Source organism: Vitis vinifera, chromosome 12 (assembly GCF_030704535.1).
Source record: "Vitis vinifera cultivar Pinot Noir 40024 chromosome 12, ASM3070453v1".
Lineage (NCBI taxonomy): Eukaryota > Viridiplantae > Streptophyta > Magnoliopsida > Vitales > Vitaceae > Vitis > Vitis vinifera.
The window spans coordinates 8,871,010-8,927,397 of NC_081816.1; the positions used below are offsets into that span (position 1 = coordinate 8,871,010).

Below are 56,388 nucleotides of genomic sequence, written 5' to 3' on the forward strand. Positions count from 1 at the left end.
ACCAAAACCCAATTTATTTTGCATGAATCAAGTCCATAGATTCCATTATTTGGAATCACAGAATTATTCATGCTTATTTTAAAATATTTAAAAAAAAACAAAGAAAATGTGAGATGATGCTTGAAAACTATAAGGATGAATAAAATAAAAATAAATAAATAAAATAAAAATAATAAATAAATAAAAACTGAAGAGGTAAAATTATTTGAAAATTGGAATTTAAAAAAAAACAATTTTTAAAAGCAAAGGTGAGGAAAAAGGAAGATGAGGCACGTGTGCTTTAAGAATAGCATGTCGAAGTGGAGGTTGGCTTCAATTACATGTTGTATCTGATCTTTATTTCCAGTTAGGATGCTGGAGATGGCCCAATAAGCTTCATAACTTCAAAATCCTCAAGGCCCAGGGCACCAAAAGTTCCATCGCCAAATGTAAATAACTGACCTGCAGATGTCACAACAACAATATGCCAAGGTCCACAAGCAACATATGATACGTGCATACCTTCCATGGGACCACTTACTTTTTTAAGGATCCAATGACTAGCCTCACTTCCATGCCTAAGAAGACCGGAATTATGAGTACCATCTTCCCATGTATAAAGATCCCTAGAATGTGTAATGACACAGCTGTGATACTCTCCACATGCAACTAGTTCAATGTTCATGCCACAAAAGGCATCAATGAGCTTTGGGTGGGAAACATCCACTTCTGCTCCATGCCCAAGCCTGCTTCCACACTCTTCTCCCCAACTAAAAACTTCGCCTTTTTTGGTGACTAACACAACATGCTTACCACCACAAGCAATACTATGAACATCAAGCACCACTGTTGACTCTAATGCCTTAGGCAGAAGGGCATTTATCTTGGTACTAGATGAACTCCCAACTCTATGCACACCACCACCCATAATCCCATCTCCAATGCCTTCCCCCCCCACATGAAAACATCACCCAAGGCATCAAAATCATCATGACTAGAACCCTAACTTGATGAGCTCACGACAATAGATAAACTAACTCAAAAGTTCTCAGATGCAGAAGTTCGACCATTTGAGTTATCCATACCACCAGATGATAGTGAGCTGAGAGAACTGGCTACCGATTCAGCTTGAGTAAAGCTCTTGGTTGATGCAGTATATGATATTATGTCAGAGAATGCCTTTCCCAACCCACTCTGTGGAATATTCTCAAAAGTAACCTAAGTTTGTTGAGTATCCCCTGGATCAAATGATGAAAGAGATGGAGAAATTCTTTGAGCACGATTATGTGGACTCTCCAATGATATACTATCATATCTTATTTCACTCCTCCATTTTCGGTAGTTACCATGCACTACAAGGAAAATGTCAAAAGATGATGCTTTTTAAAAGCGTCATATATTAGATTGTCATCTTTTTAAATCACATATGTTGACACTTTTTAGAAGCGTCATCTTCTTTGCACGTCAACCCTGACGCTCATAGTAAGTGTCATTATTTGAAACATTGACGCTTTATAAGTGTCATCATATGTTAATAATTTCATTCATGTCAATATTGACACTCAATGAAGCGTCATTGTATAGGTAGAAGCAACATTGACACTCAATATAAGTGTCATCTTATAACTTTTTATTTGTAGGAGCAACGTTGACACTTAATAAAGCGTCATTGTATAAGTAGAAGCAACATTGACACTCAATATAAGTGTCATCTTATAGTTTTTTTATTTGTAGGAGCAACATTGACACTCATAATAAGTGTCATCGTATAGCATTTTATGCCTTGACACTAAAAAAAAATGTCATGTTTTTTTAACATCAACCTTGACGCTTTTGAGAAGTGTCATCTTCTGTTTATTCAAGTAAAGCATGACGCTTTAAAAAAGCGTCATCTTATCTCATATAAAATTTTAATAGCCCATAAATTAAAATGTCCTAATTATGCCCTGTTTTATAATTTTCTATCAACAATTAAATTAATAATGAAAACTTAATTTAAGAATCTCCATTGACAAAAAGTATCAAATATGGTCTTCCTTTTTCACTATTACAATTTATCCATAAACATCATACATAATCAACAACTAAAACCAACAATTTTACAACTTCTTCTTCAACTTTGAATTGTTCATAACCTTTACTACATCTAGTTTTACATCATTTTTCTTCCAAGTGCAAAAGGATGGTTGTAACTCACTTTCTAGATGCTCAATCTGCAAAATAATTGAGAGGGTTACATATTTATTAGTATTAACAAATAGTTAAGAAGCAACTTTGTAAATGAAATGTGTATATGCCAATTTTTAAATTTCCAAAATATCTTTCTTCCATTGCAATAAATTTCAAAATATCAAAAGAACTCAACAAACTCCAATAATTTTATTACACCAAATTTCTAAATATTTTAAAACTCTTATTCTATTTTAAAAAAAAAACAGAAAAAAAAAAGTTTTTATCTCATTGACTATTTTGGTATGATTTTTATCTTATTTATGAAACTTCAACCATTAACATCTTCTCATTCTTCTTATAGATTGTACAAGACATTAGATGTTTTGCATAAGAAGGAACTAAGGAATGAAAAAAAAAACAAAAAAAACTAGAAGTCCGAAAAATTATAAAATTGTAAATTAACATATTTATGTAAAATTATAAAATTGTGTTAAAATATCTATGTTCTTCTTATTGTATTAGTATATCAACATTTAATAATATGATGATATCTATTATCTAAATATGGAACTTGCATGAAATGATCTCTAAACATGGAATTGATTCATAAAACTTACAATAACCACAACATGTTACCTCAAAATTCTTTTGATGATATATTTTGAATTGTTTGTGGGTGTCCTTCATCAAGAGCAATAGTGACGTTGTTAATAGAATGACCTATGCCTTTTTGTACAACCTGAAGAATATATAATAAACAATTTAACAACCAATTAGTAAGAGGTGCTATTTCTTTCCATAGGCTTATTTGTAAGAAGTCTTAAACTAACTTCCTATTTTTTATGTAAAAGAAAATGGAAGTACAAGATATTATAGACTTTAAGCCCATTAGTATAGTAGGAGACCTTTATAAATTTAGATTAAAGAAGTTTATAAAGCTAGTAATCTTAAAGACCAAAAATGCTTTTGTAGAGAATAGACAAATTCCTAATTCATGCACATGTAATGAAACTAAAGGCTCTACGAAAATGAGCTTGGACATGCAAGAATTTTTGTAGCTATGCTATTGTAGGATTTCTCCAAATCTAACTGATAATAATTTGTAGAGGAAATATACAAAAGTTGTTACACCTACCATGTCTACTTGGCTTCACCTCTCAATATGCCAACTATACATCAATCATAATAGAGCAACCCCCAAAATGATCCATATTGAAAACACTACCAACTAGGAGTACAAAGATATACATTAACAAATTATCATTGTGAATAAATCCATTATAAAATTAACATTAACAAAATATTGACTACATCTTTAAAAGAATATGAAGTTGTATTAGACTATAAGTTATAAGAGGTACCTTCAAACATGAGTAATGATTAACTGAGTCACTAACATAACCCAATCTGATCGAACTTCATTAATTTCCATTTCACTATATGATTTCTTCCCGCAAAACTGAATTGGAGTGACATATACAATTCACTAAGTTCAATTGACCAAAAAAAAAAAAAAATGCTATAGTAAAATGACCAACCATATGAATTGAATTGAGTGCAAACCTTTGATGTTAGTTGGTTTGGATTAGCAATGATTTCCTTCATATATCTCATCACGTAATACCCACATTCCACACTACCTGGTTGTCTTGGGCACTATGGGAAAAGTATCAACAATTGCAATAAACACTAGAATGATGTTCTTACTTCTTTAGCATCTTATTGATGATCATATTAATAACCATCCATTTTCTATTTTTGTCATAAATTAAGTGGTGAAGCAATATATTTTAATCTAAACAAATAAGTACTTACAACCACTTTCACCCAAGTTGGCTCTCTCTTTGATGTTTTCTGTTTTTCCGGTGGGTTGATTCTCATTGCCCTACAAAAAGAATTAAAAAGATGTTATTTAGACACTATCAATTGTATTAAAATAGGAGAAAATATATACTTACATGTTAACTATGTCCTTAAGATCATCACATGGTTGACAGGCCATTGGATCAAGGTAATATGCAATCATTTTCTTCATCTCCAATGCCACTAACACCCAATGGAAACTAAAGAAAAGAAATGAAAATTGTAATATAGTATCCACAAATTCAAACATGACAAACTAACTTACAAACACCATATTGATATTTAGGATAAAAGGTTACTCTGGGTTGTATGGAATAAGCATATATTCAGCATGCTTTGTATTCTTTAGTCGATCTGCAATAACCTTTGACCTGTTTTCCTTGCTTCCCTCTCCCATTCCAGCTTTTGAGACCAATGCTGGATTGACAAAAACATATCGTTCGGCCTGCTTTGCATCAATCAACTTTCTATGCAAATGCCTGATTATAACCCACATGACAAGTTATCAACAATCATTATAGGTCATTAGAAAATAACCTTCTATCTCATAATCTTGTGAAAAGTCATTCAAAAATTATAAAATCCCTTACCAGATGTAGTATAAAATACAATTGGATGACACTTCTTTTGATGATATTATCATTTCAATATTTTCTTTCATCATGAAGGTCTTGAAACTCTCACCAAAAACATCATCTAGGAAGTTTATAGGGTGTGTTCTTGATAACCAGTGTCTCAAAATTTTTCATATCTTGTGGTTTTTCACCCTTGGATTTGACTTCAACTTCATTTACTTTTTGTTTCTTTGCTTTCTTAGATGCCTGTACAATTAAGAACCATGGTACAAATCAAATTAACTAGTTTATATATATATAAAGTCACTATAAAGTTTGGTAATTAGATTTACTTACTAAGATGGGAGTACAGATGATGACCAAATTAGTTGGCCACAAAACTTGGTAACCAATTGCAGCCCCAACAGTAGTAGTTTGTCCAGGAATAGGAATGGGAAGGGGTGCACTTGAATCATAAGGAGCATCAACAACTACTAAATAGTTGGGACCACATTCAAGTATAATTGTTCCACCTGCCACTATATTTTCCTTGGTGCCTATGGCCAGCTCAAATTTTCTAACCTACAAAACTCAATTCACAATAATCACTTCAATATTAGTGGGTTTATACAAAACTAACATAAATGCATTATCATCATCAATCACCTTATAACTCCTATTACAATGATAAATGCAATTTCATTTACATTCAATTGCAACAAACTTGAATGATAACATTTCAGTCCATTGCATATAACTCAACCCATAATTTAGACATCATATTATATGTTGCCACATCAAAGAAGACCATATATGTTGTCACCAACATTTGAAGTCAATTCAAACAACAAAATTAAATTAAATTATTTCTCGTATTAGAGGAAACTTTGTCATCAAATTAGCTTAACTGAATAAATACCTTCTTCTGTGGTTCTATTGCTTCTGGTGGGGTCACATCTTCAACTTTACGGATTGGCTTATCCACTGCTTCTGGTAGGAGAAGTTGTTTTTGCTTCATGTTTGAACTGCTAACATCAGATTGGGGAGTAGCAGCTCCTACTTGAGACAGTTTTGCTAGCACTTCTGCCTGAAATATTCTTTGTTCTTCTTTAGATGCTGCTATGAAGTCCCTGATAGCACGATCTGCAACACTATTGAAATATTGGTGAGGTGTGTAGTGCTTCCCTTTGGCCCTAACTCGACCACTATACTCAGGAGTACCCAATGCTTCCACAAGTATATCATTACTTCCACTAACACTTCTACCATTCTCTTGAGACTCTTTCAATAGCTTGTCCTTAAAAAATATTAATTATAAAGTTAAATTGCAAATTTGTTATTGTAAATAACTTATTATAAATCTATGTAATTAAAATTGAAAAATATTCACTTACTATTTTCTCAATTACTGGTATGGCCACTTCATCAAAGGTGCCGTCCTTTTTTTTCCCTTGCTTTCTTCCACAATATGCTTCGATCAATAGTTTCAGTTGATCCACTTGCAACCATCTTTCAAAATAGGACAATCTATAATATAATTATCATATAACCCTATTATGTATTATGCATAAAATAAATAAAAAACAATTAATAGGCTTACACTTACCATCTCTTCCTCAAGACCGGCATATCCTTTCCTACTTAGATGGTGATTATAAATGTTTATCTTTCTTCTTTCTTTTTTAATTTCTTGATATTCCTATAAATTAAAATTTTATAATTAATGAATGTGAATAAGAGGTATGTAAAGAGTCTTAATTATACCTTAAAGTTGTCAGACAATCTATCTTTGACAAATATTATCCAATCTTCATCCTCAATAAAAGTATATTGAATTGGTGGTCTTTTGAGAAGCTCCAGTTGGTCTTCGAAAGGAAGAATGTACTTCACTGTTAGCAAGTTCTTAAAGGACTGAAAGCATTTTCCCATTGTTAACATACAATTCCTCCTGCTTTTATGATTTAATGAAAAATCAGTCTGCACATTAATACCAAACTTTAGTAATTTCAAGAGGTTAAGAATGATAGACATTTTGCATCAAAGTGATTTAAATAAGAAATGGTTACCTCAATGTTGTCTCATAACTTATCCTTCAACTGTTTAGGTACAACATGCCAAGTTTTATATCTTATTGGCACCATAGTGCGTGCTAACACGCCTAAGTAGCTTGTTAGATGAACTGCTGATTCTCCTATGAAAATGCCATCAAGATTGTACATTTGTACTTAACCGGCAACTTAATCCCCTTGCTTCTGTTTTTTATAATCATATGCTTCTGTGTCATCCCTCTGTACTTCCTTTTTATGGGTTTTTCTCCTTCCTTTGTCTCCATTCTTGTAACAAAAAAAATAAAAAATGATAAAGATTAGTTAAAATTATATTGCATATAACCTAGTCAAAGAATAATTATAAAACATAACTTTTCAAAGAAACAAATCCATAATCATTGCACAATGAAATGCAATAGATCATGAATTCAATAGATCTTTTTAGAATTGTTCATCATATAACAAGGATAACACTTCATTTAAACTTTTTTTTGTCCCGCTTTGTTTAACATTTTATTTATTTTAAGCAACCCAAGGGCCTTTGTATAAGAAAGCTAAATTTGTAGTAGGAATTTCCTATAAGAATCAACATGGAAGGAGCACGTGGTTTCAACAAGTTCATCAAGTCCATAAGAACTTATGAAAGCTTTTGGACTATCGGTTTGTGTTACATTAAGTTTGGAAAACACAACATGCATATTGATAATAAAAAATTTCATAATTTTTTTACTCACAAACATAACTAATTTAGTATTTTCCATGCACAATTTAAGGAAAAGGTTTTAGTAAATATGTTATTGGGAGATGTTAAAGAATGGTCAATATTTTGTGCAAAAAAATAAAGAAAGGATAAAAATTACCTATTTTGTGGCTGTTGCAACCCATTCCATGGCCTTTATTCATACATTAGCATTAAAATACAGCTACATAAAGGATTTGTTCTCAATCCAAATCCCCTCACAATCGCCTCGCATACATGTTGCATCTGAGTCATCCATTACATCAAACGCTTCAATTTGTGGCAATGCCCCTATAAAGGGATGGTGTTCAATCGAATTGTCAACAAAGTCTTCACCTCCTTCCATATCCAAGAAATCTTTTTGAGGAGTTGACAAAACAACCGACCATCTTGGATCAAGTTGGTCTTGCACATAAAATACTTGCTTAGCTTGGGATGCCAAAATGAAATGATCTGATTTATGAGCAATTTTGCTAAAGTCAACTAATGTAAAGCCAAGATCATCAACTTTTATGCCATTTTTATTTTCAACCCAATCACACTTGAAAACCGGTATCCTAAACATGGTATAATCAAGGTCCCAAATCTAGATAATAATGCCATAGAAACAAAGCTCACCAAACACTGGATTTTGATCCTTTGCACTTGCAATTTGCATTGTTGAAGCTACAATACTAACTCCACTATTTTGGGTAGCTCGTAAGTCATCTCGTTCCTTGGTATGGTATCGACACCCATTAATGACATATCCATGATATTTAAAGACATAATAGCTAGGACCATGAGCTATCCACTTAAGGGTTTCAGATATAGGTTCATTATTACCAATTGCAGCTTCAATCTGTAATTATAAATAATAGTTATTATGTATGTTAAACATTAGTAAAAAGAATACTTCACATTTTAACACCATTCCAATACCTTTTTTCTCAACCAATAAGTAAAAGTCCGCAGGTGTTCATCATGGAGCCACTTTTGTCTTTTTTATTGATGAGGATTTTTCAATTTCAACCATTCCATGTGCTCTCTATGTAATTATTTATAAGAAATTCAAAGTTAATGTCTTAAAGTTATTTTAAGTATTAGACACAAATATTAAGTGTTAGTGGTTCTTACTCAATATAAGGTTGAACAATAGTTGTATTCTCTAAAACATAATGATGTGCATGTAACCACAAATTGGAATCAATTGTCACAACTTGACCTCCAGGTATTGGTGCCCCAACTTTTTGGTCAATGTTTGCACTAATAGGAATCCCAATCGCATCTACATTTGATAAATACTCTGTACAAAATTCAATAGCTTCCTCTACAATATAGCATTCAGCGATACAACCTTCGGGCCGATTACGGTTTCGTACATACCCTTTCAAAACTTTCATGAATCTTTCAAATGGGTACATCCACCTTAGGTAAACTGGTCCACAAAGTCTCACCTCCCTTACTAGATGTATAGTAAGATGAAGCATGATATCAAAGAAGGAAGGTGGAAAGTACTTCTCAAGCAAGCATAATGTCACCACCAAATCATTTTGTAACTTATCCAGTGCAGACACATCAACCACTTTGCTACACAGAGCATTGAAAAAAAAACTCAATCTGCAAATAGCATGCCTTACATGCTTTGGCAAAAGGGATCGTAATGACATTGACAATAACTGTTGCATTAATGTATGATAGTCATGCGATTTAAGACCATAAAGCTTCAAGTCTTCAATTGACACAAGGTTTCTCATGTTAGAGCAATAACCTTCAGGAACCTTTAATTGTGATAAAGTTTGGCAAAAAACCTTTTTCTCCACTTTAGATAACGTATAACATGCAAGTGGGAGATAAGTTCGATTTGATTCAAACCTTGGCCCTAATTCACACCTTAAGCCCATCTCTAGCAGGTCTAGGCGAGAATTAAGTCCATCTTTCATCTTACCTGGAATGTTGAGTAAGGTACTAATGATGCTTTCACAAACATTTTTCTCTATGTGCATTACATCCAAGCTATGACGAACATGTAGGTATTTCCAATACTCAAGATCAAAGAATATGGACTTCTTTTTCCAACAATTTGTAGTATTGACATTCAACTTGCCTCGGGAGTTTTTATTTTTTCCCCATGAATTAGAAATGACATCAATTTTCCTTAGGATTTCCTCTCCACTCAATGGTTGTGGAGGTGAGCTAAACTCTTGTTTACCATTAAATGCCTTCTTTTGTTTCCTAAAAGGATGGTTGCAAGGAAGAAATCTTCTGTGACCTGTATATGAGTTCTTTTTCCCATGCTTCAATCTGTGAGAGAATGTATCTTCCCCACATATGGGACATGCAAAATATCCTTTAACTACACAACCAGATAAGTTTCCATATGCAGGAAAATCATTGATTGTCCATAGTAGAACAACTTTTAATGTAAAGACCTCTTGCTGATGCACATCATAACATTCAACCCCTACATCCCACAACATTTTTCAGTCATCCAATAATGGTGTTAAATAAACATCAATGTCATTTCCAGGTTGTCGTGGACCTGATATTAATAAAGATAGCATCATAAACTTCCTTTTCATGCACAACCAAGGAGGAAGGTTGTAAATGACCATTATAATAGGCCAACAACTATGTCTACTGCTCATTGAACCATGAGGATTTATACCATCTGCTAAAATGGCAAGTCTAAGGTTTCTAGGTTCTGAAGCAAAATCAGGCCATCTGTGATCAACTAGCTTCCATGATGGGGAGTCAGATGGATGATGCATTTTACCATCAAATTCTCTTTCTTGAGCATGCCATATGAGGTCTTTTGAAATTTTTGGGGACTGAAACAATCTTCTAAATCTTGGAATGGGAGGAAAATACCACATTACTTTTGCTGGGACTCCCTTCCTCTTTTTAGTACCTGTTCCATCTAACTTCCACCTTGAAGTTCCACAAGTAGGATAAGAAGTTGCATCCTTCAACTCATTTCTATACAATATGCAATCATTGGGACATGCATGTATTTTCTCATATTCCATTCCCAATGTATTCAATGTTTTTTTTGCTTCATACATAGACAAAGACAACTCATTGTTTAGAGGCAACATATCTCTAAGAATACTTAAAAGCTCTGAAAAGCTTTTATCAAACCATCCATATCGTGCTTTCAGGTTGTATAATTTGACTAATGCAGATAACTTTGTAAAGTTTCTACAACCAGGATATAAAGGTTTTTGAGCATCTTCAAGTAATGTTTCAAACAATTTTGGGTCATTCTTACGATCATCATATGCAACTTGAACCATTTCTATTGTACTATCCACATCGTTAAATTCAACTGTATGATGCCATTCTGCCCTACTAGTTGGTGGTCCATTTGGAGCAGCGTCTCCATGCCAATACCATGTATGGTAACTCTAATCAATTCCATAGAAGAATAAATGTTCTCTAATTTTTTTAGGAGTGTGGAATATCATATTACCACACTGAAGGCATGGACATTTAATGGAGTTTTTATATGTGGAATATTGTAATGCAAATGCGATAAAGCTTTCTACCCCATCTGCATAATCCTTTGATCTCCTATCCTTTGACATCCAAGAACGATCCATTTGATGTACAAGAGATAAACACAACTCCTAGATACCACCAACAACTAAAGTTATTAATAAAATCCTATTAATAGGCTTAAAATATATAATCTACCAAATTAAAATTTCCCACATTGTCACAAAACTTAGACCAATCCAAAAAATGACAATGTGCAAGTCATCTAACAATAAGCAATATGACAAGAAACATAATTAGTACATTAGGTTATTCAATATTAGCATAAAAAATGGATCTTAGTTCATTCATGATGTTTGCTTTATTCATGAATAGGAATGAAAAGCAAGATCTAAATTTTAGTCTTCTCTTATATTATTGAATACACCAAGTTTGAAAATTTTAAAAACACATAACCACATGAGACAATGATACCATGAACTAAAACAATTAACGAATGGAACTAAGATTCGAATGAATAGAAGCAAGTAATTTATACATGATTTAGACATTCTAACATCTCCAACATCCTTAACTAGGTGGTGGTTCCTATCCCATATAGGAATACATAATCCCTATGTGTCAATTGCCAATATACTTAAATTCATTTTAAAGAAATTTCGGCAGCATTTCCCTATAGTTCTCCAAGTACACAAAATGGATAAGGCACAATATGTGACCTTGTCCAAATATGCACCCAGAGAACAAGAAGAAAGACTACCAAATTTTTTTAAAATTGAATTAAGAACAAACAATTAACTTCATAGATATCATGTTTTCCTATACTGTCCAACTGGACAATTCAAACATCATTTGCAGAGAAAAGATCTTTATCACATGGAAGACAAATTTAGTAGTTGTCAACTTGAAACTAGCTTAAATATACCCACATTTCACATTTTGACAACTTATTGTCTTAGTATGTAATAAGAGAAACTTCTGTCTCACAATGATACTTGAATGGGAATTCTAAGGTTTCACGCATGCATAGTTGATTAAAACTAAAACATAAATACTTATTAAAATATTACATCTAGTTATGTATTATAAATTATTCATATCAATTGCAATGGTGAGAATAGGAAAATATTGTTTGTAAGCATCACATTTTAGGCCTAAGTTCACAAACTTGGCTAAATCCATTAAAGACCCACTACATAAAGTTCATGTTAAAATTGGTTCATCTCCAACCCCCAAAATGATTTATCAAAGTTACTCATTTTTTAGAGTCTTGATTAATTAGATAATCAATGTAGATACATATAATTTGTATTAATATAATATCATGATATTTTTTTCATTTTGTTTTTAGGCTTAGACTTGGGTAGATTTCCCAAGTAAGGCTAAAGTAGAGCTAAGCCGCACCTTGACATGTGTTCTACTTATGTTGGGGGTGACCATTCTAGTTTGTGGTCATAAGTGGGGTGTCAAATCTCAATTAGTTTATTGAATAGATGAACCAAACATGACGTTATTATTAATTAGATAACATGTTGTGTAACCCATTTAAAAATGAATTTGAATAGCATCTTTTGTAACATAAGCAATGAAGCCTATGTAAGATTGTGAAGCTTAAATTAGTAGTAAATGTTGCACTTCGTTATTATTATTAATTAGAAATTTTTTTTATTTAATTCGAAAGCCACATGATTTTGCTCATAGGCAGCAATTATCGAGTTCCATGACACTACATCCCTTAATAAAAATTGTTGAAAAACTTTCTATGCATTCCAAGAGCCCATATCTCGAAATGGCATTTCATCAAACAAGTTATTGGCAGTACCTACAACTCCATGGAAAGCAAGCTCCTTTCGGCATGAACCATTGTACACAAATGGAACAACACCAGAACCATTTCCAAATCTTCTAGAGAACATAAGAACCAGAGAACAAAAACAGAGGAGAGACACAACTGAGCCTAAAAACAGAGGTATAATATCTTTTTATTGGAGATGCAAACCAAGAAAATAACTGATAATAAACAAAAACCACAACAGATTTACAAGCATTCACACTCAAATCCCAGAAATCAATAGTGAAGAATGTGAATCCATGGGAAAACGAGAACATATGGGCTCGTGCTCGACAACTCTCTTCTGGGTTTTTTCTTCTCCCTTCTTTTCTTTCCTCTGTTCCTCTGGTTCTTCGACCTTTCCTCCTTGCTTACCTCTTCAACCGAAGGCACCTGCCTTTGTTGCCTCTTGTCTCTCCCAACCTACGAATCTAAAAAAACCCTAGTTTTCTCTCATGTCTCCATTCATTTCCTTTCTCTCAATCCAGCACCCAAATAGTCAAATCGGCGGAACATCCATGAATGCTATCTTCTTGATTTGGAGTAAGAACTTCATTTTCTCAATCGAAATTGGCTGGAACTTGCTGGTTCAGTTAGAGACGGATTTGGTAATGAAACTTGAGTGTGGGCATCGGGTCTGGAAAAGGCTTTATTACATTTATCTCTCTTTTTTTTTTAATTGAAAAATGTGAGTAATTATAAAATGAATAGAAAATGACGCTTTTAAAAGCGCCAAGGTTGAGGTTCTCCTACAATGGCACTTAAAAAAGCGTCATTATTTGAAATGCATTGTACAATGACGCTTTTAAAAGCGCCAAGGTTGAGGTTCTCCTACAATGGCACTTAAAAAAACGTCATTATTTGAAATTCATTGTACAATGACGCTTAAAAAAGCGCCATTATTTAAAAACGTCATTATTTCTCTCATTAAAGCACCAAGATAATGCAAGCGTCATTAATACCCATTTTTTAGAATAAATAATGGCACTTTATATAAGCGTCATAAATTATATTTTTTGTAGTAGTGATGTGAAATTAATCCCTTAAGACCGACGAACCACACTTCAGCTTCATCCTTATCTTTACAAATCAAATCCAATGATCTATCACCATATATCAAAGCAAATGATTGATATTCTTTTTCTGGCCTAGGATACCGCTGAAATATTACAGTACGTTGTCCAGGAATAATTCTTGAAACATTGTTTAGTTTAAGTTGTTTCTCTTCTTTGCTAGAGTACCATATCAACATAGATTCGTCATTAGAAAGTCAGAATGGACAAAATTTTGGCTTCCCTCTACGCCCATATTTAAGCAAATATGCCCATTTCTTAAGAGCTACAATGGTATGCTCTACATCTCTTTCAGCTAGATTGTTTCTCTGCGGATCAACCATTTAAGTTGCAATATCAAGTTCAGCCCATGTGTAGAACCAAAACCCATTCTGAGCAATAACTGGAAAGATATGGAAAACCAAAACAAAGTAAAACCAAACTTCGCCCCATATAAAACCTCGTTGCAACTTCTGAAGTAAAATACCAAAATCTAGTTTCTTCATTTTCCTATAAGGACAAATGAACCCTAGAAACCAAATTCTAGCTCACGAAACCCTATAGAAAACCCTAGAAAATTCACAATGCCACAAAACAACTACTCCGAATGTGATAACCACGAGCACAACTAATCAATATTCAACTTTGAAACAGCTCCAACCACTTATCCAGAATTGCAAGAAACCCTAGAATCGATGCTTGCTTGAATATCTTAAAACTATTCGATTCTCGCATGTACAAATATTAATTCAACATCTTTAGACCTGAACTTGTAGAGATTAGAGTAATGGCAATTATGATTACCTACATTGAGAAAACTTAGAAAATCAAGGAGGAAAACGCAGGCCAATGAGGATTTTTCTCTATTTATGTCTCTTCCTTTCTTTCTTTGCCAAACTCTCAGATCTTCCCCTACAAGCATCCTTGAAATCTTTTGGTATCACTCACCCAACTTAATGACAGCTTCACAGTGACATTCAACAGCTTCATATACTCTTTCCTCTCAAACCTCGTGCAACCCAAGAGAGGACTTGCAAGAGAATGTACGGTGGGATAAGGAACAAAGACAAAAGTAGAGAAAAAAAAAATAGAGAAAGGCCAACAAAAAATCAAGCAAATCTTAAATGCATGAGCCTCATTTCATATATTCTCCATGGGCTTGAGACAGGTGAGAAGACCCTAAGCTAGATTTATACAGTGTTTATGAAACAGAGTCACATTAGCTCCAAAGCACCCCACAAGAATGGTAGTGAGATCAACAACAATAGAACACAAAAATAATTCAGAAAATCAACAAAGTTCAGCATGTGACCCACATTATTCATACTCAAATCAACAAGCAATGGATAGCAAACAAATGATGAAGGAGAAGAGAAGTATATTATTTAGAATAAGAAAGAAAATCACAACCAGCTTACCTGCGGCCGCTACCCTTTCTTGTTATGTTAATTCAATTCTCAAAATTTCTTTCTCTTTTTCTGCCAATCTCACTCAAAAATATCCCGCTTCCTCATCTCCTCCCAGCCAATCTCTACTACCCTCCTTTCTTGCCCTCCAAGTCAGCTAAAAAAAAAAATATCCTCTAACCCAATCATCTCCTATCACCAGCAACAAAATCACCTCCTCTCTAACAACCTCACTCCCCGTCAGAATCTTCCTTCATACGTGTCCCTTCCCCATTGCTTCTCCAAACCACTGACATGATTCCCTAGCAGCTAACCACAAGGCAACACGTGGCTCTTTGAGAGCCCTCCACCTGGTAAGAAAAACCTGCAGAAAAGTGAGAAAAATGAGTCCCCAAAATGGGGTCTACACATATATAAAAAATTTATTTTATTGTCACGTTTATGATGAATATTTTTTTCATGATATTTTTTTGGTACTATATTTGAAATTTTATAAGAGGCTTGTAGAGGAATATAATCAAATATCGATATCGCTCTCATCACTAAATTACGGAAATCAGCATTCCACGTACAAAATTCTAAAATAAATAATTAGTCGGAAGGGGTCGCACTTTGCCAAACCGTCCAATCACAGCCTCCCACTACGAAGCCACACGCTCCGTTCTCTGTTCCTCCCCGTACGCAACTACTTCTCCCTACTCCTCTCTTCTCCTCAACTCGATTGTGGATGAGAGACCACCGAACCGTCGCGATTCGACACGCCACCCTAAGACCACACCCGTCCAAGCCTCCCGCCCCCGCTCCGGCCACTCGTCCGGCGCCTCCGGAGTGATCTCCGGACGTGATTGCGTTTCCGAGACGGAAAATTTGGTGCTATTCTGTGTAATTGTACCTGATAGGAAGATGCTAGGGTTTATGTTTTGAGTTCCACGTTCGTTTCAAAAATGAAGGTTTGGTGTTTTTGTTGTGGTTTTTGAAAATATTTTGTTTAATTTCTATATTTTAAGTGTGGTTTGATGTAGTTGGTTTGCTACCAGTGGTATTTGATTTGGATAACTGTTTGGTTGTTGAGAAAATTGAGGAAGAGGCCAAAAATAAATAAAATTGTAAGTTATTTTAGGGCTTGAGGTGGATCTTTTAGATGTTTGACCGTTGCAAATATTTGGAATTGAAGGATAGAATCAGAAATTCAGCTGATGTGTGGTACTGGTGGAATTTGATTTGAATCAGTGTTTGGTTCCTAGGGAAACGTGAGAGAAGTTGAGAAATTTAACTCTTTGGTGGTTGGTTTTTCATTGTTTGGGATTAATTGGATTGATTTGAGTTCTCAGTGTTGATTTGTTTATTTTTAGTTCGATTTTGTACTCTGCTTATCCTTTGTTGATTAGAAAATTAAGGAGAATGGAAAAAATGTAAAAGATTTCAGAGATTTAAGTTGGATCAGAAAGTGGAAAGGTTCTAATTATTTATTGACTTACAAGTACTTGAAATTGAATGATAGGGTCAGGAATTTTCCTCAGGTATTCATGTTAGTTCCTAGTTGGGCAAGCCTCGAACGATTTAATAATTCTAATTTATTTGTTGGATTCATAATTGTAGAATGAGAAAATCTACACTTCTTTCACGAAGATGCAGTGATTGTCTCTCTCTCAACTATATTATTGATTTTCTCCAGCCGTTCCTCTTTTTAGATCAACTCTTGGGTATTACGTAATTTCAATGCTGGCTAACTTGCAAATCCTGAATTTTGAGCTATATTCCTAATGTCATCTATCTTTTAAACAAGTCTGCAGGTTCCAACAACCAGTGATTTTGGAACACTTGTGCAAGTCCAAGATCAATTCGAGTGGCAATCATTTACATATGACTTAAGTTAAAAATTAAAAAGATAATGGTGCTCTGAGATTAACTGAACTTAACTGTCACTGCTTCAAGTCCTCAAATTCACATGGGTACTTCAATGGAAGGTGTTCAAGATGATGTTGCTTCTGATAAATTGCAGCAGAGGCAGAGCCTCAATGCAGGGGTTAATGCATCTCAATCTGTTCAAGAAGTGACTGATCCTATAATACCTGAGAAAGCATCAGAAGCGGAATTGAATCCATCTTTTGCTGCTTCAAGTTCACAAGTTGACATGGGTACTTCAGGGGAAGGTGCGGCAGATGATGTTGATTCTAATAAATTGCAGCAGAGACAAATTCCTGATACAGGGGTCCATGCATCACAATCTCATCAAGAAGCAATCATGCCCTCCATCATACCTGAGAAGGCATCAGAAGATGGATACAACTGGCGAAAGTATGGGCAAAAGCATGTTAAAGGAAATGAGTTTATTCGTAGCTATTACAGATGTACACATCCTAACTGCCAAGTGAAAAAGCAACTGGAACGCTCCCATGATGGGCAAATAACTGATATTATTTATTTTGGTAAGCATGATCACCCTAAACTTCAAGTTGATCTTCCGTTGGCTGTTGGCCTTGTTGTCCCTGTCCAAGAAGAAAGACCAAAGGAGCCATCATCAACTGTCGTGGAAGGTAAGAAACTTACATCAATAATCTCTAGTTTTGCCCATGACCTATAAACTGCTTGATTTATTTGGTAATTTTCTCATTTTTTTGAAGAAAAATCTTTGGATGGGGATGGCCAGACATCTTGTCAAATTGAGCCAGTGGATGCCCCCCAACCTGCTATTGCAGTCAGTGATGATTGTGTGGATCGTGCTCTTGCAGTATGGAGCAGGACAAGAGATGAGACTGATAATGATGATGATCCTGACTCAAAAAGACAGTATGTTGCATCAGAACTTGTATAATTTTCTGCATACTTGTACATCCATGAGATAACCTTTGTCTGATAGTGAAAATATATGTTATACAGGAAGAAAGACATTAATAATGTCGATGCCACTCCGACCGATAAGCCAAGTGGTGAACCGCGCATTGTTGTTCAGACTGTGAGTGAGGTAGATATTGTGAATGATGGGTACCGCTGGCGGAAATATGGTCAGAAATTAGTGAAAGGCAATACAAATCCAAGGTATGTGACAAATTTTCATTCACAGTTACAAACACTTTCCTTGAATTTTGGCTTATTCCTGAATTGCATGTTTGCTCAAAGGTAATACGTTTATGGAAATGCGAGAATCATTCTGTCTAGCTTGTGGCTGCATTCATTCTGCTTTTATAAGCAATGTAAAGGTTACTGCCCAGTTCTTGCCAAACTTTTCTCAACAAGAAAAGAGGATAAGGAAACCTTTCTGCTTTTATAAGCTATGTGGATCAAAATCCTCAAAGAGTGTCTTGTTGGTGTGGCCTTGGTTTACTCATTTCTCTTAGGGCAATATTGGAGTCAACTTTGTGTATGACACTATAAGCTGCTGGTGGGTCTCAGAGATCGTTGCTAATGAAACGGTTGCCATGATTGAATGGAACCTCGTTGAGAATACCATTAGCGTATTGTATGTTCAAGAACAAATTTGACTAGAAGTACTCCCTAAAGCCCTTTTTTTTTTTTTTTTTTGTGACAACTACCCCGATTCCCTTTGTATAATTTTCAATTTCCACTAGGATCCATATACCTCTTAGAAGGAGGAGAGATCCAAAATATCAGCAGTTCTTGGTCTTGGACTGAGATACTACGACCATGTTTAGATTGGCCTTTTGGAAGCCAAAATATATATATATATATATATATATATATTTTTTAAGCCTATTATGAGCTTATGTTTTTGGTTAGTTTTCTTAAAGGAGCGCCTAGCTTAAAACAAGTATAACTAGTAAGGACCATGTTGCTTAGTGGAAATTTTTTTTGGCTTAGGCAGAAGTTATTTGATATTTAATGAAACTTTCATGGTGCCAAGATTTTCCCTTTGAAATCCTGGTTTTGGTTTCAACTTCTAACTAAATCTAAAAGAGAGAAATTATCTCAAAAGAGGCCTATATAGATTAACTTGCAGAGTGTGAACTTGGTTGCCATCGACTTGGTATGGGAGATAGTGGTCGGCATGAGCAGCAGCATTGGATTCTATAGTGGGGTGGCAGTAACCATTTAGCCATGTTGGTGTTTGCCACCTGAACTCTCACGGGCCTTTTTCAAGGACCCTGGGCATGTCAAGTTTGGCAATACATCAAAGCGAGGTTCTACCAAAAACAAAAACAATAAAAAAAGTTGACTCCTTAGAGACGGAACTAGTGGCCTTCCTGCTGATGATGGAAGCTTTTTTGACAGTTTACACAGACTGAGCAATCAGTCCTGTAATTACTGTTTTATGGTTGTCTCAAACTTTCGCTTCATCAAAGACATCCTTAACCTTTGTAGGCTGATAATAGCCTCGTTGAAGATGGTGATATGAGGTCTCCAACATGTATGCTTATACACATGGGTTAGTTTTGCATTGTCTCTTGTTTCATGATACTCTGTGCCAAAATACTCCTAGAGGCCTTCTATCATAGAGATAGCTGCAAAATGCCAAAAATAGTGTTAGAGCCCTCTTTGTGTAAGGCTACCTAGGTGTCCCTTCAAGTGATTCATGATGGCCGCCCTCTAGTAAGAGGGCTCAGCTTTAGATCCATGGAGGTAGGCGTCAGTGGCTGCTTCTTCACTTGTATATTGAGATACTCACCCTGCACCATTGACCTTAGAGGCATTGGTGTGCCAATTGCTCATGCATATCAAGGGCTCAAACTACACCATTTCAAAATATGTTAGGACTTCCTTCATAATTGTGCGTTGTGGAGCTACGAAGATCTATCTTACCACAAACTTCCTCATTATTTATCGTCTTACTAGCCTAGAGTCATTAAGGATACATAAACACAACATGCCAAGTTGGAGAGCTATGAGAAGACAAATGATAGGAGCCTCTTACTTGGTCTCATTGTTAGAGCATTGGAAAACCAACTTAAAAGTCATGGAGATAGTAGAGCCATCCAAGGTAGTGAACACGACCTCAGGTGTCAAACCGTCACACTATATTTGAGGAGTTGAGTCCTTGAATCTAGGCCACCTTTCAGGGTTGGTAAGGGGTTAACCTTTTCCAACCAATGAGAGAGCCCTTCCCTCCGTCAGGCGTGGAGAGAAAGGGTAACACCTCAGTGGCGAATATCATCCCATGTTGAGGTGATAGCCAAAACTTCATCTTGCGCCAAGTGAGCATCCATAATACATGGACATCTGAGAGACATTCTTCAAGCACATACCCAATGGTTAGGCACCTGTGCAAAGTATTGTTTTCATCCTAGCATAGTGGTAGACATGATATACTGGTGTAGAGCCTGCTATACTGATGTAAGTCATGTGGAGGCACGAAAATTGAAGATTATTTGATATCTATAATGCTGGGCCACTAGCCATGTTGTGTCATATAGGAATACATGGTACCAGTGGATAGGTCAGTTTTTGCTGGAAATTGGACATCAACAACGAAATGTGCCAATATTTCTTCAATATGTAGTTGAGTTTATCAAAGGGTTGTGTTGTATGCCACCTACTACCTGCACTGAATTATCAAATATTCAAAGCTCCATCTGATCAATACTTTCTATAATTACAGCTTGTAAACTTAATCAAATCAAGTTGATTTCATATTTGAATAGGTCTGTTGCAATTTACCTCTTCAATGCCATGAGCAATATTACGAGGCCAGATGACTCAAGTTTAAATTATTCTCACTGACTTAAGAAAATAAGATGTGATTGTGTGGGCATGCTTTCTTCTTTCCCTCAATCTCAATGTCATGAGCTATATTACAGTGGTAAGATGACTCACGTTTAAACTATTCTCACTGACCTGAAGTTTGGAACATAGGAAAATTTTAAAGATAATAAGACATAATTGTGTGGGCTTCTTTTCCTTTGATTTTTGGCTTATTTATCACACACACATGTATATATGTAGTTGCATGAACGAGAGGCAACTCTTTATGTTTTGCAGAGCATTTCTTTTGCGCACAGATTGCTATTGATGCATATAACTCCATATGTATTGTGTTTGAAATTTACCATCTGTATGCATTAGGATAGATCAGTATACAACTTGGAGCCCAACTATATGGTGATCTTACCTCTACTCTCATCTTCTGTAGGAGTTATTACAGGTGCTCAAATGCAGGATGTCCAGTAAAAAAGCATGTGGAGAGGGCATCTCATGATCCAAAAATGGTTATAACCACATATGAAGGACAACACGACCATGATATGCCTCCAGCAAGGACAGTTACCCATAATTCAGCAGGACCCAATACCACTACAACAGATGTGAATGACGAATCAAGAGCTAAATCAGAACAAAGCGACAATGTTGGCCTTGCAATAGTGCCCTATATATGTTTGGGGCCTGAGAATAATAAATCAAACGATCAACAAACTCCAAGTGCAGAACCTGTCCAGACCTAAACTCTTGTTTTCAGTAGCAATAAGTTACTTAGGATCTCGATTAGATTGTGTGTGCGCATTGGAGGGTATCTTCTCTTTTCCCTTCTCATTTTTTGGGGGTGGGATTACTTGTGATCGGTTATATAGACTGTAAGACTTACCACCAGGTGTGTAAAATTAGTCCAATAGGCATGAGATGTATCATGTAGATGTTCTCATAAGTATCCAATGTTCCTGATAGCTGTTCATGCTGTCTCTTATTGACTTCATTCCTGCATTTGCCTTCTTCCATGTCCAGACAGTGCTTTGCTCATAATCCTTGATAGGTACAACACTTGGTATTGAAAAATACTAAATTAGTTCATACCTGTTTGTCATATTCTATTATCAATGTCAACCTGAGAACCATTTGGATGGTAGCTATTCTGGGAAAATTCTTATCTGTTTGAGCAAATTTTCTATTGTAACCCTCAAATTTTAGTTGGTTTTTGTACCGTGTTTGTTAGAAGAAGGTTGTGTTTGATGCTTTCTGGTTAGATTTCAGACAGATTGACATTGTTCATACGCAAATCGGTAGAAATCATCCATGTCAACTAAAGAAATCCCCAAGACTGGAGAAGCTTGGAGCAGTTGAAAATGGTTTGGAAGAAGGAAAAACAGTTAATCTGGATTACGAAAGAGTACAGAATGGACAGCTGAAGGACCCCCATTTTTATAAACTACAAGCCGCTAACAGAGAAGAAACAAAAAGAATCCCAGTTATACCTCTCCTTGCCTCCCCAGATTCTAAGACTAGTATACCGTTACCAGGGTTTCTACTTCCACGCACACGACGCAACCAAATCTCTGTCCATCCAGCCAAGATAGAGCGCTCCTTCCCTCTCCTCGAGCCTATACTTGTCACTGTAGTTTTCTAGAAGTCTTTTAATGGTGGCGTTCACCAGGGAGCTTAATGGGTATGGAGTAAACCCCGCCATTGCAAACCTCAACCTCCATTTTCCGAGAAGTTCATGGCGCTCCACCCTCTCAACCCCCTCGCATGCGATTATGTTAACAACATCCCTTGCCAGGCAGTGTTGCTCGACGCTTATCCGCTTCTTATGCTCCCTTGGAAGAGTCACGTCAATTGATTCGAACATGGCTGTATAATAATTCAATGTCTCAAGGAACCTGGGGAAGAATGCAGCGGTATTTGTGTTTGATTCTTGCTCAACGAGGGTGACCACCTTGGGAGATAAGCTCTTGACCAGCCTCAGTAGCCTGTCCCGGTGATTCTGGGTGCTGACACTCTCATCCGGCATGTGATGCAGCATGAAGGCAAAATTCACCGCCAACGCTTCACCTGGTCGAGCCCCGAGATTTTCCAGCTGGACTTCACAGCCGGACATGTCTGCTGCATGGAACTCGAATGGAACTTTGACTGACTCAGCAAGCCTGGATAGCCTTTGTCCCACAATGTTGAGTCCCCCGCCACGGGCATAAGCAGATGTTGAATCGTCGATACCTGTTATGCGGATGTGGGGTGGCCCCCCAGGCCGAGCTGAAAAGGCCTGGATTAGAGTAATCCATTGGCTCCCCTGACCAATCTGGAAGTCGATAATATGAACCCTGTTTTCATCCTTCATGGCTTCTGCAATGGCACCATTCGCAGACATGTATCCGAACTTGAAGTAGGGGCAGACCTCATACAGAATGTGCATATACGAGAGAAGGTCAGCGCTGGCCGGTTCTTTGCATCTCAGAGCTTTGTAGATGGAACTCCCGGAGGAGGCCAGCCGTGCTACAAGCCCTTCCAACATGTAAGCTCCCAGCCTTTGGATCGGTTCACCAGAGACCGACACCATCTGCCGCAACTCATCCATCAGCCATTGGGCCATCAGCAGATCATTATCTGATACCGACTTTGCGCAGGCTACAAGAATCTGTTTCAAGTCCCCTCCAGAGATCATCTCCATTGTATCTCTCCAGCTATCCATCTCCAGTGAAGACTTGTTGGGGGTGAAGGTACTGTCATAGCTATTGATGATATCAGAATCAGGCCCCAGCATTACAGTCTCCAATTCTCTCAGCTTGTGCTTCAGGTCGCTTACATCATCAGTAATACAGGATGCACTCATAGGAGAGCCGTAGGTGTTGTCGGGGGAATGGTGAGGATCAGACGGATACGACTGAGAATCTTGCTGGGAGTTGGGACTTCCATTGGGGGAAAAACTAACAGTAGATGGGGAGTTGTAAATGGCATAACTGCCAGTGGCAGACGATGACTCCAGAGTACAGTAACGCTCACTGGAACCCTGAAAGGAGAAGTTGGTTCCTTGGCTGCCATCGTTGTAGCACAGCTGGTGGTCAAAACTCTGGAACTGAGGCAAGCAATGGGCCTCAGCCTCTTGCGGAGGTAGGTAATACAACCTGTTAGACATGCCTGAACTTCTATGCTGCTGAGATGCTTGCATAGCCTTCCGGTACTTGCAGCTTAAAGGGGGAATCTACTTCCCAGATTGTGATTTGTTTTCGATACTTTTCTTCATTGCAGCAGCAAAGGAAACGTTGGATTTTCCTTTGGTAAACAGCTGAACAATGGAACAAGTCCAAATGATTTCTCCTGCCAGAGAACTGGCAAAATCTGCATAGGAGATTAACAAACACATTAAGGGAATCATGTAATATGGAAAATTAGCAGCAGCATAATGTGGTTATGAATATGATAAAGATCTTCTGATTTCCTGGCCAAATCATAGTTTTCATCAAATGCAGATGGGAAGGAGAAGCTAAACAGATGGAAACTAGCCATAATATTTCTAAGAATCTCGAGACAACAACCTGAAAGAAGATCATACAGTTGCATTGATCAAGTGGTTTCATCAGAATTTGGGTGCAGGAACTGGTTGCAGACCAGCAGGCACCGAGGAATATCAGAAAATGAGGGAAAGTTGAACACTGAAAACTATGGTACACATCCATGGACACTTAATTAGGTTCCTAAAACTTGTTCATGTCTATCAAAAAAAAAACTCGTTCATGGCCTCAAACAAGATGGTTGAGACGATCAAAGGCTGGAAAACCATGTTCATTTTTCTGTGTTTTTCGGGTTTAGGATGAACTCAAAAGATGTATGAGCCCCCTCATTGACAAAATGCAACTGGGAATGGGATGCCATGACAAGAAAGTTTAGCTTCTATCCAAGCAAAATCTGAAGGGAAAAAAATCAACATTTCTTTTCTTACAAACAGTGAATCATTCTCAAGAACATGTAATTCAACAAAATTGGGCGATTCCCAACTTTCTCAGAAAGTTGCTTGAAAGATAATTAACCCATATGCCCATTTGCAGAAAATACCCATCAGATCTTTAGAACATATGACTTCATCACTAAATCACACCATTAAGAAAGATTTTCATTTTCGGTTTCTAGGGAATCTCATTCATGTTACTCAGTATAAACTTAAAAAAAAAAACACCCAAACCTCAGCCATAAAAAAGGCAGTTCTTCAATGAACGTCACATAACCGTAAGCTTCGACCCATTTTTTCATTTCTTGAATTGAAAGCCAAAAATCAAACACGCACATAAACAGTTGAAAAGCACATCGGAAATGAGAGGCATTGCGGAACAGAACTCAGATTTCAACTCCCCAATCACCAACCAAAAACTTCCAAACCACAATAATAACAACAAAAACCAAACAGAAAGAGCCAAAGGGGGGTAACCTTTCACAGATCCATCAGCAACCCATTTTCAGAAACATTGAATCATCCAAGAAAACCAAACACCCATCTCAAACTTCCCCCCCAAAAACCCAGAATTCGTACCAAATTATAATAAAAACAGAGGTCTTTCAAACGACAAAAGAGCAAAACCCATGTTCCAAACACCAACAGGAAGTGAATTCCACTGCAAGAATCAATAATTGTACAGTTTCGACATCAAATCAGTTGAGGGTTGGACAAATACCTACCTTCACTGAGGAATCTCACTCGAAACAGAGCTGAAGAGAGCGAAAGAAAACAGAGTCATTGCAGGGTAATCTGAGAGAGACAGAGTCACCCGTCTGTTATAAAAACAGATGTTTTGCTAAAAGCCCTCCAATCCTTGAATTATTACAATACTACCACTAAAATTTTATCATAAAGTTCTTTCGAGTTTAATTTAAATGACCAAAGTGCCATTAATTTATGGACCCAAACAACAAACACATCACATTAATTATTGTACAAATTTTCTATTATAATCTAAAGTTTACAATGTTAATTGAATGAGTTGGATTCTATCCACATTGGTACAACTAAGATTTTGTTTATTTATTTATTTATTTATTATTTTTTGTGGGTGATAATAGGACCTCTTAGATCAATAATTTATGGTCCAATTATTAATACTAAGTACATGGTTTATTATTTGATAATTCTTTTTTTATTTTTATTGGCCACATGCTTAAAAATACATAAATTATTGTTTGATAATCTTAGATTATTGACCCACATGATAATTTAATAGGGACTAACATTATAGCAATAAAATAATGAATTTATAAATTATTATAGTCAAAGAAAAATGATTAGTCAATTTAAGCTCATTTATCAAGTCATTTCTTTGATAATTATAGAGAATATATAATTTTTAAGATTTAATTTTTAAAATAATGGTATTAATAATGCATATTAATACAATTTGGGTCAAAACCCTAACACACCATTAAATAAATACTCTCTCTAAGACCAAAAATTTAGAATTATGATATTATGTTAAACTATATATTAATCCCAAAATTTACTCCAAGACCCTAATTTATAAATAGTGTTATTTGGGGTTGTAAAATCATAATTTTGGTATCATGTAAAGATACAAAAACATCGAAATAACTTTACATATTTAGTCGATTTAAGCTAAAGCCCTAATATCCTAGGTTTTGTTTGATAACTGTTCTTTAAAACAGTTTAAAAAAATATTTTTTTGGGAACAATTTTTTAAAATAGTTGGATAATTTATTTTATTCATTATCCATATTTGTATAACTATTGTTTAAAACAATACTCAAAGAACAAACAAAAACAATGAAAAAAATTTAAAAATATTATCTAAAAATACCATATTTTCTATTTTTAAAAATAAAAATCTGTTTTTGTTTTTTTTTTTGCTGAAAAACATAAAACTGTTTTCGAGAACGGTTACGGATCATATCTCGAGGACCCAAGTTTATGAATAATCTTCTAAACAAAGAGGTAAAACTTTGATCCCTAGATCTCAAGGCATTTAGACCTGTGACCTATAGCATGTGCATCAAGAGAATTGACCTAAACCCTAACATTTATTCTTGGCAAGAAAACAACTAGAAGCAGCCAAGAAAGAGCCCATTTTGGGCATTTTAGAGGTGAAAGGGAAAGGGCATAAAATAAATGCAGGGAGGGTGACACTTGATGACACACAACAGTTACAGCCGGGATGAAAGCAGGAGGAATTGGGATTGGCATCAGCAGATGCGTATGGATGGGAGTGGCAGAAGTGAAGTTTCGGTGAAAATGGAGGGGAAGGAGGAGGAAAAGATAAGTGAAAGAATGGAGGATGGCCCACAGAGTTTGAGCAAAGAACCTTAGAGTGAAGCCTTTCTGACGTAGGAAGTAGTGCCTTCCACTTCAGCTAACATGCATTCACTCTCCTCCCTTTCTCACCTTCCATTCCCAAATGCCCTTTGAGTATCTTCTTATTATTATATTTGCCCTACTCTTTTCTTGGACCACACTGCCCCTACTAACATTTATTCTTTCTTTCCATTTTCCTTGGGGTTGAATAGGATTAATTGATGAAGTTTTTGGGCATGTTATCGAAAAGGTACCATCAATTAAGAATGTAATACAAGTACTTCGATTTTATCTCGATTCTATTATATTATGACAAATATGTCTTATTCAATAATTTAGATTTCACTGTATATTTAATGTCCGGGCTAGCTTAACTAGCACCTCGACTAATCCCGTGGGGGTCTGAAATTAAAGATCGAGTAAACTTTTAGTGACACTGAGGGGACTCGAACTAGTGACCATTGGGGAGCAAACCCAAGACCGGACTAACTGAGCTACCCCTCAAGATTTATTTCAATATTTTATATTAAAAGTTCAATAATTAGTATTATAGTTTTTTATTATTATTTTTTATTTGATTTGCCATGAAAAATACTAAGAAAAAATAAAAATTATTTAAAAATATAAACATTTTCATATTCCTTTTATTTGCTTTTTCTTATGTTTCCCAAAAAAACAAATGAGAAACCATATAAATTAATATAGAAAATAATCAAAGACAAAACAAAGGGTATATGGGTAAATTCAGTGTTTAATAAACTACAGACAACCTTTTCTGGAAGGTGATCAGCTTCCTTCCCTTGGAATTTAATAATCCTTTTGTGGATGTTATCACCAACTGATATTCTCCTAAGATAAGTGGCTTTGGAATCGATTTGCAAAGAAGTGAGAAAAAAAAAAAGGTATCTTGTTGCTTCTTTGTCCCCTCCAAAGTGTTATATGCCCCACAAGCTTATCTTCTACCCCCCTTTCTCAATGCCCTACACTTTCCCTTTCCAAAGGAGGGTGTGTTCTTAGCTTTAGGTGATCTTGTTTCTAACTTTAGCTAAAAGGGCCTCTAATTAAAGCTTTCTACCATGTTTATAGCTTGTTTTGGTAAAATAGTTTTTATTTGCGAAGTTATTATTATTTACCGTTTTTTAAAAAATTGGTTAATGTTCGGATATAAAATGTTTTGACAATATATTATGTAAGAATAATTTATTTTCTGGAATCATTTAAGGTGGTTTTTCGTATTTTTAAAAGTGATAATTTTAAAATTTGTAAGTACTTTGATTTTGTAAAGAAAATGCTTTAAAGCTTACATGGAAGTGATTCTGCTTAAAATGTTTTAATAAGAGTATGTTTAATAGTGATTCTAAAAATGTTTCTAGTATTTTTAATACTTAAATGATAAAAACTTTTAAGTATTAAAAATATTAGAAACGTTTCTTAAAATTACTATCAAATGAGCTCTAAATCTTTAATGATTTTGTTAATCGTGCTTCCATTAGAAGTGTTGTTAAAAATAATGGTGCACCGCATATTTTAACATTAAAAAAATATTTTTATATTATTATGTAATAAAAAATACCTTGTTTAAGAATTATTTTAAATAATGTTTTAAATTTTTTAAAAACATATTATATTGAGGTACAACAATGCTACTTTTAAATCCGGGAGTAAGTCATCCAAATAATGTTTTTTAGAATAGACCCGTGAGGTATGATGTCGAATTCTATAAAAGGTTTGGTCTATCCTCGTTAATTACTAATTATCAAATGGGATAAGAAAAACGCGGAATCAAGATATTAAACATCATAAAAAATAATTTTAAATATTAGAAAATAATTTTAACCTTTTTCGAAATCACTCCCAACCACAACTTTGAATTTTATCTTTTTGAGTTGAGTCATATCGTGATAATTTGAGGTATTTATCGTAAGGTCTCACTTTTTTAAGGGCAATCCTACCATGTTGGTGCTTATTAAGGAGCAGTTGTAGGGTAAGCCTGTTTGGGAAAAAGATAAGGCATTGATGTGACATTAAGTGCTAATCTAGTTTAAGACACACTACATCAAGTGTGCAAAAAGTAAAAAGTAAAAAGTAAAAAAAAAAAAAAAAATTATAATTTACCAAAAAGCTTTTAATATTCATGTAACATCAGGAAAAATGCAACCCAAATTAAAATTATTCTAAAAATCAATAAATAAATTCCCAAAAAAACTGTTCCCAATACATTAAACATGTTTTCTAAATTTAATTTTTTTATTTCAAAAAACAAATACTGTTTTCAAACATTCCAAACAAGATCGTCACAGATGATGGTATGGAAGTTTAAGAGATGATTGAAGTGGACATATATTAAAATGGATTGACCCGAAATTTTGTCATGTTGTTTTAAAAAAACAAAAATGTTTTCTAAATTTAAAAACGTTTTCAAACATGCTAAAAGAGATTGGAACAGATGACATAAAAGTTTAGAAGATGAGGCATCACGCGTCCGAAAAGTAAATGGAGATACGTTAAGACGCGTCGAGCCTCTGATGTTCCCTAGCATGCTGAATTTGGTCATGTCATTGAAGCTTTGCTATGGCAATTCGAAGCATTAGAAGTATTTAATGATTTTAGTGGGCAGAGTTGTTTTTGGATGGAGTGACAATGTGGGTTGTGAAAGAGGGTTGTAGGGTACTTCCTGCAGTGAAAAGTGGAAGCAATAAAAGCAATAATCTGAGGGAAGTTCACGCATCACAAAAGCAAAAACACATGTGTTTAGATTTGCACGACAACACTTTAATATATATTTTATAAAAACACTTTCAAAAGCATAACTTCAATTCATGATTTTGGATCCCGAGACAAGAAAATTAAGGATGAATTTGATATTGTTTTTAAAAACTGTTTTCAAAAAATAGTTTTTAAGAATGACTCAAAACCATTACTGCATATTTATGAACAACAAAAAAAATTTCGAAGTATTTTTAATCTTTTCAATTGTTATTGATATATTTTACAAAATAATTACCTTAAAATTGTTCTAAAAAATATTATATTTTTAATCGATCACAAGTTTGTACACTGAGTTTTTTAAACTAAAAAATAGTTTTTGTTCAAAAATTGTTATAAGAGTGACTCTAAATGTATATTTGACAATATTATTAAAACATTTCTTAATTACTTTTATAAACAAAATTTCATTTAACATTTAGATATGAAAATGATTTATTTTTTTTACTTATTCTCCATAAGATATCGAAAATTGTTCATATTCTTTAGGAATGTTCTTAATTTTTTTTTTTTAAATTATACTTAGGGTCTATCTGTTTTCGAAAATAATTCTAAAAAATAGTTTTTGAAAACTATTCTTTAACACTTTATAAAACAAAAGTTGGTTTCGCAATCTGAAATATTTTTAATCTATTTTTAATGATTTTAAATATATTTGAAAAATCATTTTTATATGTAATAATTTATTTTTAATCATTCTATATATTTGTATAATTATTTTTTAAAATAATCATTAAAAAAAATAAGTGAAAATAACTTAAAGATATTACCTAAAAACATCATATTTTTTGTTTTTAAGAATAAAAAATAAAAAATAAATTTTAAATTATTAAATATTTTTTTATTTTTAAAAATAGAAAATTATTTTCGAAAACAATTGTGAAATAGTAACTTATAAACTCAAATATGAAAAATGTTTTTCTAGACTTATAATATTTTTCATAAAAATATAAATCTTTTTAAAATGAAAATTTTAAAAATAATTTTTTAAATATATATATATATATATATATATATATATATATATATATATATATATATATAATGTCAAATACAAGTTGAAAAAAAAAATTAAAAAGCTATCTCCATGAGGCAATTATTTCAACTTCAAAAAGTGGGGAAAAAGTTTAAAATAATGTTTGAAGGTACCAAGTATGATGTTAAAAAAATGGAACCCATGTCTCAGTGGGATGTTCTTGATGGGGTCCATAATAGAAACAAAGGGCATGAGAAGAGACCAAGGCATGAGATCTAAGCTCTTATGTCAAATTTTTTACAAATTTCTATGTTAGCAAATGACAAAACCAAAGCTATAATGAAACTTGACTTTCCATCCCATTGTGTCCCTGTCTTTACGCCTACCTTTGTTTAGGGTCTTGGAAAGATTTTTGACCCCAAATTTTTCGTCACCCTCACATGCCCTTTTTCTTCTCCATCTTGCCCTACCTTGTCCTCTTTCTCTATTTGAACGTTGAAAATCTATGATAAAATTTAAATCATTAAATAAATTTATTATAAAAAAGAATGAAACCAAATATAAATAAATGAGGTCAAGATTCAATAAGATGAGACAAAATATACGTAACAGTGAATAAGACAACTGTAAAGTAATGAAATTCGAGTTACACGCATGATAATATATGATTAATGGTTTTTTTGAATAGGTATCAAAAGTACAATTTAATTACATTGGGTTATCGGATTGAATGCACGTGTCTAATTATATTTAGTAACTATATAGTATCAAAGACAAAAAGAAAAAAAAAATGATTAAAAAAAGGCAATGAAACAATTTCATTTATCACAAATAAATTATTTGTATCAAATCAAGTTGATCAATTCGATTAAAACCTCGACACTCCACCAAGTTGATCAATTGGACCAAAATTTTAACATCTAGGGGTCTATATAATTTGGTTGGTTCAATTTTGGTTTTTACACACTAAGAATCAAACTATTAGGAAAAAAAGGGATGAATTTTATTTAGTTTGGTTTAACAACTACAATTGATCTAAGTCAGTTTATTTCGCTTCAATTTAGTTTGATCGTTGAATGTGAAAAATACATATTTAATTAATTATACAGATAATCATTAGGTCAATTCGATTCAATCAATTTTTGGGTGCCCTAACACTTGACTCACCAACAATTTTTTTTAAAATGTAGATATATATTGGTAAGACTCAAACTAACAAGGTATTGTAAATTAAGAGTAAAGGCCTATGGGTGTTGGTCCCATGTGATTAATTTATTTTGCATCGTCTGGCTTTTTTGATAGAAAAGTAGTAGTGCAAAGCATGAGGGGGAAGAAGATAATTTAGGCATTGAGAGCCAATCATGTCACATTAGTGGGGAGATGTTACATGGACCCCAATTTGTCTTACTTTTGGGCTAATGAAAGCCACACAAGCCACCACAATAATTTTAGGTGTACAACTTTGGACATTAAAATCAAGCAGCATGTTAGCTTATTGACACGTCAAAGAAATTGTTGAACCCAAAAAAGTAGCAACATGATGATTGTGATTGTGAAATATGGAAATGGTGGGATTAGATGAAAAAAGACACCCCCAAAAAATTGACCATACACCAAAATATACAAGCTTCAAACCTCAACTCCCACCTCCAATCATGGAGTAACCCATTAGGGTTGGGGGGAAGGCATTGGTTTTGATTTCTCAAAAATTTTTGAAATATATATATATATATATATATATATATATGGGAAGAATTTAGAAAAAAAAATGTTTAATCATACGTATTTAATTTATGAGTTATGTAATTAAGGATTATTTATCTAATAATTTAAATATATTATAAAATCGTGAAAGTCGATTATTTTAAAACAGGGAATATCTCACAAATCATAATAGATAGTTTCATAACTAATCCCTCGATTACCCTTTGAAGCTATGGACTACATTAAGAATGTTGTATTTAAATTCATGATTAAATCCATTTAAGTGGTAGTTTTATCAACATTTTACAACATTATATATACGATAAAACGTAATGATTACAAAGATTCAGTTAGTTTTTTGTATGATAAAGATAAATTTTACACCCGAATCATTATATTACAGAAAGTGTTTAAGTTTTTTTCATCAAACTTACGAAATTACCCTTTTAATACAGTTAATTTGTGAGAGAACACCACGATGTACTATTTGCCCATTTTAAAAAGTAGTTTTGTCATCTTTTTATAACTTCCACTCAATTTCGAACGAAAATTACCGTAAAACTATATTTAAGAAAATCATAACCCATCATAATCATCAAAGATTCTTTAGGGTTTTAAGCAATTTTGTTATCATAAGATGTCTCGTGTCATTCTAGATCTCACATAACACCATTATGCAAGTCCATTTTCAAAGGAGAGAAAAAAAAGAAGTCATAATCCCACGAGCACCCAAAATTAGGGTTTTGAGCAATTTTGTTATCACAAGATATCTCATGTCATTTTAGGTCTCACATAACATCATTATGTAAGTTCATTTTCAAAAGAGAGAAGCAAACAAAAAAAGAAAAAGAAAGAATAAATCATAATCCTACGAGCACCCTAAATCTTATGTGCACCCTAAATTTAAGTCTTTCTTCTTTCTCCTACGAGCACCCTAAATCTTATGTGCACCCTAAATTTAAGTCTTTCTTCTTTTTCATCTTCTTCTTTTATTTCCTTTTTTTATTTTTTTCTAATTCTTTGACTCCAAATTATACGGGAAAAAAGTCGTTTATTCTAAATGTTGTTTTCTATTAAGTTCTTTAGAAGAATTTTCGTCAAAGTCGGCAAAGACTAGCTTTGCCTTGACTTCTATTAAACATAAAAATTGAGTCTATTTTTCTTCTCCTACTATGAATAAACCAAAAGTCATTTTTGCTATTATTGACTTGACAAAGAAGGGAAACCTCCATGAATTTTCTTTCCAATACATTTAAAATCATCAAAATTATTGTAGTTATACGAGTCAAAATGAATATTTTAAATAATATGAAATTCTTTTTCTGCAGTCATTTTAGATATTTTTTATGATGAATTTTATGTTTGATAATTGTACACATTTTATTTTTTGATTAAAGTAAAAATCTACTTTTTTGAATCACATTTGAAAGAAGTGAATCATGTTTTGACATTTTATCCTAACAACTTTAAAAGTTGTATCTGATCATTACGATATATTTAAAGCCCCATTTGAAATATACTAAGGACTTAAAAAACTAACTTTAATATGAAAATTTTAAAAATATTACTTCTTATGGAAACTATATTCTAGTTATGTAGGGAACTGTGAAATCAATGTTTGGTTAATCTTGATTTTGATGATAACAAAATAAGGTTTAGAACTAATGATCATATTTCAAGTGTGATTAGGCAAGACAATTTCCAAAATGGCAATCCAAAGACAAATCAAGCCAAGGAGAAATCATGAAGAAGAAGATCACCTCAAAGAGAAGAGTTTTTCAAGACCAAAGCTTCTTAGGATCTTTTTGTAAGGTTGTTGGTGCACTAGGACTTTCATGCATTTCAATATTTATTTATGCACCAAAATCATCCAAGAGTAATATTGTTTTAAATATCTTAAGAATTGGATGATGTCATGTTTTCAACTAAAACCTTGTGTTAAATGATTTTCAAACTTGTGTTAAAAGGTTTTAAGTTGAAAAAGGTTGAGTGTTGAGCCAAAAGAATGGCTCAACCGGTTCAACAGGTCGACCGGTTGTGCTCGTCCGGTCGAGGATCGGTTGAAGGAGCCAAAAAGTTTTTCTCTCTCCCAGTGGCTTACTCTTCTCGGTCAAGGTTGAACCTCAACCTGTTGAGGTCCAGTCGAGGTCCAGTTGAGGCCCAACAGTCACTTTTCCTAACGGCTAGTCAACCGGTCGACCCCTAGCTCGACCAATCGAACCCCCAACGACTAGTATGACTTTTTTATTCTATAAAAAGGCTCCAAACTTCATTGTTTCATAAGTTAAACCTTCCCAAATCTTTCTTGATTATATTTGAGCCTTGGAAGAGTATTTTTTAGTGCACCATTATTCCAAAACTTACATATCTTTAGTGCATCATTCAATCCTAGTTTTTTTTGTATCTTTGAACCTAAAGTTCTATTACTAGGATTTTGAGAGATCATTATTTGTATATCTTTGTGAGGAATTTTCTCAAGTGAGGGGTATCACTTGAGAGGTTGTTCAAGAGAGGGATATCTCTTGAAGAATTGTAAAGGGTGCTTAGAGCCAAAAGTCCAAGAGGGTGAATTGGAACCATAATCCAATTGTAAAAAGATTGGAAGCTTGGTTGAAGCTTCAAGATAGTGGAACCCTCACTCGGTTAGGAGGTTGAGGAGAGTGGACGTAGGCAAGGAAGTGTCGAACCACTATAAACTCTCGTGTTTGCACTCTCTCTTCCCTAACTCTTTTAAATTATATGCAATTGTGTTTATTTTGTTTATTATATATTTGCATATAATTGTCTCTTATTTTTGTATGGTTTAAATTTGTGAAAAAGAGACCATCACCCTATTTACTACCCTCCTCTTTCTAACAGGAACTATTTCATATTTATTAAAAAATTTACCAAACGAAAAATATAGGATTTGTTTTGCAACTATTTTCGAGAACAATTTTGTGTTTTTCAAGAAAAAAAAAACATGTTTGACAATTAGAAGAAAACATGTGTTTTCAGATAATATATTTTAATTTTTTTTCACTTATTTTTGGATGATTGTTTTAGAAAATAATTATAGAAGCATATATAATAATTAAAAATAAAATAGTTGATATAAAAATTATTTTTAAAATATATTTAAAAATATTAAAAACAAGTTAAAAACATTTGAAATTTCCAAACTTACTTTTGTTTTATAAAACATCATGAAACAATTTTCAAAAACTATTCTCAAAAACTATTTTTCAGAACTATTTTCGAAAAACATGTCATAACTTTGAATTTTAGTTTAGTTTCTGGTTAGAGTTAAAAAATATGAAAAAATAAAATAAAATCTCACATATGAGCCAAGAGTAGGGATGGCAATGGGGCGGGTTTTTTCAGATACCCACCCCGCCCCGCCCCTAATGGGATAGGGTTCAATTTTAATAAATGGGTTTGAGATTTTTTTTTTTTAAACCCGGGGTGAGTTCGGGTATGCCCCGCCCCGCCCCGATTATACATAAAATTAATTTAATTTAAATTTTAAATTTAATTTAATTTAATTTTTATTTTACTATTTTTAATATATAGATAATAATAAAATAAGTTATAAAAAAATATAATAATTTAATTATTTATAAAATATATTTATTTTAATATAATTAAAATTTTTAAAAGTAATTTTAAAAAATTAATTCAAAAAAAAAAGTTAACGGGACGGGGCGGGTATGAGAATTTATCATACCCACCCATCCCGTTTAATTTTTTAAATGGGATAAAGATAAGAATTATTTTGAATAAATGGGGCAGGGTTGGGATGGGGGCGCCCCGAACCATCCCTAGCCAAGAGCTTGTAACAGTATGGGGATATCTCATTGGAGTGCCCAAGGCAATGGGCCTTTGAGTCCAATATTAGCCCAAAGGATGGGCCCATACAGATTTTTTATTTAGGAGAATACAATGTGCAAAGTCTCTTGCTTTTAAACTACAAGGCCGACTTGCATATTTTTCCTAACTTTGTTGGCCCAATTTTTCTTGTTTTGCTTTGGATTTTGGTTTCCACCCTTTTTTTATTTTGATTCATAGTTTGAATACTAATTTTAAAATTTTAAATCTATTTTAGATTAAAAAAAAAATTATATTATTAAAAACCTGTCAGCACAGCTGGCATCTGCTTTTATGACATTAATTATTTTTAATTTTAATTGTTAGTGTTATTATTTTGTTTATTTATTTATATATATGTTCTATGCTTCAAACTCTCCAAATTAACTGAGACCGTCTGATTTGGTCGGTTTATTTGAAACCCTTGGATTCATTTTCCTGAGTTGAATTTCGGATTTTTTTGGGAAAGGCGGGAGAGAACCGAGTCTCTAGAAGATTTCAGAATAAATCTAATCCGTAGAGGAAGAATCGTTAAATATCAGCGGTCGATCGAGTGAGGGTTTGGTTAAGCGGATCCGTTTTGGTCGGGTATGAATTGGTTTGTTCTGTTTGGTTGCCGAGAAAGTAGAGGAAAACAAAATGAAATGCGATTTTAGCATTATCATGCTGCGAGAAGCATAGGTATTGATCTCTTTACGGTCTGGAAAATAGGTTTCGTTTAATTTTCTCCATTTTTGCAGTTCTATCCGCCCTAAAATGACTCCTTTGCTATTCCTCTGATACGTATTTTGATTTGTTGAGAGCTTGGTTGAGCTCAGGGGATTATTTTTACCAAATGTAATTGGTTTTGATTTGTGAAGTACTTCTACGAGATATCTACAGGTTGTTATTGAGAACGAATTATTATTGATGACTTCATTTTTATTAAGTGTTTGGACTGGATTGATCACTTTCCTGAAATAGATTGATTGTTTTAATTGAATTATAATGTGTGGGATTTTGTGAGATAACCACAAGTTACTTAAATTTTCGGGTCCTGAGATTGATTAATTCCAACCTTAATTGTTTTCATGAGATTTATACTTCGATGATGTATTGATGGCATTTTGAATTGATAATAGCTAAGCGGTTATTATACATTGTATGTTGATAACAGCAACGAATTTATCATATATAGGAGGTTGAGATGGAATATTTCATTACGGGTCTTGAAATGGATTGATTCCAACACTGGTAATTTCGAATGGATATCATGCCTCGATTATTTATAGATAGCTCAATTGAGTTCAGAATAGTTCAGTACTATTTGTGATATTGGAAATTGGACTTCAAACTAATGAATTCCATACTTCTTTTAATGCTAGAGATGTTAAAATAGATGGATATTTAGATCGACTTATTTTGATGAGAAATTTATAGATCACTGGTGATTATTCAGATTATTTTGATCAAGTTGTTATGCAACAGTTCTTGATGAGATATGAAATGTTGACAGATTGCAGAGTTAATTCCAAATTATGCTTCATTGATGTATTGATAGTTGATTTTTATGAGATTGGGAAATTGGATTTCGAACTAATGAATTCCATACTAATTTTTAATGCTAGAGGTGTTAACATAGAGGTGTTTTTAGATTGATTGAATTTGATGAGATATTTATAGATTACCGGTGATTATTCAAATTATTTTGATCAAGTTATTATGCAACAGTACTTGATGAGGTATGAAATGTTGATAGGTTGTAGGAGTTAATTCCAAATTATACTTCATTGATGTACTGATAGTTGATTTTTATGAGACTTGGAAATTGGATTTCAAACTAATGAATTCCATACTTCTTTTTAATGCTAGAGGTGTTAATATAGATGAATATTTAGATTGACTGATTTTGATGAGATATTTATAGATTATTGGTGATTATTTGGATTATTTTGATCAAGTTATTATGCAACAGTTCTTGATGAGATATGAAATGTTGACAGGTTGCAAGAGTTAATTCCAAATTATACTTCATTGATGTACTTCTAGTTGATTTTTATGAGATTTGGAAATTAGATTTCGAACTAATGAATTTCATACTTCTTTTTAATGCTAGAGGTGTTAATATAGATGGATATTTAGATTGACTGATTTTGATGAGACATTTATAGATTATTGGTGATTATTTAGATTATTTTGATCAAGTTGTTATGCAACAGTTCTTGATGAGATATGAAAAGTTGACAAGTTGTAGGAGTTAATTCCAAATTATACTTCATTGATGTACTAATAGTTGATTTTTACGAGAATTGGAAATTAGATTTCGAACTAGTGAATTCCAAACTAATTTTTAATGCTAGAGGTGTTAATATAGATGAATATTTAGATTGACTGATTTTGACTAGATATTTATATATTACTGGTGATTATTTGGATTATTTTGATCAAGTTATTATGCAACTGTTCTTGATGAGATATGAGATGTTGATAGATTGCATGAGTTAATTCCTAATTATACTTTGTTGATGTACTGATAGTTGATTTTTAATGCTAGAGGTGTTAATATAGATGGATATTTAGATTAACTGATTTTGATGAGATATTTGTAGATTACTAGTGATTATTTGGATTATTTTCATCAAGTTATTATGCAACAGTTCTTGATGAGATATGAGATGTTGACAGGTTGCATGAGTTAATTCCTAAATATACTTTGTTGATGTATTGATAGTTGATTTTTAATGCTAGAGGTGTTAATATAGATGGATATTTAGATTGACTGATTTTGATGAGATATTTATAGGTTACTGGTGATTATTTGGATTATTTTGATCAAGTTATTATGCAATAGTTCTTGATGAAATATGAGACGTTGATAGGTAGCAAGAGTTAATTCCTAATTATACTTTGTTGATGTACTAATAGTTGATTTTTATGGGATTTGGAATAGCTTGAGATTGACGCGCATTATGCATAGTACTTATTCAATGTTACTAGTGAATCAAAAATATAGATTAATTACTCTGAGTGAATTATAATGGAATAAATTTTGGTGAGATATTCACATTTAAAGGTTGACTATTTTGATTGGATTGTAGTACAATACATTTTGATGAGATTTGTGATGTCCATAGGTTAAAGTGTTGAAATGGATTGATTGATGATATACTACTACGGGATTAGTTGAATTGGTGACTTTTGTAATACTTTTGGACATTCAAGTTTTTTGAGATATAGATTGTTTATGATTGAGTTATTCATAGAACACTTTGATTGAATACTTCTTTTCATGCTACAGGTGTTGAAGTAGATGCATTATTTTGATTGAACTATAATGTAACAAATTTTGATGAGACATTACATATTACTGTGTCGAAATTGATTAATCATTTTGATTTAATTACAGTATGATAGATTTTAGTGAGATATAAGATGTTTCCAGATTATTGCTGTCGAAATTGATTGGTTCCAATATTTGATTATTTTACTTGTACATTATAATTTGATAATATATTGATTATTTCAATTGATAGGAGATGGATACTATTTAATCATATGATTTGAGATGCTGATAGATTTTGAAATGGATTGGTTTAGCATTAATGATACTGCATGAATATTATAATCCAATGATTTTTTATGAAGAAAAAAATTGATTATGTATAAATATTGTTCAATGTTCATCATCTTAATTGCATTTGTCATAGATATCTATATGTTACAGGTACCAAATTAGATTGATTATCTTGGTTGAGTTATAATACGAGCAATTTTGACATTTACCAAGGTACCTTTGTTGAAATCGATTTATTATTTGCTCGAATTATATTTTGAGTAATTAATTTTTATTTTTGAGATGTTTTTACGTGCCATATGTTATAAAATGGATATATTAAATTGAATTTTGATGAATATTTACATGTCACAATTATGTGGAGTCAACTATACCATGACTTTTTTTTTCTTAGATATTTACATGTTAGTTAGTAGGTGTTGAACTAAGACATGGTATAGTTGAAAATCTGATTTGATCGATGCTGATAAGTTAGAGGCACTGAAATAGTTTAATTTATTGCTTTGATTGACAGCTGAATTGACAAAGAAACTGGATTGGGTTTCTAGTAATTCATGCCAAGATATCAGATTCTTTTTCCTTTTTTTTTTTTGAGTTTATTTTTTGAGATAGATTTTATGGGTGTGGAAATAAATTGATTGAATTTTGATCATATATTCATGGGGAGGGATTTTCCTGATTAATCAATTTAGTTGAGTATTATAGTGCATTAAAAAAATTAAGTTATAAGTGCAAAAATGCTGACAAACATTATTCAAATCTTATGCTTCCAGTGGAATCCTAGAAGGTTTAAGAAAAAATTACCAAGGAAAGAGAATAAAAAGAAAAGAAGAAAAAAAACTTTAATTTTTTTTTTTTTTGCTAGAAATGAAAATTTTAAAAATATATAAATTTTAAACAATTTTCATTTCATTTTATTTTATTTTATATTAAATTTGCACCCAAATTTTCCCATTCTCAGCGTGTTTTTGGTGATCCCTCTCACTGAATGTCAGCTTGTCTTGCTGCAAATGCTCCCACGCCCCTATGTCAACTTAATGATCATTTTTATTACTGCAATTTTGTTCTCAAATTTGCTTGAACATATAGGAACCGAGTTAATTTATTTTAACCTTTTGAGTCCATTAGACTGAAAAAAATGGACATTCACATCGGTCTAAACACTTTAAAGGCTTTCATCAGTGTCGGTCCAAAATGAATAAAAGTTGGGCTCGAACCTCTGCACTTTGGAAAAGCAAGCTCTGCCCGTTCATTCTGTAATGTTTCAAATCCCACATTTTCTTTTTCAAGCCTAATGGAATGATTTCTTTTTCCTTTTCTTTTTTTTTTCTGTACAATTTATAGTTAGGGGTGACAATTCGTGTGATGGGTGATATTCGTATTCCTCAAATACTTGATTACATAGATCAAATCAATTATCATAGGAATAATAATCAGCTTAAAAGCATGAATTCAAGTACAACCTAATTATTAAGCAAGTGATACATTGTGCATTCTATTCAATAATTAGGTCTTGTTAGATCTAGTTTGAATCAATATGATTATCTTTTAATCTAATATGTTTATTATTCAATTGATTTATTTATTTAAAATTAAATTTAAATGAGTTTAAAGTAAATTAAATAGATTATAGTTATAATTAGGTTAATTAATATAATTATTAATTAGGAAGAAATAATTTATTTATTAAATGAGTTATGTAAATCGATGCAAATTTGATTCAACATGACTCATGAAAAATAGTGAATTCGAAATGTGTTGTCAAATGTTGATGTTGAGAGTTTTTGACTTAAAATAGAGTTTGAATATAAAATATAAAAATATATTACTTTTCATATCATCAAATTTTGACCTACATAAAAAATTATTACATATTTTTATAATAACAATAATTTCCTTTAAGTTTAAAGCTTTTACTTCAATTTCTATTTTAAGTAACCTAACCTGGACATATTTGATTTTTATTGCAGCTAAAGCTTTTGCGGACTACTCATGGCTCATTCACATTTGAAGTTTAACGAAAGTTTATTGAGCCAGATAGAGTGCAAGATGATGGCCCAAATGGATACTTCTATCTTAAGATTAAGGAAAATGATTTTTTATATTTAAATGTCAGTAAAAAAAATTAAGAGGAAGATGAGGAAATTTATTAGAAGATTTTTTTTTCTTTTTATAATTTTAAACAGAGGTGAGGAAATTTTGGTGGAAGTGCTTTGAATAATAATTTAATTTTCTTTTCCCCAAATTTTTCAAACATCATAATGGGAAAAAACTTTTATAAATCATCTTTTACCTTTTTCTTTTCATGTAATTTTTGTCCCATATATAAAATAAATTATAGATCGAGGCCTAGCAAAATTTGTGAGATAAAAATTGTTTTTCGTATTTAAATTTTCAAAGAAATATTATTATCTTAGGAACAATTTAAATAAAAACTAATTTTAAAAATGTGTCAGTCTCGCATTTTTGTTATATACTTGAATTATGCCATTTAATTCTAATGTGTTAAACTAAAAATAATAAACATGTAATATTAAAAAAATTAGAATAAATATTTAATGCCTAAAATTTCCTTATTTACTTATGAGATAAATTTTGTACTTTTTATCTCTTTTATTTCAATATTTTCTCCATGAACTAATCGGTTGTGAAAAACCTTCCAATACCAACTGTAAGTCTCTGACTTCTTCAAGATCTACCTGTGGAAATAGGGATTACTTTCAAGTATTCATTTAAAAAATTTCTTCATTTACATCAATTGTTATATTAAATTAATTTTAATTCATCTATTAAAAAGTATTAGAATCCAATCTTCATAGAAAAGAAATGATTGATTGGTAATAATGTCGAAAAAAAATTATCATGGGTGTTCATTAAATATGGAGAAGAATAATAAATACTTCTCTCTCTCTCTCTCTATATATATATATATATATATATATATATATATATATCTTAAATCAACATGTGGTAGATAGTGTAATTAGAATTCTAATAATTGCTTAGGTTGTCTACGGGTCAAAACCCATAAATATGCTGCTCCGGCCTACCCAATAGGAGGCTTTCTGAAGAAGAAGAAGAAGAAGAAGAAAGATGGAAGTGAAGTGAAATGAATGCAGAGGTGAAGTGCCGTGGCTGCTTTGGTTTGTTCTCCGTTCCCTTACTCTATCATTTTGATTTTAATATTGAATGAATGAGCGATAGCTTTAATGTCCATGTTCCCCTCCATGTTAACACTCTCATGTGATAACTATCCCTCCCTTCTCTCCCATTTCCAGCAGCTCCTCTTTCTCCCTCGTCCCATCACCCATAACTATATTTCTTTGAAGCACATTTCCATCATTTAAAAATACATAGTTTTTTGGAATTTATTTTTAAAACATAATTTTTTTTAAACTTTAGGTGTTTTTGGTTATTTTATATAGAATGTTGTAAGTAATTATTGAAAGTATGAAAAAAAATGTATCCAAAACTTTTGTTAAGAGAAAACTATTTTTCATATTTAAGTTTAAAAAATAAAAATAAAAATGAAGTTCTTGAAAACAATTTAAAATTATTTTTAAAAACTTTTTTTTTGTTTTTGAAAATGTTTGTAAACATAGACATATCTTCTTGCTTTTGTGAGACTCCTTGTAATCTTACATTCAATTTTCACTTGTTGGGTTAAATAAAAATTAAATTTTACTTATTGAAAAAATTCAAAAGAAAGAAAATATAAGGAAAAAAGATGAAGAAAACTTTAAAGAATTAAAATTAATAAATTATTTTTACATTTTTTTTTCAAATTTATTTCCCTTTTTTCTCCAAATCAAGAAAATCATTTTTCTTAATTCTTCCTTTAATACTTTTTTAGAATCAAACAAAGATTATAAAATGGATTGATCAAATTATATCTAGTTATTGATATTGTTTTGATTGGATTGACTTATAAATAGGCATAAACTTTATTTTAAGGTAAATAAAAACTTTTGTGCTTGCTTAACTAATTTTGTAAGAGCTTATAACTAAAAAGAAAGTTTAATATAAAAGTTAGGAAAATCAAAATATTAAGCATTACAAAAGTCATTATGATTTTTATAAAAATGTTTTTAATATTTAAGCAACCTTTTGAACAAATACTATTGTTTCAAAAATCATGGATTTACTTTGATTTCAATTTCAACTTCCAATTAAAAAAAAAAAAAAAAAAAGTCATATATTTGGCATGATACCAAAATTTCCTTTGGAAGATGAAAATAATTATTAAAATATAAAGAAATTAAAATAAATAATGATAATTTTGCAATATTAAAGGGCTCATATATGTAGTTCTCTCAAGAGTGTTCATGTCTCTTAATAAAATATTGTGAAAATAGAACACTTCAAATATTAATTCTATTTGAAGATTCAACCAAAATGGAAAATTTTAGCACTTCTTATATTCCAAGAAAAACTCTAAATTTTACCCATTAGGATTGTGAAATTGTTTGTCAATGTTTGTGCAAGTGGGGATAAAATTTTTCTTTTCCTCCATGAAAGTTGAGGAAGTCATTCTTTTCAAAAGTTGGCTCCTCAATCAATCTCAAAACAAACATACAAAGATGAGCTGTACAAATGGAAATCTCATGGACACATCACATCAATGCTACAATATCTAAAATTAGAAGAATAGGGACCCACAAATCTTAAAATTAAATCACATCATGTCCCACAGCTATTATCCTCTCCATCATACACCCACTTTAAGAACATGCATTTCTGACCCCAATCTTTCTAAAGTCAACAATCCTATTGGCTCCCAATCAAATTGACCATTATATAAATGGTTAACAACATGGGTCTTCTAATTTTTATTTATTTTTTTATTTGTTTAGGTTAAAAAGAATAATAGAATGAAGAAAAAAAGACAAATAAAGAAATAGCACAATGATGCAATACCCACAAAGAAACAATCATTGTTGCAGCCTGATTCCACAATTTAAGGGACTCATCATATATTACATATCATATGTTATATAAATACCAAGTTTTCATTTTGAATGTATTTTCTATTTTAATGGGTGATCATAAATTTGCAAAATGAAATAACTAAAAAAGAAAATATGGAAAAAAAGAAATTCTAAATAAAATCAAAATTTTAGCATTTTTTTTCTTTCACTTTTTATTTCTATTTTTCAAATGATTTATATTTTTTTTTTTAAATATAACACTTTTTTTTAACATGATATAAAAATGTTCTTAATTGGGATGAATGAAAAATGTCTGGGCAAAAGGATTGAAGCAAGAAACAGAAAATGAATGGCAAGACAAGTGAAGGAGCAAATGCAAAATAGTGCATCTTTGTATAGTTAAATTTATTATAATAGTAGGCTGCTGGTACTTAAAACTGATGCAGAGATCACTAAAACTTTTCTTCTTTTATCAGAGCCCTTCATATTGTTCTAGTTTCTTCTTCAGCTAAAGCAGGCTATACATTACATTCTGATTAAGAACTCTGTCTGTCTCTCTGCTTCCTCTCTGTGGTTACATTAAAAAGAAAAAAAGCTTTAGAACCTTAGAACCTGTAAACATATTAGATTTTTCTGTATCATTCTCCTTTGCAGTCTCCTCCACTTACAGGGGAGGAGTTTGATGCTTTGCTGTCTGTTGTTTCTCTGCTTCAGTATGGTATAATGCCACTTGGAAAACTGACCGGGAACACAAGACTCTTTGAGAGGGAAATGTGAGGGGGAAATGCAAAAGAACGAAAACGAAACTGCTGATGCTGATGCTGCTGCTGTTGTTTGTTGTAGTATCGAACCCTTGAAAATAGTTTTTGGAGTTTCAGTCCTTACCTCTATGACTCCTCTGTTTCTGAACCTATGTTACTGTTGAAATGCTGTTCCTAATGGGAGATGCGAATGGGCTTTCTGGAAGATTAAGTCCTTGGCTGCTGCAAAAGGGGTTGGTTATCATCCATAAAGAGAAGCACCCATGTCAGAAAATTGGTCGATATGATTGTAGAATCTCTTTAAAAAGGGCCCAAAAGGGTTATTCATCTATACCTCTCCTGTTCATTGTAGTTAGTGCTCCTGTCTTCACTGGTGGAACCATTGTTCAAGACCTCCAGGAGGTAGTTGAGGCGCTCTGCAGACGGGAACTCAGCTTGTTCTGCATGGGCTGCTGCTTTCAGGGCCACGAAGAAAATGAAGTCAAAGAAAAAAATTGTAAAAAAAAAAACGTCATTTATTTTAAGCAAATATGACAAACCATCAGAGTGCTGCTTGAACTCATCCATGGAGTAGCCAAAGTAAGGGTGAGCGGTTTTCGGAGTCAGCTGCAACTCAGATAAACGACGCCTCTCAAGTTCGAGTGCCTGCTCGTGTTCCTCCATCAGTTGCTGCTTCCTGAGTAGTCTTGAATTATCACAAACTCTTGGAACTGGAGAATGATCAGGACAAGAAAGAAATCGTATCAAACACCAAAGAAAACAAACCCCACTTCCAAAAAAAAGGCTGCATTATCCAAAGGATTCTACTCACTTGACTGGAGCTCAGAATCCTCATCAATGAAGTGTGGACTGTAATACATAGGATGCTGCCTCCTGTTAAAAATTATTATAGCCTTCAGAGTGACAAAAAAACAGTTTGAAATTGGGTAAAGAAACAGCATGCACCCTTGGGATGGATTCAAGAAATCGTATATGGGGAAGTAACCTCAAAGACCGAAGAAAACAATAAGGATAAGCATGCAAAGCATGCACTATAATATATCGTAATAATAGGCTTAGGTTTTCAATTAATGATGGTTCCTGGTAACTATGTTCAGAAACAAAATTCAATATGCCACATTGAGAAAAGATTGAAGAACACGAAATCTGAATTAAAGTTGCCTGAAATGATTGTAAAATTCAGATCAGTATGCAAAGGAAGCACTTCTAGAATCTGGAAAAGTTGTAAAGTCCTCATAGGCCAAAAGTATAGAAGACTAATGATTAACGAATTGAGGAATGAGTATGTCAGCCTTTTCCGCTTTTAGAAAATAGTGTTTCTAGCATTTGCTTTTTGTCTAAATTCCAAGACTCCAATAATTGTCTTTGATTTTATGCCAAAGCAAACAATGCCCTTAACCATGTTTCCTTTTTTTCTTCCTTTGTTCGTTGTGGAGATTTCTATTTTGAGAGTTTTGAGAGGCAAAACAAGAAATTCTATGCCATGATGGAAGCAGAATCTATGTGGAAAACGACAATACCATAAGCGACTCAAATCAAATTTTACCTGTCAACAGTCCTGGATGAGGCCTTTTCTCGATAAGGTTTCACCAGTACGCGTGCTCCACATATATAATGTGGATTCCCTTTCGTGAGAATTTGCTTGACAGTTTCGGCAAAAACAAAAGTCACAAATCCAAACATCCTCTTCTGTTGGCATGGGATTCTGACATCCTGAACAGGACCAAATTTGCTGCAGAATAAATCGCAAACATTAGATGTTACAAAAACATATCCCTACATTGCTAATAAAATCCCAATAACGGTTTCCAAATTCCTTTACTTGAAGTAGTTGGAAACATCTTGCTCAGTGAAAGTGCTATCAGCAGGAAATGTGAGATAAATCTGTTTAGAGCTGCCAACAATGGCACCGGGATCACTTCTCTCGCCATTGACCTCCATGTACTTGGGGAGGTCTTCCGCCAGGATCACAGAATGCTGCCCATGAGGTCTGCAAATTAAAACAAAAACAAAAACTCCATGATTAAATATACTCAAAATGAAAATTTATGATGAATGAAGATACTGAAAGAATCCATGCAGCAGGACCTGTCAATGAGGCGAATGCTGTTCTTCAATCGAGCAAGAAGCTTCGTCAGGCTGTACCCAGCCTTTCCATGTCTCTGGCTCTCAGTAAGATAACCCTCAGCTTGAAGGGTCCTCCCATACTTCTCATAATACATCATTGGCAGGGAGGCAATGGAAACAGGACAACCCCTCCTGGATTTCAGAAGCTCGGTGAGCTCCAATTCTAGCTTTTCAAGAGAGCCCGGTGGAAAGACATGATCATCATTAGGGAGCTCATTGGCACCCGGGCTGAAAATCTGAGAGAAGCTTTCGAGCATGGGGTGGCCATGGAAATACCTACAGCTGTTCCCATGCTTGCAGAACCCCTTATTGAAGTAATGGCAGACCTTGAGGGGAAATTCGGGCAAGCTGGGAGACCTTCGACTGATTCTAGTATTCAATGCTTGTTCAGCGTAGTAGTAACTCCCCGAGAATTCTGAACCAACCGAATTCTCTAACTGGTCCTCCATAGCCAAGAAGTGGATTTGGCTCTGGAGGCGAAAATCATCTGGAAGAGAATCCGAGTACCCTTGAGGGACAAAATCCCCCAACTTATGAACTTGCTGCTGATCACCATTGACTTGGGGATCCCAGTAGGAATTCCCAGGCCGGGGTGATGGAAAGGGCCGAGCTGAAGCAGGCGAGAATGGTGTGAATTGTAAGGGAAGATCCGAAACAGGTGAAGGGTTCACCTGAGGAGGTGAAATTGGACTGGAAACAGCAGGCTTTGATGATAGCCCGAGCTCGGCCTTGGCCTTATTGATCAAACATTGTATCGCATTATCAGAAGTGAAGGCCCGCCGGATCATGTCACGCTCACCATGGTCTTGCAAGAGAAGATAACCGATAATTTTAGAGACATTTTCGGGTTCTAGCTTCTGAATTCTATTATAAACAACTTTGGTTGACTCGGAAAAATCCATATCAGTATCAACCCTGCAAATGAATAGCACAAATGGCCATGGATTACAGCAGAGACAGCAAAGAAAACTGAACCCAAATAGAAATCATGCCAACCAAACACTCCTAAAATGAGTTTGAAGCCTAGAAAATTCATGTGGGCTAAGAGAATTTCAATTATTTTCCCAAACCACCAGAGATCTAGGAAAACAAATGAAACAGGCCCATGAATGAAAAATTTAGAAGGAAAAAAAAAAAGAAAAAAAAATCACCCAAAAAAAGGAAAAAATAAAAATTGTTCTGCGTTTATGGCCTTGCCATATTTCTCATCACATTCACTTCACTATAATTAGCATTAAATTATTTTCCCAAAAATAAAAAACGATAACCTGAATTTTTTTTTAAATTGTGGATTGGAGAAAACTTTTGACAGTGGAGAGATGTACACAGCAAAATGAAAGCTGAATACAACTCAGAAAAAGCTGGAAGAATCAGCAGGAAAAACAAATATTTGTTTCTCTGTTTGGCATAAAGGAAAATGAATCATGTTTTTGGACCAGAAAAAGGGATAACATCAAAACAGAAAAAACATGTTTAATTATGTTTGTTTCCCAAGAAAAAGAAAACTGTATCCAGCCGTCTGGAACTAGTGTCCAGAGGGAAAAAAAAAAAAAAGGGAGGAAGAAGAAGAAGAAGAATGATGTTCATGAACAGATTTGAAGGGCAAATGAAACCCAGAAACCAAAACGACACACTTGCCAAATCCTGACCTCAAAACAGATTTTCCTGCACTTTCCTGGGAAAACAAAATTCAGAAAACCCACTTACAAAAACCATCCAAACAACACTACAAATTTTCTCTCCAAACAAACCCACATCAAAAAAAAATTCCAAGAAGAATTCACAAGTAAAAAAACAACACGAAAGCCTAAGTTGACAGTACCAACGCAAGAAAGAACAACACTCGCCATCAATTTTCCACCACCATCTCACTGAAAACACTCAAAACATTTCTGGGTTCCCAAACAAAAATAGAAAAAAAATTCCTACCACTGTTCCACAAAATTTTGAAGTCACTCTATTAAAATTTTGACCAAGAAGAAAAGAAAAATACCAAGAAAACAAAGGAGTGAACAACATAGAACCAAAGTTGAAAGCAAGCAAAGGGATCTGACATACCCACAAACCGTGAAGATAAACACAACTCATATAAACCAATCCAAAGCTTCAAACTTGTTCATGATTCACTCCTCTGTAATTATTCTTTTCTTTTTTTTCTTGGGCTTTTTCTTCTGATTTTTATCTCTTCATTGTGCGTCAATTCTCCACAAAAACGACACCATTTCTTAAAAAAAGCAAAATGACAGAAGGGATAGCTTTAAAGGGCGCCCTGTCTTTAGTTCAAATCAATATATACACACGCACACTCCTATATAAACTCACAAATAAAATTTTTAATTAATTAAAATTTTTAAATTTTATTTATTTATTTATTTCTTAATAACTTTCTCTCTTCCTCTATTCTTTATATGGTTTTTCTTGTTCTGCAAAACCAAAAAAATCCAATTTTTTAAATTTTTGAAAATTAAGTATTTGTTTGTCGTTACAGAAAATTGCGGGAGTTTTATTGGAAATGCGCCTGAATTCCCGAAAGAGCTCACTCGTGAAATGACGTAACTGTCCTCACTTTGTTCCGAAAATTTCTACTTGGTATTTTTTTAATTTTCTACTTTAAATTTAATTTCGGAATTTCCGATGCGGCAACTCTGTGAACGTGTCGGCCAAATCTAATGTTGGGGGAAAAATACGGTGTGATGCTTGTACAAGGAGGCTGACAGTGGAGAAAGCAGAAAATCTAATCGGACGGTTGATCTTTTGGAGGGTACAGATTCCCTTTTTTTAATGGGCCCACTTCTGATTACATAAATGTGGTTAAAGCTCTGACCCACTATTTCAAAATCTAACGGTTAACATTTCGTCCCTATTTTGATCCAACGGGTGCATGTCCGCCACGTGGCGTGGGCAGAAGTTATCTGATTCACACGTGTGGCAGGTGGGTTGATATCCAAAAAGACAAGGGATAACCGCAGCGGCAAGCAGCAAGTGGTGGGTCCCCGTTTGTCCGTACTATGTCCATCGTGGCGAATGCGGGTCCCATCACTTACCCGTGATTGGTGGGATGGTGAAAATAGAGGGCAAACCGAAATTAACCATGTAGAAAGGGGTAGTTTCAGATGAAAGAAATTGTCAGTGGCAGTTTTGGTAAAAACGAGACAAATTCTTTCCTTTTTTTTCTTCTGATCGTGGGGTGGTGACCGGTTCAACCGGCTAAAAAAGTGGGCTTTACTGGCCACCGGGAGTGTCCGGTAAAAACTAGGAGTACAAGCTGGATCCAGACTGACTGAGAAACCACTGGACCGTTGCTGGTCCTCCGTTTCAACCGGATCTCTCGCTTTTGGCTACTGGGTAAGTTTCGAACTTGGAATTTTTCTTTTTTCTTTTTTTTTTATTAAATAAAATATATATTACAAATTTGATCCGACATTTTTGAATCATCATGTGGGGGCACACTGGTCATATTCTAAATATTTTTTTTAATGGACATAAACTTTTGAATTTTAATTGGCCAATATAAATTAATTATTGCCACGTTTTTTTGGAAAAATTTAATCATGACACGTGGACTACACGTGGACTTTCATTTTTTTTTTTATACTCACTAGATATATTAAATAGAATTTAATATAATAAAGTTTTTCGGAATAAAGCAGCTTGAAAAATATATTCGACAAATTTTAAATAAAAATATTTTTATAAATTTTTTCCTATAATTTTGTTTAATTAATTTTAAATTTATCCTCTTCTAATTTGACCCTTTTTTTTTTTATCTTTTTTTATTATTGAAATTGGAATTTCAACATTTCCAATACTATTTAATTCCATTAGTGTGTGCACGTAAGACAATTTAAAAAGGACGATTAGATGATAATAATTTAAATGAAGGTTCTTATTCCATGATTAGATGACACTAATTTAAATTAAAGTAGTGACAAGGATTTTTATTTGAAATCATTAATATTTTGTGTAATTTTTAAGCATGTCTTGTATCCCATTTTTGGTCATCGTGCTAACATCTAATTGGTGGGGCCTAATAATCTATATTAAACATAAAATATAAATTAATTAACATTGGATTAATATAATTTTAGACAAACCCATAAATTTTAAAAGATTATAAAGTATTATAAATTTTAATTAAATATGAATGTCTTGTTTGAATTGACTTGGAGAAGTCAAAAGTACTTTTAAAATTTAGTAAGCTAGAAAAATTAATGATTTATATAAATAAAATAAAATAAAACAAAACAAAAAAAATAATTAAAAAAAATGTTACTTGTTGTAGAAGTTTTACTTCAACTTATATTATAAGCAAATTTATGTTTTTGATATAGTTTCTTATGTTTTTTTATTTGGTTGAAAATTGAAATTAAAGTCAAAATTATAAATTTAAAAAAAAATGTAATCAAATCATACACCAGTAGAAAATAAAGAGAAAAAAATAAAATTTTCAAAGGTTATGTTTGGTTCCCTGAAAATACTAAGGAAAGAAAAAAAATGTAAAGAAAAATGATTTTTTCATGTTTGGTTGTCCTATGAAAAATATATAAAAAAAATCAAATATAATTAAAACTAATTAAAAATTTATGTACTTTAAAATTATTTAATCTTTATATTAATGAGTTAAAATAAATAAAATGAGTTTGAAGTAAAAAATAAAAATAACTTATCAACTTTTAATCCATTTTTTATTTTCCTTCACTTTTTCTTTCCTTCTATTTTTCTTTTGTATTTTCTTTCTCTTGCATTTTCCCTCAAATTTTCTGAGAACCAAACATAGCCAAAGTGATTCCACGATCAAAATGATCTCTATATCCATAAAGTGTATTACCAATCAAAATTTCACTAATCAAAATAAATCAAAAAAATTTTAATAGTGAAGTTTTAGAAGACCTGAAATCCAAAATTAAGTGCAATAAAACTAATTTAGACTTTACAATCTAATAAATATAATATTGGTATTATAAAAAATTTATTAAATATAAAATAACTTTTTATAGAAGTCAAAATAAAATTTTTATGAGAAACAACATTTTCCTAAGTTTTCAAAAAAAATTTCATAAGCTCTTTGAACAAATTTAAAGTCTACTTGGTACTTTCAAAAAACACTTATTGCATAAGAACTTTTTTTTTTTTTTTGAAAAAAAAAAGTATCTGACAAAATCTTTTTAAAAAAAATTAAAGAATAGACTAAAATACTTATGAAAAAACACTTATATATAATTTTTCAATAAATATTTGTACTCCCACTAAAAACACTTCATAAAAAAAATAAAAATAAAAATAAAAATGCATTCTTAGTCAATGGGGATGTAGAAACTCTTATCCAAATAATTTGTAATAATAATATTATATTTTAAAATTTTATGATTTTATCTTGTAGATAAAGGAAAAGGTAGAAAATTATTAAAATAAATATGAATAAGTCAAAATAGAATTTAATTGGACCTATAAAATAAATGTTTATATCTCACAAAATTTTAAGCAATAAAAATAAAAATAATCATTGTTAAATTAATAAAAACAACATCAAATTAATGACTTTGATCACAAATAAAAAAAATTAGACTATGAACAAAACATGAATGGGCACTTAATAGCCCTAATCAACCCTCATGTGTTACATTTTGACCCATATATGAAGGGTGTCGTAATCACTTGATATATATATATATATATATAAATATTTTTATTTTTATTTTTTATCCTTATCCAAAGTATAGGTGATGCATGAAAATGATAATTTAAGGTCTTGATATAGACACCCATGTCCAAATCATTGTCACAATTAAATAAAATAGAGATGAGGTCACACATTGCCTCCTTTATTCTTGTTCTCATCCAATCATACCTATGGAAAAAAATAATTAAAATTTTGATACCATTTATTATGAGATTGCAAAAATGCTTATTTTCTCTATTTCCCATCTTAATTAAATATGAAAATTTAATTATTTTATTTTATTTTATAATTTTAGGATACTGTTTTCTATTTGTTTTACAACGAAATCATATCTTTTTGCTTTCCTTTTAATTAAGTATTTTTTCTAAATTCATAAATTTTTGTAATAAAAACATCTACATGGATGTGAAATTTTTTACTAACCTTAAAAAAGATGTCTTACTTACTGTTAGATAACTGTTTTTTAAAATAGTTTTTAAAATTTGAAAACCTAAAATATTTTTAAATATACTTTAAAAATAGTTTTTATATATAGTATTTTATTTTTAATTATTATATATGTATAATTAATTTTTTAAAACCGTCATAGAAACACGAGTGAAAGCAATGTTTGCTGAAAACATTATATTTTCTTATATCTAAGAATAAAAATAGAAAGAAAATAGAAAATAAAAAACAATATTTTAATTGTTAAATATGTTTTTTCTATTTTTTTAAGAATAAAAAATTGTTATTGAAAATAGTTATCCAACCCATCTTTAATTTCTCGGAAAAAGTTCAATTAAAGATTAAGCCAACCTGTTATTTTTCCATATTTTTCAATAAGAATGACATAACGTTATACATATACGAGTATTTTTACCAGTTTTCAAAATAATAAATGAGACCTTTCAATTAGCATTTTTTTTTTGACAAAATATTGAAAATTAATAGTTTTTCTTTTTATAAATTGTCATTTCTTTATTAATTTTTGTGAAATATTTTATTTTATTTTTTATTTTCTATGTTTTGCTTACAAAGAAAATATCTATTATTATTCCTATTTCCCAAATTTTTTTTAATCAAAATTGCATGAGGATAAAAGTGGGGTTGCCTTTTGAAAGCCCCTTCACATGTTCTCAACTAATCATTTTCTAGCTTTCCAAACAAACATGTGGTGTATATTTCCATCCACAGCCCAAAAGGAGAGAAGAGTAAAAGCCAGAAGAGAAGAAGAAAAGAGACATGCTTCCTTTAATTTATATTTTCAATTATTATTATTATTTTTTCAAAATCAACCCATGTATCTACTCTGAACTCAATCCCAGCCCTTGAATTTCTCCATGATGAATGGGTTTTTGACACGTGGACATGATTGGTGATTTGGGTGGACAGTCTGGAAAACCTTATCTGAATGTTACTGGCTAAGAGACAAGACATCCTATCTGTCTTGTAATTATCCAATCCATGTTTGCCACCTCATCTTCAGTAGCAACCAGAGAATGTCTACTTGACATGATTTTTGTTGTTGTTCAACCTATGGATTTTCCTTTTTTTTTTTGTCTTTTTTGTTCTGAGGTTTGAATATTACTAATAAAAAATAAATAAATATTTCCATTTATCCAAAAAAAAAATCACAATCATGTGGCAATTTCAAATAAAATAAATAGAAATATCTCTATACTTCCGCACGTGTCAAACTTTGAAGTTCTATGAAGTAATCAAAAATAGGTTTTATTTAATTTAATTTTTTTAAATATTAAAATTATAATTTTTAATAAAAATATTTTTAAAATATTGCTTACAAATATAAAATATTTTTATTATAAAAATAGAAATTTTTTTATGATGGTAACTTACTTAGCTTACCAAGATTTTAATTCACATCGTTTAAATATGATAATCTAAATCGTTAAATAAAAATATAAGTAAATAAAATTATCACGAATCAAGATCATTTGTTATAAAAATTAAAGATTTTAATTGTTGAAATATCTTAAATTTTAAAAATAATTTGTTATAAAAATAAGAAAAATATTATTTTTGGTAGATAAAATTTTATTATTTCGATATTATCTTTTAAAAATTATGATATTATAATAAAAAAAAATATCTAAGATAAGTTCTTAATTTTCTTCTACTTTTTTATCCAAAAAAATGAAAACAAAAAATTATCTTAAATATTAATAAACGACTACAAATTCTTCTCCTTCGTGTTAATGCCAAATTTTGCAATAAAATCAACCAAATTTATAATTCAACCATTTTTTTTATGTTATTTTAAATATAAAATTAATTAATTATATTAATATAAATTTATTAACACGTGCTCTATACGTCCATTCTTGTAAGTCATTATATGAATTCAATAGTTTCTCACATCAACCTTAAATGTAGCGTGTGGACTAAAAATGCCATCAAAATTATTATTATTATTATTATTTTAATTTTTTTTTAAACCATGAAAATAGTAATATCAATGAGTTATTTTCAGAGGAAATTGCATGTGGGGTTGGGAGGAAGATGCTGTCATGTGCTGTGGTGGAAAAGCACGGATTTTTGTATGCTACCATCCACTAGGATTTAGCCCCATCCCACACTCCAAAAGCCCATTCCCCATTCACAAGTTGCATTCACGTTAAAATCACTTTCATTTTTGCCTTTAATTTTATTTTACGGATTTTTTTTGTGCGTTTTTGTCCGACGGCGAGACTCGAATTTTATACTAAAGTATATATTTAAAAAAAATAAAAATTTAGACTCCATTGGATAGTGATTTGAAGTATTTTGAAGACTTAAATTTTTTTATAATTTAAGTATTAAAAATATTAAAAATATTTTTTAAAATCACTTTTAGATGCATTCTTAAAGCACGTTTGATAGTAATTTTAGAAAATGGTTTTAATATTTCTAACACTTGAATAATACAATTTTTAAAGTGTTAAAAAATTTGAAATATTTTTTAAAATTATTACCAATGGGCTATTTGTGGACCCC

At 32.4% G+C, this 56,388-nt stretch overlaps 3 protein-coding genes, 2 long non-coding RNA genes and 1 pseudogene across 13 annotated transcripts; 2 read left to right on the forward strand and 4 right to left on the reverse strand.

Moving 5' to 3' along the window:
- Positions 1-346: 346 nt before the first annotated feature.
- On the reverse strand, positions 347-14,059 carry LOC104880932 (PH, RCC1 and FYVE domains-containing protein 1-like; annotated as a pseudogene).
- On the reverse strand, positions 5,492-6,224 carry LOC104880919 (uncharacterized). The gene is made up of 3 exons (XR_787016.3): positions 6,175-6,224; positions 5,963-6,077; positions 5,492-5,865 (listed from the first exon to the last, which is right to left on the reverse strand). It is a non-coding gene; the product is annotated as an uncharacterized LOC104880919 (long non-coding RNA).
- A 1,546-nt stretch (positions 14,060-15,605) lies between the features above and the next one.
- LOC100256306 (WRKY transcription factor 1) lies at positions 15,606-21,914 on the forward strand. Of its 4 annotated transcripts, none has more exons than XM_002272371.5 (5): positions 15,606-16,071; positions 16,915-17,658; positions 17,746-17,911; positions 18,002-18,160; positions 21,207-21,914. In XM_002272371.5, exons 2-5 carry the CDS (start codon positions 17,070-17,072, stop codon positions 21,514-21,516), a joined length of 1,224 nt encoding a protein of 407 aa, XP_002272407.1. In that variant the 5' UTR covers positions 15,606-16,071; positions 16,915-17,069; the 3' UTR covers positions 21,517-21,914. The 4 variants fall into 4 exon arrangements, with proteins under 4 accessions (XP_002272407.1, XP_059597282.1, XP_010657428.1 ...); XM_059741299.1 differs by having other exon boundaries at positions 15,731-16,071; positions 16,908-17,658; positions 17,854-17,911; XM_010659126.3 differs by having other exon boundaries at positions 15,731-16,071; positions 17,854-17,911.
- Positions 21,915-22,135: 221 nt separating this feature from the next.
- LOC100261403 (scarecrow-like transcription factor PAT1) lies at positions 22,136-25,547 on the reverse strand. 3 transcript variants are annotated; one of them, XM_002272298.4, is made up of 2 exons: positions 25,451-25,547; positions 22,136-24,118 (listed from the first exon to the last, which is right to left on the reverse strand). In XM_002272298.4, exon 2 carries the CDS (start codon positions 23,946-23,948, stop codon positions 22,311-22,313), a length of 1,638 nt encoding a protein of 545 aa, XP_002272334.1. In that variant the 5' UTR covers positions 23,949-24,118; positions 25,451-25,547; the 3' UTR covers positions 22,136-22,310. The 3 variants fall into 3 exon arrangements, with proteins under 3 accessions (XP_002272334.1, XP_010657429.1, XP_010657430.1); XM_010659127.3 differs by having other exon boundaries at positions 25,447-25,530; XM_010659128.3 differs by lacking the exon at positions 25,451-25,547 and adding an exon at positions 25,203-25,435.
- Positions 25,548-36,698: 11,151 nt separating this feature from the next.
- On the forward strand, positions 36,699-42,258 carry LOC104880922 (uncharacterized). Its single transcript, XR_787018.3, has 3 exons — positions 36,699-37,044; positions 40,067-40,129; positions 41,887-42,258. It is a non-coding gene; the product is annotated as an uncharacterized LOC104880922 (long non-coding RNA).
- Positions 42,259-45,206: 2,948 nt separating this feature from the next.
- LOC100247644 (zinc finger CCCH domain-containing protein 18) lies at positions 45,207-49,997 on the reverse strand. 4 transcript variants are annotated; one of them, XM_019223811.1, is made up of 8 exons: positions 49,791-49,997; positions 47,694-48,537; positions 47,428-47,595; positions 47,152-47,337; positions 46,417-46,478; positions 46,145-46,315; positions 45,940-46,057; positions 45,207-45,827 (listed from the first exon to the last, which is right to left on the reverse strand). In XM_019223811.1, the coding sequence occupies exons 2-8, from the start codon at positions 48,518-48,520 to the stop codon at positions 45,755-45,757; spliced, it is 1,605 nt and encodes a 534-aa protein (XP_019079356.1). In that variant the 5' UTR covers positions 48,521-48,537; positions 49,791-49,997; the 3' UTR covers positions 45,207-45,754. The 4 variants fall into 4 exon arrangements, with proteins under 4 accessions (XP_019079356.1, XP_010657431.3, XP_010657433.3 ...); XM_010659129.3 differs by having other exon boundaries at positions 47,694-48,647; positions 49,726-49,796; XM_010659131.3 differs by lacking the exon at positions 49,791-49,997 and adding an exon at positions 49,726-49,780 and having other exon boundaries at positions 45,207-45,824; positions 47,694-48,647.
- Positions 49,998-56,388: the final 6,391 nt, after the last annotated feature.

Coding starts and splice junctions, on each gene's coding strand:
- LOC100256306 (XM_002272371.5), top strand. CDS start 17,070: ATGGGTACTTCAATGGAAGGTGTTCAAGATGATGTTGCTTCTGATAAA. Junction 17,912..18,001: donor GATCCTGACTCAAAAAGACA/GTATGTTGCATC, acceptor TATGTTATACAG/GAAGAAAGACATTAATAATG. Junction 18,161..21,206: donor AAAGGCAATACAAATCCAAG/GTATGTGACAAA, acceptor CATCTTCTGTAG/GAGTTATTACAGGTGCTCAA.
- LOC100261403 (XM_002272298.4), bottom strand. CDS start 23,948: ATGCAAGCATCTCAGCAGCATAGAAGTTCAGGCATGTCTAACAGGTTG.
- LOC100247644 (XM_010659129.3), bottom strand. CDS start 49,751: ATGTTGTTCACTCCTTTGTTTTCTTG. Junction 47,596..47,693: donor AGCATTCGCCTCATTGACAG/GTCCTGCTGCAT, acceptor TTTAATTTGCAG/ACCTCATGGGCAGCATTCTG. Junction 47,338..47,427: donor GATGTTTCCAACTACTTCAA/GTAAAGGAATTT, acceptor TTTATTCTGCAG/CAAATTTGGTCCTGTTCAGG.